Source organism: Anas acuta, chromosome 16 (assembly GCF_963932015.1).
Source record: "Anas acuta chromosome 16, bAnaAcu1.1, whole genome shotgun sequence".
NCBI lineage: Eukaryota > Metazoa > Chordata > Aves > Anseriformes > Anatidae > Anas > Anas acuta.
Window position 1 is genome coordinate 10,055,687 of NC_088994.1, and position 72,089 is coordinate 10,127,775.

The 72,089-nt window shown below is 38.4% G+C and overlaps 2 long non-coding RNA genes across 2 annotated transcripts; both read left to right on the plus strand.

Moving 5' to 3' along the window:
- The first annotated feature begins 14,184 nt into the window (after positions 1-14,184).
- Positions 14,185-16,957, plus strand: LOC137865637 (uncharacterized). Its single transcript, XR_011102032.1, has 2 exons — positions 14,185-15,035; positions 16,571-16,957. It is a non-coding gene; the product is annotated as an uncharacterized lncRNA (long non-coding RNA).
- Positions 16,958-17,740: 783 nt separating this feature from the next.
- LOC137865606 (uncharacterized) lies at positions 17,741-24,670 on the plus strand. Its single transcript, XR_011102016.1, has 2 exons — positions 17,741-18,473; positions 23,847-24,670. It is a non-coding gene; the product is annotated as an uncharacterized lncRNA (long non-coding RNA).
- Positions 24,671-72,089: the final 47,419 nt, after the last annotated feature.

Consider the following 72,089-nt stretch of genomic DNA (forward strand, 5'->3'; position numbering starts at 1 on the left):
ATTGCATTGCTTTTTCTTAGACATTACAGGTAACAGAATGCAAATGCTGTTATCTAAAATAGCACAGAGGGCAGCGGGAAGTACTGCTCATTGCTGTGCTGCTACAGAAATGGGATGGATGACGCCCTCTCCATTTCATGTTACAAAGGGACATGGTGTCAATCGAGGCCTTTGAGCTAGATGAACAGCCTGGCCCAGCCACCTTATAGCTCACCATGGTTCCCATCCCCATGGCATCCTTGCCCAACAGTTCTAGCTGGGGGGGTCCTCAACTATTTAGATATTAACAGAAGGTTGAGGCTGGTTTCTGTCTTTGGAGGAAAGCCCAATGCAAGGTAAAATCTCTTCAAAAGGATTGTAGAGATCCCTTAAGTTAGTTATCATATTTTCTTGAATTGGCAATACTTTTTTTTTTTTTTTTTTTTTTTTTCCTCTTTAGCAACCACAGTCTAGAAGTCTTTTTGAACAGGTACTTGAACTTCATCTGTACACAGCAACTGGAAATGGCTGGCTTTCCTATTACTTTGGATATGCAGATATCATACCAGCCTTTTTGCAGTATTGTTCAGGTTTCTGAATCGTGGAGTAGAAACCCTAGAATGTGTTTATTGTTGTTGTTTTTATTGTTGTTTTTGAAACTGTTTGAAATGACTAGCCAGGGAATGTCCAGTAGCATGGTCCAGAATTCCCAAGAGCCTGCTTAAGCCACTTTTGAAACAAACAGCTGGTCCCTTGTGTGAACTTTTTGGATGGAAGCAGATGTGCTGTGGCCGTGCAGAGGGGCACCTCCAGCCTGCCCCAGGCTGCCCTGCACAGCCAAGGAAGGACATCCTGGGAAGGATGGGTGCTGGTGGGACACTTTTGGCTGCTGCCCCCTCATTAAGGGAAGAAACCGTGTAATTTCCTTGGCTCTGCCAGTGTTTCTGGCCATCCCATGGAGCAATAGCAAGTAGCATTCTGGCTACTCAAGGCCATATTTTTGGAACTGTGTCTTTGCATTTCAGGCAGCTTCATGCTTGATAAGCTGGTTGTGTCTGGGGATAGCGCTGAGGCCTGGGGCTTTAAAAAATATTAAAAAAATAAGTGGGTATTTCCATCATAATGCATTTTTTTTTTTTTTAATTTTCTTTATGTAGGAGATCTTATACTTTTTTTCTTGACCAAGATTTAACAATACATTTTTTGATTCCTTGAGCAAGGGGGGTGGGGGGGGGGGGTAGGGGTTTAAGTGAGTTGTTTCAGCACTCCTCTGAGCGAAGCAGCTTTGTTTTTTTTTGTTTTGTTTTGTTTTGTTTTGTTTTGTTTTTTTTGTTTTTGTTTTTTTTGTGTTTGGGCTGTTGCTGATATTTGTTATTAAAACTGTTAGCATTTAATTCTGCTTACCCTTATCACACCTTACAGCAGAAAAGCATGATTAATTAATATTTAAGCAGATGAACATCTCTTGAAGTTTGTGACTCGCAGCCAGAATGTCATTAATTTAAATAATCACACAGATGAAATTAATGCAATAAGTGTTGTATCTGAGTCGTGTTGCTGAGCAATCCTGGATAGTGCATAATAACAGTGGTGCCTCAGGCGCTGAGATCAGGGGTCGTGATGTGATATTTCTGTGTATTCATTAACTTTCACAAGGGCAGATTGATCTTCTGTTTCCAGGAACACTAATGAACCATTTTCTTATTTTTAGGGAATTTTCTATCACTACCCCTAGCCATGGAGTGTTTAAAGAAAACCTGTTTTCAAACAGAAGGCTCTAATTAGAACTCGGGCCTCAGCTGTATTGATTGCACTACACTTTCTCTGTGGATTTACAAATGCCAGCAAATAAACTTGCCAGGAAGTTTGCTGTTGTGGCTTTCTCTTCAGTATTTAGCCTATGTGTTGTTCTGTTTCTTGACAAGCCCGTAAGAGGGAATTAACTGCTGAGACATTATTTTTGGATGATTGGTTTTGTGTGTGAATATTTTTCCCTGCTGTCTGTCTTTTGAATACCCTGGAAACCCTAGAAATTAAAGGTGTAAGGAGTTCAACTTGCATCAAGCTGGCTAAAAATAAATAAATAAATACGTAAGTAAGTAAGTAAATAAATAAAGTAAGTAAGTAAGTAAGTAAAAAAGCAAGTAAGTAAATAAATAAATAAGACGAAAACCAGAATTTAATCTCTGGTGAGATTAATTTCCGCTGGTTATTAAGCCACACACGACCGGGGGAATTACCAGACGTGAGGAAAAAAGTGCACCCCGGCTCAGCACCAAAGGGTGCGATGCCCGCCGCGGCCGCCGGGTGCCAGCCTTGCCCCGGCAAAGGCCGGGGAGGCCGCGGGGCTCCTCCTGCTGCCTCCCCCCGAGCCCGTAGCTCGTCCTCGTCCGTTCGTGGTCCTTCTGGTGCCACCTTCCAGCGTTTCTTCCCCACCGAGCCCGTGCACGCGTTGCTTGCGCAGCAGTAGAAGCGAGGTGAAATGTTTGGGTTGTTCTAAATAATATTCTCTGTAGCTTAAACCTTATGGAAGCGTGCGGGAGAGCTCTGAGTTCTTTGTACAAGCAATAACCGTGACTAAAAATGCTTTCACAAGCACTGCTGGTGCCCTTCGTGCAGCAGGTGAGCAGGGCTGAGGGGCATTGCAGTTTGCACTTTACTGCTGACCCGAGGCAGGTGTTTGGGCTGCACGACTGAAACCCTTCCTGACAGGTTTTGCCCAGGGAAACCGAGGGTGGACAAAGCTGATGAACAACTGAATTTGCTTGGATTTCTCCTGCCACTTATGTCAATTCAAGAAATCAGAGCCTGGAAATGAGCCCCAACCCTCTGCTTTCAGCTCCTGCTGCATCTCACTAAAGGGGCTGAGGTGGAAGGCTGTTGGTTTGCTTGCTTGTTTTCTTATTAAATTATTCCTGCTTTCTGGTACTATCTTATTATTTTATTCTTTTTCCCACACAAGGTCAGATGCGCTATCTGAATGTGGATGTGCCTTTGGAGGGCAGCACAAGGTGTGACCTCCAGTCTGTGCTCCTCACCTTCTGCAGCATCCATGGCCGGGTGCTGCTGCACCCACCCCACCTAGGTCACAGCCACCCAGCTGCAGTGGGACATCTTTAAAGCTTGCTGAAATCCACCTCACTGCAAGAGGAACAGCATATTTCTGAGCAAATTCCTCATGCCTGAGCAGAGAAAACAGGGGATGCGGGTGACTTACCCTACCCTTGTGTTTCAGGTACAGGTTACAGCGCAAGTGAAGGTTTTTATAACCGCAGGTGAGGAAAATAGCGTTGTCTTGATGGGTTTGTTTACAGCTCAGGCTCTATTTCCAGTATGACCTGGGCGTCCTGCTTGGTTTCCCTTCCATATTGTAAAAATGGGAACGGCACGTCTGTGGGCAGGAGTCCCCAAAATGACCGTGTAGGAACAGCCGTGCCGTGCTCAGAAACAATACAGGAAGGACCCCATAAAGCAGTGTGAAGAGGACCTCTGGTCCTATCAGGCAAATTATACTTTAAAGGAGGCATAAAAAAAAGAGACTAATTACCTGTGCTCATTAAGGTACTTTTGGTACTTTTTTTGGAAGAGAATTGCACCCTAGCCACACTTAAAATCCCCCTTAAACTGCCTCAATCTTCTCTCTCATTTTTTCCAGGTTGACTTTCTCTAACCTCCTGTCCTATACTTTTATATTCTGCTGTGAACTTAAAAAATCTGGCATGCTCTACTGCAGAGGTGGATGGGCTGTCTATATGTAGTGCATGCAATTACGTTTGTGTGAAATTACAGCTTCTTATAAGACACTGCCCATGTTTTGAGATCACTGGATAAAAAGATATTACAAAACAGAAGAGTGATGACAAAGATAAATTCACTTGCAAATTTTATTTATTGTATCTTTCTGTTTGACTGAACAGAGTGCTTAATTTTACAGAATGAGATAAAATATCTACAGACCAAATGATATAGAAAACCTTTTGTGCTGAAGGCGATGCATCCTTTTGGAATATATCGTCCATAAAACTGAAGTAAATAGTTGCATAAATATTTATTTCTCCATAAACATGTAATGACTCATCTGAAAGCCACACAGTGTTAATGATGTATGATCTCTATTTTTGGCACATTTAGCAAAATTAAAGTATACCTACATTTAGCATAAATGCAACGCATAAATATATTTCTGCAGTGCAGGAATGGAAAAGGCAGCAGAGTGAGATTTACAGCTCCTCTGCCAGCTGTGAAAGACAGGGAACCAGAGGGGTCTATCATGGCTAGAGGTGCTGGAGAGCTCTGGGGTCCCCTCAGTGCCACCAAGTAATTTGTCTTTTTCTTCCTGTATTAGTTCTGAAATGAAGACTAGGACAGAGTTCCATGTGCCTTTTAAGTGCACTGGCATAGTCCCAGAGAAGCTCAGTGTGCTGGGACGCTGGCACACTCCAGGACATAGGCAGTGAGGAGGAGCAAGGGTAGCTGTGGTGGAGTGGTGCCCACATAAAGCCACACGTGGGTCCCTCAAAGCAGCATTTTTTTAGCTGTAAAAGAAGTCTGATTTGGTGCACCACCCAGGCAGAGGTGTGCTTTACTAAAAATACTGTCGGGTGACACGCTTTGACCTGAGCTAACTGCACATTATTGCTGTTTTCTTTCTTCCCTGAGACACTCACAAGTTTTACAGAAGGTTTTTTCAGTATCAGACCAAAGAAATGCAGAATGTATCATTTTAAGAGAGGTTGAGTCATCCTCCTTCCCAAAAGCTGTGGCAATTCTCCAGCATGGTCTAGCCTTGTCTCTACTCTGCAAAGGTAACAAATATTTGTAAGAAAAAAAGTATTTCTGTAACAGGCCTTTGCTGACCTCTTACAGTTGGCCAATAAGGATCGATAAAGGCAAGGGCCCTTGCCTTGCCTATATATTGCCCTAAAGCGGTGATATATAGAATAAAAATTCTGTTTGGATTTGTTCTGAGGGGGCTGTTATTTATAGTATTTGTTTATCCCATGTATTATTCAATTTACTTGCTTACAGAGTGAAACAATCAATCAAAAGTTGCTTTTCCTTTGCCATACGTGACTGTCAAATCCTTGTGGAAAATTGCTTAAATTGCATGATCTATGGATCAAAGTGAGAACAGAATGCTTAATTAGAGTTTAATTATTTTGGAAGATTTGAAGCTCTCTGATTGCTTTTGTTTTATTTCTTTAACTGCTCAGTGCTCTCTGTTGAAGAGTGCCATCATTTGTCGCAGAACCAGGTGCACAGGCTGAAGCTGTACGGTTCACCAATGCATATGAATTAATTTTCTCATGCTTACCCATATATTTGTAGCAAGGAAGATAGAATACACCATCCTTAAAGGTGGTGCCTATAACAAAAAAAAAACCACAACCAACCAACCAAAACCAAACACCAAAAAAATGATGGGGTTACACACAACCAAATATTACATGTATGTTCTGGTTCAGTCAATGTTGTTAAGGCCAAAGATAGGATTCACTGAATAACTCTGGATTTTGGTGTTGAAAGCCACCACTTTCCCAACAGTGCCTGATCTGGTACCAGCTGACTTGGAGGAAAATTTTTCCTATAGGACATCCTAGGTACCTACAACTCAGGTTTCTATTGCAACCAGGCTCCTACAATGCTGATGTGCTGCCAGATATTAAGAATATTCCAATCCCAAAACACATTCACTTGGGTGCTGGGAAAAAATAAATAAAAAGGGCTGTACCTTGATGTAAATCTCTGTTTCTGCCCCACATTCTGTCTCTGGCCATTGGTATTTGGTCTTCTCCAACAGAAATCTGATCTATTTAAAACTGCACTTGGGTTTGGGGACTGTTTCATCTTGACAGGTTTTTGTTAGGTCCGTTTAACTTGAATTTAGTTCCCAGGTCATCTTCATTCCAGGGCTGCTGGCACAGAGAACCCCAAAATAGAAGCAGGGGCAAATAAAGGCAGACAATTTCCTTTGGTGTTGGTGCTCAGCTATTTTGGCTTATGAAGATCATTGGGTTGTGGTGTGAATCCTTGTCTGAATCCAAAGTGAAACAAAGAGAAGGCAGGTGTGTTAAAATTCAAGGGCATATTCTGACATGGAAAATCTTTGCCTCTGATTTGCTATCAAACGCATTTTGGGATTTAAGTTTTACTCAAGTTACGGATTTTTTTTTTTTAAGTGTCACTTTATTTTTGCCAAACAATAGGATTGTTCATTAACTTCTAACCAGACAGGCTTATGCTGTTTTATTGTTGACAAGACTTTCTCTTGTCAGTTGGGGAGAATTTGGCTGGAAAACAATTGTTACCTGTAAGATAACTGGAATTAAGGACCCATTAAGTAGATGCATTTGTAGAAAATTGTTTGGCTCTTTTGCGTGTCTTCTTTCCCCCAGGGATCCTCCTGTGGCAGCATGTTGTTCTACTGAGAAGCCAGTATTTAAATCAGAGAGTATAGCAGATTACATAAGGAAAGGTTGCCTTCAGTATCAGAGTTCCTCCAGGCTCCCTCCTGGTGCTGCAGAGCCCAAAATAAAACCTGACATTTGAGCAAGCCCAGGTGATGTTTGTGTTATTTGCAATAGTCACCTCTTGATTCAACCTTAAACTGGGAAAGCGAACAACGGAACTACTGAAGGTGGCAGGAATCCTCCCCATTGATATCGCCAGGCTTGGCTCAGGCAAGCATTTATTAGCACTCCTGGGATTACAGGAAGTCAGCATCCAATGACAATGGCATTATTACCGGCTGTCATTGCTAATGTCAGTGTGAACATTAGGTCTGAAATGCATAAAATGAGTCAAGAAATCCAAGTCCAGTAGAAATAAAGAAAGAAAATCTTAGGGGAGGAAGGTTCACAGAGCTATTTTTAATGTTTGAGTCTACTAATAGGCTGGTAAGAGTTTTTAATATATTATTTGATTATATCGCTGTGCTATTTAATTTGTTTGGTCAAGGTTAGGTGATTCTGAAAACTAATGCTGCCTTTTTATTAATAGTACTTATTTGTTTATTCCGAAGAATCATTGTTGATGAAAGACTGTGAGCACTGCTTCTGCTGTTGACATATGTTCATTTGTCTGAACCTTTTCTACTCCGTGAGTCCAGAGTGCAAACCCTGGTACCCAGCAGGTACTCGCAGATATGAGTTCACCTGCTTTACAAAATGTGGGAAAGCTTTACCTATTTAGAACGCAAAATACATTCCCTGCTTTTCACAGAAAACTAGATTTATAGCATCTCCTAATTGTATTGATTTCTAGTGTTGAGCTGGGACGCTACTTCTGTTCCCAGGAGCAATATGTCATCCAGACCTATTGCAAATGAGAAGGAAGACAAAAATAGACTGGTCGGAAAGGGAGAGGGAAATCATTCAAAACTCGTCTAAGAAAGCTGGACATAATCAAGGACTGAAACTTGTAGCGAAAGTGGTATAGTAAGTACATAGCTGAAGACAAGTTGTGTTATGATCATAAAATATGAGCAAGCTTTTTTTTCTTTAATTCTTTTAATTCCTTTTTTTGTTTGTTTTGTTTTGTTTTTGTAGCTACTACTGTGGTGGCTCACCAGCAAAGCTGCCATCTGGATCCTTTGGATGCCTCTGTTAGTTCCCCCCCCAGCAATGTGCAACCTCTGCTCTTTGACTGCTTGGAGTTATTAGAAGCAGCTGCGGGTTAAATCAACTTTTGGCGTGTGCTAAGTTGCATCAAGCACTGTTTTGCTACACAAATGTGTATAGGATAGGAAACCTGGCTGCTGCTTCTGTGGGCAGGGAAATACCATACAAACCAGCAGACAATTCCTGGGAGAGAGCCAGGAGCTGAAATGCACAGGCTGTGTGTGAGGTGTCTGCTGCCTGTTCGTGCGGTTTCCTGCAGATTGCACTGTTCCTTTTCTAGCTTCCTAAACTCTGACATCTCCTTATTTCCCTCTCACTAGAGAGAATAAACTGATCCAAAGCACTTTCTAATGAATGTCGTTAGGAAGAAGTCATTTAGCAGAGTTTGTTTGTTTTAACTGCAATAAGACCCAAACCATCATCACTTTATAATTTATGTTCTTGCATTTTGCTTTTCATCAGTTCTACAGCTTGCGAACAGGCCAATGAACAGTTGCTCTTCCAAAATCCCAACTAACTTTGTCTCCGACACGGTATAACATGTTTTCATAGTGCTTCGTAACAACATCTTGATGGGAAATGAAGAGCCGCTCTTCCTCCAGATGGAGCGGTTCGTTTATCAGATTTACGTGCTTTTATTTTTCCTATGTGAAAAGCCTGAGTTGAAGAAGTCGGAGAGTTACTCAAACAGATAATTGTGCCAGCTTTCCTGTTCAGGCAAGTTTGAGCTCTCTTGCTGCTGAATGAAGCAGAACATACTTTTTGACATTGCAACACATTCGAACTCGGCCTGTTTTGGTTCTTTCTGCAAGGGAACATTTCTTTTATAACTCTCCTGATGCCCTCTGAAAGGAAACTGTCAGCTGGAGCTGGAAGTACGTAATTGTCTAAGTGCCAAATCCTGATTAGGGTAAAGAGAAATGGGATGAGAGCAGGTGAACCACACAGCATTAACGTTTTAATGACCATCTCGGTAGCTGGGAGTGCTGGCATTGGGAGCGTCTGAGCTTTGGGGCTTTTCGGTGACCTGTCCTTACTGATCTGGTTTGAAGATCAAAGACAATCTGGGAAATCAGACCCTTCAAAGGCATTCCTTTGGCAGTTCCTAACTCTTGGCTAGCTTGTTTCCATAGGAAAATTGAGGAAAGGATGGAAATGGGAGGTGAGTACCCAACACCAGGCATCTCACTGAGCTCTGTGGCTTCAGCAGCGGTGGCAGCGGGTGCTCCTTCCTCTCTCATGCTCTCCCTTCATATGGCACTCTACAATTATTTTTTCCTATGAAAAAAAGGAAGAAAGGGGCTCTGCACACATTCAAGCACTAAATCCAAGAGCAGTAAAAATTGTCATATTTTATATTTTGCCTATCAGAACCATGTTCCTACCCCTCTCTCCAGCAAAGTGGGAACTTCTCAGAGACCAAGCCAGCCTCAGCAGTGGCAGCTAGCCAACATGCCATGCCACACACCTGTTAAAAACACAAACTAGACTAACTGGCAACTCAAATTGTTTTCTTTAAAATAAAGAATGAGTCAGCTACCTCGGAGTGAAAGAAAGCCAGAAGGTTTTTTCCTTGCCCAAATGATAGTGGAGTTTTCTGGCTGAAATATTGCAGTATCACTTGTTTTCCCACCATGTGCTGTCATTTTTCACAAACAGTGTTATATTTAAGAATTGGAAGGTCTAGATAGATTTTATTTTCTTTATCGCTTACTGGCAACTGGCAAGGTCCTGCTGAAATGTGCTTTTAAGCTGTCCTTTGATGGTACATGAGCTAGCTACGTAATGAACACCTATGGGCTCATCTGAAGTGTACAATGGTGTAAAAAATACCCAAATGTGTTAGAATGTAACTTCCATCTAAAATACTGGAATTTTCATAATTCCTTCAATTTTTTCCCCATTCCACAAGCATTTCATACAACACACAGAGATAGATATACTGTATTTAAAAAGATTTTAGATTGCAAAGCAGTGTGTTTGTGCACACCATCAGTATGAAGAAAAATGTATTTGTGATGTACTGATACCGATCCAGAGATTCAAACTTCCATGGAATCAAACGCTTTTGTCACTGTCAGTGGCTTTAACAGCCCTTTGGAATGTGCTGGCTTCCCAAGTACTTTGCTTTACAAAATTACACTGAATTTTGAAGAACCCAATCCATTGAAGTTGCTTACATTATAAATATGGCAGATTAGGGTTCAACTTAAGTGGTGCAGGACTAGCCCAGGGGACCATCCCAAATCTTTATTTCATTTAGCTGTTACTGATGTGTCAAGAAGAAGCAAGAGTTGATTGCTGATTTACATGCTTCGTCTTTCATTATGGTATATTTCTGCTGTGCAGGGGATCGCAACAGAGTCTGTTAACAACCAAGGCAGAACCAGGTGATGTTCTCACACTCACATCAGTTTCTCTTCAAAATTACGGTTAGTTGCTTTTCCTCTGTAGTTGCCTCCAAAGTTTGCAGTCTGTTCTCCCAGCCATGACCAGAATGTTAATGGCCTTCCAGTCTGTTGTCTATTAGGGTTTTTATTAGTATTAATATGGTCTATTTTTCTACCTGTCTGTTTCACTGTATTTAATTTCAAAATGTTTCTGAAGTACAGGCTAAAGGGGTGCTCCCAAGGCACCGTTTGCTGAAAGTCCATTTTAAAGCCATTAATATATGCCTCCAGCAAACTCACATGTTCGACTATGCAGCAAAAGCTCTAGGAGCCACTTCTAGGGACACATCTGATTGACTCCCAACTTGCAAAAAGATACTTTTAGAAGATCTTAGGACTCTAGTAAATAAGAACAACAAAAGAAACAGAAAGAGAGAGAGAGAGAAAGAGAGAAAGAACAATAAAAAAAAAAAAGAAAAGATTTGTAAGAACAGAGCAACTCACTGTTCAAACATGCTTGCTGTAATCTGCATTTGAGTTTACACTGTGGTTATGGTTTCAGAGATCATTAACTTCCTGCAGACTTCATGAAAAGCAAAGGATTTCTACAGAGTCAAAGGCTGAAATACAAATTCACCCTTTACTGGGTGTCTAAGAGCTGCAGGTAGGCAGAGGTAAGTGCTGCAGAGCTTGCAGACAGTAATTACCCCCGGGACACATCCCTGGGAAATGGGTCCCTGCTGGCTCTGTGGTGTGTAAGGCTGTGTGTTTAGCCGTGCTGACCCCCTCTCCCATGGATGAGTTAAGTTAAGGAATGAAGAGAGATACGATGCTGGAACCCATCTGGCTTCGGGCTACCGCAACAATGGGAGCTTTCCTATTGCTTTTATTAAATAACCATTTTTTGAGCCCAGAGTGCTCTTATTGTCTCTGTCAATGGCTGCCAGGCGGATGGAATTACAGCTGCCACTCTTTGAGCAATAGAAATCTGTGGAAAGCAGGACACATTGAAAACATGACTGAAATGTGGAATTCCTGCAATGCATCTTTTCCGTCTAGTATTTAAGAAGAAAAAGGGAACTCTGTCACAGCACATGGGTTTCACCAGCTGCATCTCTTACACGGCAATGTGCAAACTTAGATGATATCAGCAGGAATCCACTTCCCAACACTGGTGGCAGGGGCCCTGCTTGGGCAACGTGCCCGCTGGTTCCTGGCATCTCGAGAATTGCCTGGGGGAGACCTGGGAGCTGTCCTTCCTCAGCCTGGCACTGCCTGAGTAACGCCTGCTAGTGTAAACAGGAGGCTTCGTTAATTTTATCTCAGCCCTCCAATTCCACCTTTCTCAAACAGCAGTTCCTTATCTCTGTAATGGCTGATATGCCACAGCCTGAGATATGAACTTTTTGCCCCAGGTTTGGATGAGTGAGCTTGGGTGAAAGCAAAGCCCTGAATGGCATCAAACCAAACCACAACACAATTGCATTTGGAAATAGCTTTGACATTCTCTGCTGGGAAGCCTAGTTGCTATCTCTATTTTTGTGATATTTGTCTTGTGCTGTATTTCACTTAGTTAGCAAAGAATTTGTCTTTGGCAGAAGCTCGACAACACAAGAACTCATCTTTTACAATTTACACACAGTGTGGAAAGCTTTATTTTCTTGCTGGCTTTTTTTCACCAGCTTGCAGCAAACATTTATCTTCTGATTCCTCTAATAGGATGCGACTTGTTGTGACATCATATTTTGAAAGACTGCGATTTAATGGGTGTGTTTCATCCCCCCTTCCCAACACACATACCTTATGCAGACGAATAATTTAAAATGCAGTGCAACCTCCTGGTGGCTGGAATTGCTGCCAGAGGCTTCTCCAGTGCACTTGCTTGGTCGTGCCTTTGCACAAGCCCATCATAAATAAGCACCTTCTGTGTCAGGCATGCTCAGGACCACTCAGGCCCTATGATAAAACAGTGCAGTGTAATGCAGGTTGCGCTGGCAGGGTCTGCGTTGTGGAGAATGAGCCTTAGCATGCGCACTGAAAGCCACAGAAACATTGAGTTCCCCACATTATTTTACTAGTATTAAGCAGAAAAAGCCAGAGAAACACACTGATAACTTAAATATCTGTTGCCTCCCCTTGCAGTACAGATCGAAGATGGAATTCATTCCATCGGGGAAGCACCCTAAGGAAATTCTGAGCTGTCAGCCGGAGCAGGGTTGTGTATAAAACACCTCTGGATCTATTAGTATGTGTGCCGTTCCTGATGAGAGTCTATAATCATTCCCACCTGATCTGGGGAGATAGGGATCTATGGTATTTTCTTTCCAGAATGAGCAGTGCAGACATCTGTTGTGTGTGTTTTTTTTTTTTTGTTTGTTTGTTTTTTTTCTCTCTTTTAAATTTTGGTTCATTATTTTTAATAAATAGAATCAGCACTGAGTAAACATTATGCAGTTGATTTCAGGTGGGATTTACACGCCAGGATAGCTCTGTATAAGAAGAATTAAGCCCTAGAGAGGGGGCTGCTGCAGGGCCAGTGCTCCTTGCGGGGAAGGCTGCCTCATCCCTGCCAGGTGCTGCCTGCTCTGAGAGCCTCAGGGATGCAGGAACATCGCTGTGCTGCAGAATGGGGCCAGCAGCTTTTCTCCAGTCCATCCTGCACAACTGCCCCCAGCAGTGGGTGATCTGGGAACATCTTACCAACCTGTCTTTGCTCGTGAGACTGATGCTCCATGGTAAGATGAGGAGGAGCGTGCAATGAAGGCATAAGCATGTTGATACAGCCCTCACACAGAAGCTCTGGGGATTTCTGAGGATCAGGAGATGTCTTACATGATGGAAAGTGGAGGTGAAACCTGGAAACTGCTAATGCCAAAGAATTGACTGCTGGCAGAGACTTTTGAGCCCATGTAACAGCATGCGGGCATGTCCTCAGCTGCCACTCCTGGCCTCACCAAAGACAGCATGTGCTTGCTGGGTTTACAATGGTACCCCTCTAAGAAATGGCTCAGGCATCTGAGAGTTGAAAAAGGGTTAAAAATTGGTGTGTTGGGGGTTGGCAGTGGAAGTAGAGCAGGAGAAACAATCTCACATCAGTGTCAGCCAGTGGTTACTGGGAGGGAAAAGGCCTTTGCAACCTGCCTGTTTCCCTGCTGTTGCAAAGAGATGAAGCACTGGGTGCTGGAGTATCTAAGTGAAGCAACATTTGGGATAATCAGTAATTAGCTGTCATTGCACCTGACAGCCTTACTTAACTACCCACCAAACAGTGGTTGCTGGTGGATGCACTTAGTTTCCCCCCCAGCTGTTTGCTCAGGTCTCTCTGCTGCCTTTCTGATCTTTCAGAACGCTCTGTGACCTGGATTCAGATTTCTTGTTCTTCAACCCACATTTTCACTGTCTCACATTATTCTTTTCCCACCCCTTTTGTTCTTTTCCTCACCCGTCGTTAGACCTACTTCCCACTCCTTCACAACCCTATTGCTCATGGAAACTTTTTTTTTGGAAAAGCGTGCGCAGTACCAGAGGTACATTTTCAGCCTGTAGTTTGTGGTGGTAGGCATTCACAGGCAAACCTAAAGCACCTGGCTGCAGTTCTTTGGCCATCTCCCTGGCATCTTGAAAGGGAGAGACATCTCTAGGGTGGCTCAGAGAAGGAACTCGAGATGTTCTGAGATGCCATCAGGAGGAGCATCACATCCTCCTTCCAGTGACTGCACAGGGCAGAGGTTGCCTGCTGGGCACTTTCAGTGATATGCCTCAAATCAGACTGTGTTATGAGCACTTATCAAAGTACAAAAATCAGAGGCTTGCAGCACCAGAAATAAATTAGTTCACTTAAATTCATCTCCATCAGTCCCAGATTTCCTGGCTGGGCCAACCAGGCAGTGCTAAGTGAGCAATGGGTGCAGGGCCACAGCCACGGGGCTACCAGAACCTAGGTCACGGGTGTTCCTGTAATCACCTTGATGCCTTCGCTGTTTCCAGACAATTAAAAAACACACAGGCCAACAATCCATAATAAATACATTTTACTCAGAGTAGCTGGAGGTTATTCAATAGAGTGACCCCATTATTGTAACCCTGGCCACTCCTGTTCACCGGCTGACTTGACTTTTAGTTGTTAAGTGTGAATGCCATGCACAAGCCTCACTTCTCTCAAACTCCTTCTCATGGAGTCGTGGTTTGTCCTTCAGCATGTAGAAAGGCCTGATGTCTTCAGAAAGGACATGCTAAGATTCAGAAAAAGAGAATGTACTGTGGAACAAATTGTCCAGGCAGCTCATGATGGTGAACCAGCAAAACTGCACAGCTGTTGGGTGCATGCAGTGTTGGGTCTGCACCTGCTGTTGGTGGGTCATACAACTAAAAGGGCACGTTAAGGCACCTGTGCTATTTCCTGGGAAAACAGAAATGAATGTACTTTTATGAGGGCACCCAGACTTTGTAAGCCTGCCTATCTATGTCTAATTGCATAGTTAGAAAAGATCAATGCTGCTGGTTTTGTCTCAAGTATGAAGATTGAGTTCAGCTGAGAGCATCAAGGCAATAAAATGAGAAAAGCCGAGTCTTGCCTTTTGAAAGCTGGCAAAACATGGGTGCTGTTTTCTTACTGGAGTGGGTTTGTTTTCCCTAAAAGCAGAAGTAAATGGAAACATCCCTATGGTGATGTCCCAAACAACAGGTTATGCTGCCATTTCTCCTGCTATTAAAACCCTGTCGTGTGTGTGCCCCGCAGAGCAGAAGCAGTTTGCAAGCTGGCCTGGAGTCTCTTCTCAGCTCAACTGCCTGCAGGTAGTTGGAGCACGTGGAGCCCATGCTTAACTCTGCATTTGATATGAAATTTTGAAAATCCCCCTGCTGATATCTGAGTGAGGACCTCATCTCTGAGAGGGCTGCCAGTGCCTTGCGCTTGGACTGGACATCTCCAGTGCTCAGCTGCTGAACAGAAAAGGTTTTGCTGTTTCTGTTTCACAGAAAATGTTCTGTGAAATCGAGCATCTTCCTCCATTTCCCTGTCTGTAGGGAAAGAAAGAGCTTTACAAAGGTAAAATGTTCTTTGCTGGGCCAAGGAGTTGTTTTACAGACCACAGAGGGCACAGAAAGCCTTGGTCAGTCTGGAATCTTCTCAGCAGCATCTCTGTAAGCCAGATCATGCACGTTTTGTGCCTGCCAGCTCTATTTATGTTGTCTACATTTTCCTGTATCAGGAGTATAAGACCTATTTAAACCTCTTCCAGGCACAAGTTATTCTTCATATCTATTTTGTAATATGAAAAAAAAAAACAACACCCCAAGACAAAAAGAAACAAAACAAAACATGGAGAATTTGAGATTGAATATAAAAAAAATTATTTATCTTGTGATAACAATGTAATTTCCCCAGTTAATATTAATACTTAAATTAATACTGAATTAATCAATTAACTGAAAAATGTGGAATAGGAGTTTGTAAATATCACACAGGAAATTTAATATATGTGAATTAAAATGATACTGGTCTCTGCTGTAAACATAATATGCACTTTATTTTTGTACATGGTCAAACATGGAATGAGGCAATTTAGCCAAAGGAAATGATAAGCAATGTAAGTCATCACTACCCCATGGAAATCTGCAGAATGCCAATAATTTAATAAAACATGTGCTTGCTAGATCAAATACTCCTAACTCTCTTTGCTCTGCAGTGAAACCGTGAGATCCAAGCAGAAGGTATGCTGAGATACTGTGCTCTCCGAATCAGTAAATTGCTGAGTACCTAAAATCATCAGCTACTTCAATTATTTGTGGTGGCAGGAAGTATCTGTGTTTAAATAGATGTTAAGGTTTTAACTGTAAACAGGAAATGAAAAATAAAATAAAAAAATCCTATACTGGAACAGAAAAATAAAAGCTGATGATTTCTTACTAATATGAGACAACTGTTTAAAACTGTGAAACTGAATTTTAAAATGTAAATAGGAAGCTCATACAAAGAACTGTTCTTGCTAGTGGTACTGCTGAGGCTGGCAGGATAGCTGATTACAGGCAAATGGCCAAAGCATGGCAAATATATATGTATCCTGTACATCAGAGGATTGTGCATTATGTGCATTATTATTGTGACTTCACACGGGGAGTCATGATGTAGTGTGTTGGTATGTGATACTGACACCTTTCAAATTACGTTCTTCCCAATATTTATGCATATTGGTTGCAAAATGAGTACTTTCAAATCTGAATTCCCATTTTATTTGATGTATGCTTAAAATATATATTAAAATGCATATTGAAAATCACAATACTTCTTGTCCTTACTGACTAAACTGGGAAAGAAAAGCCTGTAGTGTAGGTGTGCAGTACCTAAAAACCTGAAATGAGCACAAGGTCGTGCATACCTCTATATCTTTGAGGTGATGAACACCCTCAGCTTCCAGGGCTGCAGAGTTAGCTTTCCCAGGAAGAAAAGCAATGCAAAGGCAGTACAGGAGAAGGCACAGAAGCTGTGAGAAATGCATGCTCAGATGTCTTGATCTGTGCCTGAGCTGCAGAGGACTATCATAAGGAGATAACGTCCCTCTCCCTTTCTCTCTGCCTCCCCAGGAAGGCTGTGCCCTCTCTGCCACAACACTAGAGCTCACCCCATGGTTTACACGAGAAGTACCAGCACATATGAGGGACCTGTACTGAGGTGTTCCTCGCCTCAGATAAAGAGAAGTCAGCTTTCCTGCCTGGCAGCTGTCCACAGTGGCGTGCAAGTTCAAATAAAGAGATGGTTGGCAAGAAAGCATTTTTACTTTCACGTTGAGGGAAGATTTCCTGGGATTTCCCCTTCTTGTTTTGCCTCTGTTGCTACTATAAATGTGTATATAATAGTGGATTTTCCTCCAGGTTGAGTGCAAGATATTTTAATTACCTGCCTTACTTTTATTTTTCATTTTGAGCTTGCTTTGCTTCTATCTCACAAGAAAAAAAAAAATTCAGAAACTTTGAGCATGAGTGATGGAGGATGCTCCAGAGGCACTCTGAATTTTGTATGAATATCAGTTGTCTGGTCTAGTCAGTACTTACATTGGGATACTTCTCCCCATCTCACTCTTTGAATTTTCCATTAGGTTTGTTGTGATAACATTCAGATAGCACTGCAAAGTTTTCTGGAGTTTGGTGAACAATATCATCACCATCAATCAGAAGGACATTTTTTTTTTTTCCTAACACATGCCTGCATTTATCAGTATAATATTTAAGATGCACAACGGATTGCCCAGATATTCTTCCTGTTGCCGTTCCCTTTCCTCCCAGCTCTAACAAAAGGCAGCAGATGGTTAGATTTACTGTATCATCTCTGAGCAAGGAGGAAGGCGCTGACTCTGCCATTATGCTCTGAGAACCGCATATGACCCAGAGGACTGCAGCAAGAGCAGAGCCAAATAGGAGCCCCATTCATTAACGTGATCTTTGTCATTCCCACAAGCATGAAGCATGATTTTGCTGTTTCTTCCCTGGAATTTGCAAACTTTGGTTTCACTGTAACCCATTGATTTCTGTAGGGGAGTGGTCTGGGTGGAATTGGTTGCTCTTACTCCTAACGTACACTCTTCTTTTGGTGAAGTGTCCTGAGATCTCATGATTTGTTTCAAATGAGCCCATCCTAACTTTTCCCTGTGACATTTTGAAACTGCTGATCAACTCAGTTGCTCCTGTCCAATGCTAATGGAAAAAAAAAAAAAAAAAAAAAAAAAAAGAGAGAGAGAGAGAGAAAGAAGAAAAAAAAAGTGGTATTAGCAAAATACATTGTGGAGAAGAACTGATTTCTGGAGAACTGCCAAAACCAAAACTGTCCTGGGTGTCCTAAGAAATGCTCACTATTTATGGCATCTCTAAGCACTGCCAGACAGGTTTGACTAAGGAACGAAGCCTAGTATGGATTAATAGAGCAGCTGTTTTCTTTTTCTAGCTGTTTTTTTTTGTAAAGTGACTGCTGTCAGGATATTTTGTAGAAACTATGTATGTGTTTTAAGAGAACTATGAAGTTTAAGGTTTTTGAAATGTTCTGCTTCATCTGTAAAAATCAAAGAGTTTTCTTTCAAATTTTACAATTTATTTTTATTTTTATTTATCTGCTGGGGCCTTCAATGCCCTCACCTGGGACCCTCAGGAGACCACCTGGGATGCACCCCCGCCCACTGGCCCTGCAGCCACATTTAGGGCAGCCAAAGCACCTTGCCAGGGCTTTTCATGTGTTGTGGGTAGATCCTTGCTTATCCCTATCTGCCGCAGTGCCCTGCTTCTGGGGCTGTTCCAGGTTGTTCTTGGACCTTGTCACTTTGTGTGCATCGGGTCACTGCTGGACCTGTTGGTGCCATTGAGCTGCCCCTGCTCTGGTGCTGTCCATGCAGGTGAACATGTGGCCTCGTTGTCCTCTCCAACTCCCACCTTGTCATCCTCTGCAGAGCTGATCTGCTTCTGCTGATTTGGCTGAGAGCTTTCTCACCCTATGAGCAAGGTAATTGGTGCTTATTGTGTTGATGGGGCTCACTGTGTCTGATTGCCTTGCAGTTTGTGATTTTTAAGTTCCTGCAAAAACCCTTTTGAGTTAGGGAAATTGCAATCTCTGTTTTTAAAAATGTAGAGTTGAATCAATTAAAATTTAGTCCAGATATGTAAATAATTGCTTCCTGAATCCAGCAGGAGCTGGTTGCTTTGCTGTCATCTGAATTTAGCTAAATGAGCTAACTTTATGCTAGAAGCTGTTGGCAGGCAGAGGTTGGGACATAAGTCTTTCCATTCAAAGCTTATTGCTGTGCTATGCCCTGCAAGAGATTTTCACATACAGAAGAAAGAGAGAGGTGCTACCATACTGAAGCCTTTTATCCTTTCAGACACTAGAAAAAGATTTTTGTCATAGAAGATGTTGAAATTCTTGTGCAGAAACAGGACATAAAATCTTAAATAACCATTAAATAAATAGCTATTGACAGTGCTGCATGTTGCACCTTGCTTGCAGGAGGTGACAGTCAAGTAAAAGCTTTTACTTTCTTGGCAAGAAATCAAGGGTTTTCCAGGTCCTTTCATGAGCTTGAGACTGAGCAGTCTTATAGGATACAGTAAGCATTAAATTCCATTTGTTAAGAAACATAATATGCTAATATAAACAGTAATTAATTAAGCATTCCAATATCGCTGCTTAATAAAGGAGGAGACTGTTTAAGTTCCCACAATGTTGGCTAGAATATAAGATTGAAACTACTTTTCTTCTGGTCTTGCTTCCTTGTAATGCTACCCTTTTCTAAGTCAGTTGTAGGCCGGGTTGGGGAAATGCTCACAGACCCAATTGCATGGGCACATGAAAACAGTCCTAGAAAAGAAAAACAGCTTAATTTCCAGCCTTAGTGCATGCTCCCAGCTCCGTGAAAGTGTGTTAAATCATGGGAACACTCTATGCATACATAGGAAACCAATTTCTTGTCCCCTTGTTCAGTTTATAAGGTCTTCAACCTGAGATGGGATTCCTGATCTGCAAAGGACTACAAGCAACACCCATTGTCTGGGTGCTGCTTGGCCAAAAAGTCCCTGAGGGAGGAAGGTTGCTGTGCCCCACAGCACCCAGAGCAGCCTCAAGTGCCTCTGGGCCCCTCTGTCTCCTGCAGAGCTGAGCCCCAGCAAGATAGTTCGCTGGGGGGACCTTGGCAGCAGTTCCTATGGGACATGTTCGCACTGAAATCCCTCATAAACTGGAGGTGTGTTTAACGTGCTGTTGCTAAACTTTAAAAGAAACCTATGGGGAGGCTGATGTCCTTTTGGTAGCTTGGTGTTTGGAAATTGAACTATCCTGCTGGAACTGTTACCCATCTGCTGCTTTTCCTCTCTCTTTCATCTCTGGTATTTTTCTAAGTGCAACAATGCATTTCAAAAGCCTTTCTTGATTAAATAATTGTAAACTGATAAACAGAAACTAAAATTAACATCAGAGAACATGCTGATGTGGTGTAAATATTCAGCAGATAGAGTCCATGTGCTAAATTCAATACAGAGAACTCAATTTGCAATATTTGAGGATCTAAACTCCCATTTCAATGCAAAGGCAACAGTATCAATGAAGTATTATAGTTAACTTGGTAGCACCTTACAAAGGGCAAAAAATAATTAATTGTAAAAAAACCTTGTATAGCCTTTTAGCAGCTTGGAGAATGATTTTAAGCTTATTGGATCTGAAGTGAATTCATGAAGGCTCTTCTTTTCATTCTTGGATTTACTGCAGATAATGTTCAAGCATATTTGTTATTAAGATTGAGGGAGGTTGTTTTGTGTTTGGAGACATGGCACACCTTCCAGTCCTTGAAAGATGCACGTTACATATTTTTTTTCACACTGCAGTCAAATTTAATGGGCTATTCAGTGCCAAAACCTAGCAAGAATAACTATATCTCAGGAAAATATCATGCTGGGGTCAGGTAAGGTTTTCTCTTGGTTTTGCTTTCGTACCTGGGTATTAAAGTCATTGGTGTGAATTGCACTGATAGTAACACCATCAGAAAAATTATTCAACTTGGAACCAAATAATGCAAAGCCAGAGCCCTCAGAGTGTACATGGCAGGAACAAAGTGTTGCACATGTGGGCTGTGGCTCCAGGTGACCATCTCTGCACTGATATATTTGCCTTCAGGCAGCAGAGATTAGATGTCTGGAGTAATGAAAATGCCAATTGCAGAATTGTTTAAAAAACAAACAACGAAACACCTCCTGTTATCCTGATAGAAATGTGCTTGGGAAGATTAAAAACCTGGTTGAACGATCAGCATGCTTTAATGCTTACAAAAAGGTCCCCAGCAGCTACCCAGCTGTCAGGTGGAGGTTGATGGTGGGGAAGGAAGGAGTCAGTGTTGCTTTTATAGACGGCTAACAGGACTGCAAGTGTGTTACTTCACCAGTTAATTCACTAGACAAAACTTCAGAAACACGTCAGGGCTAAATCAGCTGAATTCCATTCCCCAGTAAACTTCAAATGTAGTTATTTGTACTATGGGTGGAAAGATGCCATTACTTACCAGACAGTTTGAGTCTCTGCCTCTCTGTGTCTCTGCAGATCATATTTTCTTCTTGTGTTTTTTATCTGATTTCTGTTCTGTCAGTGAGATGATTCCCAAAATACCTTGGGGTACATTCTTCAGTCTGGATGTTCATTATCTGTAAATGCCCCGAGCCCCATATATTTATTTTCTGTAGACCTGAGTCTGGAAACAAAACAATAAACTCTGTAGCTTGTTGTGGCTGTGCAACAATCTGCAATCTGACTTATTTATTAATTTACTTGTTCTGAGATTTTTGTTTTCATTGCTATCTGCTGCAGTTCAAAGGGGTCTTCTGTGTTTCCTTTTCAATACTTTTCTCCCCCCAAAAGCTGAAACTTTACTTTCCCAGATGCAGGTCACCTTTCATGTCATTCACCTTTCATCAGCTCTTCCACAACCCTAAAGAACCCAACAACACACCAACCCTGCCTAAAAGCAAAGATCTTGATAGGTGTAAATTATTATAGCTTTTTTGAAGTTATCTTGCTTCGCTCCTGATTTCTAACCGAATTAAAATTATTAGGTTAAAAATATTTCTAATCTAATAGAAATTTATTTGCAGCTGACATATAGAAATAGTAGTGAAGCAAATGTCCTCTTAGCTATTTGGGTTTGTCCTTAGGATTTATCTTTGCTATAGGTTTAAAGTACCCTTGCCTGCATTTTACCCAAACTCTTCTACCATCTCCACCCAGGCTTATACAAGACTGAAACCCAGGGCTGTTTTATGGAGGTATAAACTAGAGTTCTTCTCCTTTTCAGTGTGGATGATCTTCAATTTTACTGTGTAGAGAAGATTTGAAAGCCCTCCAGTCACCAGCAAGTCTGCACAATTTATTGCACTGGCTCTGTGTTAAGCCATTACCCCAAATTCTGGCCCCTAAAGAAAAAGCTGGAAACATACAATGATGATTGTTTGAAGGAGGAAGAATCAATACGTTGGTGAAATTTAATCAAACAATAAGAACACGCAAATATTTGGACTTGGTCCTGGGCAACCAGCTCTAGGTGGTCCTGCTTTGAGTAGGGCAGTTAGATGACATGAACTCGGGAGGTTCCCTTCAATATCCACTGTTCTGTAGTTTTCTGAAGAAGTTTCTTCCAGCTTTCCAGTTGAAAAAGAAGTATAAAGGCAAGTCATATAACTCATTGCATCCTATTTAGATCCACCTTAAATACAGTTCTGTTGATTGTGGTACCTGCTATTTTTAAATGAATAATGCTAACTTAACATAAGTACTTCCAACACCAGTGTGGAGGATAATTTTTTGGTCCCAGAATCTTCCTACTGTGATACCTAAGTGCACTGTCCTTAAACTTCCTAACTGCTAAATTTCTCTCCAGGAAATCACTTGTGTGCATTTTTAACTACTTCAGGACAGACAAAACAGACCACGTATTGAAGCATAGACCAAAATTTCTGTAAGGGTGATGCCTTCCCAGATCAAGAGATGGCCCTGAAAACTCTTATGTTTCAATCTTCCAAGGGGTAGTGTTTGTAGGAATGCTTTTTTGGTAATGACTGAGTAGTGATGTGAAAGACAGTGCCTTCAGAGAAGGTGCTCTGGATAGCTACTTCAGCACTCCGTTACTAGAAATGTCTTTCTACTACTGGGTTCTCAGTGATCATTGCAGATAACTACCATACAAAGATGTTACCAGCTTCAGATAAGTGCATTTCACTTAAATAAATAAATCTATATGTTACATACTTTGGCTCAGGAAGCTTTTTGGTAAACATTTTTGCTTCCTTCTAATTAGAAGATATTGATAAAAATAAGTTTAAGTTCTAACAATCTTCCAGAAATATTTTATGTTATTTCAAATTTTTAAGTACCTATAGTAAAAGAATATTTTCAAAGTATTCAAAATGCTTCATTGTTATATGTTGAATAATACAGAAAAATATAACAACATCAACTCTTTCAAAGCAGAATAGTGAATGTTGCCTGGAATATTTTTGCCCTTTTGAGGCATCTGATTGCCAACATAATGGGTCTCGATGGGAATTCATAACTATTACAGTATCTTTCAAATTGCAGTTAAAAAATGGAAGTCATACAAAAAAAGATTTTTCCAGGCATAGATGCTTCGATCAATAGTTTTAAAGTGATCAGGTGGAGGCCATACAGAGTCCCAAATTAACTACAAAACCAGCCAACTCACAGCCTTCCAATGAAGTATTCCTGAAACATTTTTTGCTTTATTCCTTAAGAGTGAAGGCTCTAATTTTCAACTTTCTATGCTTCAGGGTCCCAATTAGGTTGGGGAGTGTGACAATAGTTCTCAGATTTGCCTGAAAAACCTTAGCTTTCTCATACTAGGTGGTGGAATATAGGGTGTGGTAAGCCCTACAGCCTAGCCTGCAGGATCCGTGGCCTAGCCAGCTGTGCATCTGGGCTCATTGTAAGGGTGTGTGTTTGGGTGCTTTGCCCAGAATTTGTTAGTATTCCCCCTCTGCTTTGATCAGCTAATCTGAATAAAACTGGATTGAAGGTATCTGAGGTGAGGCCTACACCAGGTATGAAGCCTGGGTCAGGATTTGTGTTGCCTCAGAACTCAGGTTTGCTGTGGCTAAAGGTTTTCATAACATTTCTTGTAAATATTTTCACATAGTCTAGGAGCAGTCTGGATTGGATTTACTGACTCAAACTGTAGGGAAAAGTTTCATTCATATAGAAAAATAAACAAAGAGAATTAGAGTTTGAGCTGCCAGATGTCTCAAACTGCGGAGTATTGCAAAACCCTGAGTTTAAGTTCTCATAACACACTTCAGTAGTCAAGGCTATTGCATTTTTTTTTTCCAGATCACAAGGAGTTTTGTGTCTTCACACTGTGCTGGAACATACAACTGCTCCTCCCACAACATGGCAAAACGGGGGCCTACACAACTTGAGACTTCCACTGAAGCAGCAAAATAATTTCCTGTAATGTGAACACTGAGAAAGTATAGAGTAACATGTATTGGCAGATTGGCTAATGTGCATTTTTGAGGGATGACTTTCTCTTTAGGATCCTTTGAGGTATACAATATTGGCAGTAATAGTAGGTCTTGTGATTAATACTACATGCCTCTAAGAAATGGTTATGGAAAGATGGAATAACGAGAGTGGGAATAGTATATAACTGAGTGCAAGGACTGGAGGTAAATAGAACTGGACAGGTGTGTTTGTAGTCCTATAGGTGTGGACAAGTTTTATGGTTGTGGATGTGCAGCTTGAAGGATGTTTGGCTGAATCATAAGCCAGTCCTAGTAAAGAATGTCCAACCATCAGGACCAGAGGCTTCTAATATAAAAAACAGCAAAAGAGGGCCCTTATGAAACCTGTCTATAAATGACTTAGAGAAGAGATACAACATACTTTTTTAATGGCTTTTTAATGACTGAAGTGCAAACTTTCCCCATACATGCATATAATCAAGCACAGACTGTCTCTTTGCATTTCATGTAAGACATCTTCCACTTACTATCTTCCCACTCAGACCTACAGCTTAGACCGCATCTGTACATCTATGTTTTGCTAATTCTGTCAGAGAAAAAGAAATCATGATGGTTTGATTAACTGACTAGAGATCATGGTCAGGAATATAGGTCTTTCATATAAAAATAAAATGTATTGCTCTTTCAGAAGTGCTTTGTGTTCATATGACACCAAAGAGGCATGAGAAGTAGTATGGAACTTAATTGTGCATGAAAGAGGAAGCACAATGGATTTTCACAGTTACTAGTGTTATTAATATAAGGTATGTACACAGTGAGCATCACCATGCATCTTGACAACAAACCTTTTAGGCACAGGAATACTAGCAACACAAACACGGTTGTGCAGAACATGTTTAAATTCTTATTGTTTAAGGAAATTGAATAGTAGTAAAGAAAATCAGTCAGAAGCTAGGAGGAAAAAAAAAAAAACAAAACACACTATGCAATGTAGAATATGTATGTGGAGGTTGTGTTGGAAAAAACAACTACATTTGAATGAACTGGTGTTACAGGATGGAAAATTCAACTCCACTGGTGCTGAAGTGACTTACTGAATCTTCATCAGTGGAGGGGACAAATAACATTCCACTTGTATATGCATTTAGGGTTTGATGGTAAATGTCATTACATGCAGAAAAACATTTTTGCATACGGACATTGGTCTGGAAAAACTGTCATCCAGCTTAAGAAAGCATTTGTTTTATGGCATTAAAAACAAACAAACAAAAACAAAACAACAACAACAACAACAAAAAAAACCACCAACAAAACTTATTAAGCCTTAGTGTAGCCAGTTCATTATGGGAAGTATATCAGTTTAGCCCTGCTTAAAAAACAGTAGTTGAGAATCTTATCATGAAATTTGGCAAGAAGAGACTTAAATCATACTTTTATATTCCCTTTGTGCTGTGGGACATTAGAAAGAATATAGTTAGGTGTTTATTAGGAGTAGAAATATGTACCATGGCAACTCTTGTATCATCCATTATGCAATCTGTCTGGCAAGTTTGATAATCACAGCAGTTAACAGGAAAAAGTGTAGGTGGGTAAAAAGAAAGGAGCTGCCTAATTCATGAAGAGTTCTTTTAGGTAGAAATGGAGCCTGTGGAGTGGACATATGTTTCTCATTTAAATAAAGCCAGTTTGACTCTGACATTATGAAAGTTGGACTAATGAATATAGACCAAGCTGTGTTCTCACCCTCAGCAGAGTAGCACCAGCTTGACCTGACCATGCTTAAGTGAGAGTTCAGGTATTGTATGGATATCAGTTGTTACATGCAAATATTTGTGTTAAATTTTCCACGATTGAGTTTTGTTGGCATAAATGCCTGAAGACAGCCTTTTGAAAATTCTGTATGTTTATATTTGACAAAATTGTTATAATATGCAAACAAAACTTTCTGCAAACGGTACCTGCATGAAGGTTTGCTGGCTGATTTGTCTGCCCCTGCCTAGAAATTTGAAAGGGAAGAAGAAAATGCTTCTATGGATTCTTAAGGCTGTTCACTGGAATCTCTTAAGTGTTCCCTGTGGTATCCAATTTTACTGCTTGTCTTTTAAAGATCCTCTTATCAAATAGGTTAGTGTCAGGATTTGCTATCTGGTCATGTTCAACATGGCTGGAAGGAGGTGTCACAGTAATGTTCAATTTGGACTGAAAGAATGAACCTGATGTTAAGATAAAGCAATATAAATTATTAACAGAGGGGTAGCCAGAGCTGTTAAAGATGATGGAGATTAGATTAAAAAAAATAATAACAATAAAAAAAAAAAAGTGTGTAGGCACTGGCAAGAAAGAAAATGATGGGGAAGTGAAAGATTTAGTTTTATCTATTACTATTCTTGCCCCAGGAATGGTAAAAAGCTGTAACATCTAGAAATTGAATCTTTTGAGGTCTCTTACCACTTCATAGCAATGGTTGTTCTACTAGTTTACTTCGAACACATCTGCTCTGTAAGTGCTATACAGGGTGTAGGAGTTAACATCAGTTAAGGTACCTCTGACAGGTATTGATTCAAGGCTCAATGGAGCAAGCAAAGAGTGTAAACATCTGGGGACTTCCCAGATGTTTACTGGGACGTTATTAAGACAAAGTGTTGATGAATTCTTGTGGACTTCATCTGGTTTTAGAGAAATCAGAAGTTGCACAGTACAACAAAGGAGACTGGAGTCACCTAATTTTCAGTAATAACAGTTGCTATCCCTGTACTCGTTGCATTAGTTGTTGTGTGCTATGGCCCAACCATTTGGAAATAATGCTCCATAATTTCACAAATGGCACAGATAAAGGAAATTTGGGCAGCTGCATCCATGAGTGTTGAAGCCTGATATAATGCAGTGCTTCTCAACCAGCTCCAATGTGAAGACATCGCTACCACTTAAATCCAGCCTCTGTTCCCCTCTAATAATGGGTGGGTGGTATAGAGAGGGCAGATGATTATGTTTCACCATGAAGTTGAAAATACTTGCCCTTTTTAATAGGTATTCTTGCTGCAAGAGAAAATGATTCACTTTGTGATTCAATTAGGTCCATAAAGATAGTGATGCTGTGTAGTCATTTCATTAAGCTTTTGATTTTTAACTTAATTAAATGTTAATATACTAAGCTAATTCCTCATACATGAAAGAGAACTAATCAGAGAAGGAGCTTTATATCTTATCTTCTGCCAGTGCTGGAAAACAGCCAAGGGGTAGTGGGATCTCTGATGTAACTTAGTGTAGTAGCAGGGCTGTTTTTACTTTGGCCAGTGTACCTCAATGGCTTACTCAGAACCATTTTGTCTGCTTCAGACATCAAAATTCAGTTTACCACCTCAATACCCTCTCACTTTGATCCTATTCTGAAAAATCACTTGTTCTAGGAAAGAATAGGAGACAGCACAACACTAGGAATGGAGACTTAGTACAAGACATGAGTGTGAAGTATTGTGGTGCCTACTGACATTTAATACATTTATTTTTTTTGTCTCTTTTAACCAGATTTAATTTGAAGGTCTGTAGACATTTCTCTCCCACATAGCACCACTTGCTTGTTACAAGTTTCCTCCTTAAACGTTAAACTCAGTCCAAGCTTAATGAGTGCAGTATGATTATCCATTGCAAATGGAGAACTGTATCTGGAAGGGAGTAGTTCTCCCAGAGGAACTCAACTGAGAGTGCTTCTCTCTCATACTGTTTCTTGCCATAACTGTACCATCAGCATTAGCTGTATTGCTACCACAGCAGGAAATCAGTTCTGATGGATCAGTTTTTTTTTACTGTTGTATTCAAAGAATAAGACATGAGTGAATTTTGGAAGATGAATTCTGCCAGGGTTGGTTTGTACCCAGAAGCAAAGTTCTCAAAGATTGGTTACTATTGTTGTATGATTGGAAATGGTCTGTCTCCAGTGGTGTTACTGATATTTATCTACTTAAAACAAACAAACAAACAAACACAAACAACAACAAAAAATAATAAAAAAAAAATAGCAAATAAGCCAATTTGGGTTTTTAGGGCTGAATTCATATAAAGTGAGTTTGTGCTATAGCAACCACTCATCTGAACAAATGGCCTACTGGGAATATTCAGGGTATGACTTTTGTCATTTATTTTCTTGTTGCAGTTTAGCTCTAGCTCCTGCAGCTTTTGGTTTTGGAAGAAACTAGTGTTTGCATTTAGGGAGTTGTCACATTCATTGTTCTTACCTTTCCAGTTTTGTTTGAAAAACCTTTGTTTTTAAAGATCATATCAATAGCTGATTGGTTAACAAATCTAGTCTTCAAAAGGAGGAAAAAATAATACTGAAACCACTTGGGTTAGTAGTTACTAAAGTACAACATTCACTTCCATCCATAGCAGCTCCTGTACCAGAAATCAAATAATATATGGGCAGTTCATTGGTGACTTGGGCCCCAAAAATCAGATCAGCCATGTTAAAAAGGCTGGGAGTAGCTACTTTCATTTCCTATGTCAGAAGCTCATCTTTTTCCATCTATTATGGAACAAATTTGCTTATATTATTTCTGAATTTTATGACTGATTGTATGCAAAATTTCTTATCTACAATATCCCTAAAAACAAGGCTAAGGTAAAAAAAAATAAAATAATAATAATAATATATATTACGGCTAGGCTGCCTATAAAAATACAGAGTTCACACTGCTCTTTTGGCATGAAGATATAGATATCTGAACTACCAACTTGGTGGAAACCAGAAATTTCGAGTGGCTGGAAGTGTGCATCTTTATAATTCAGGAATTATAATTTATCAAGAAGATGGTAGTCAAAGAGATGACCAAGATGTATTGCTTTGCATGAAGTTACTTTTCTAATGAAACTGAAGTGTTGTACTTGCTGCACCTGTGGTTATCCTGGCCTCTCTGAGGCTGAAAGTTGTTTAATGAGGTGGCCTATTGTACAGGTTTCGATACACTGGCATAATGTTTCCTTTTAATCATTTTTCTTCAGGTTTTCTAAAGAAGAGGTTGACAGACCAAAACCAGAGTGTTGCATCTAATTGAAAACCAGTATAATGGTTTTCTGAACACAGCCACCTTTTCATACTTAATCAGAAGCACATACGTGTGCACTCTTACCTATACCCCTTTGGTTTTAACTGCTTATGCTAATTATCACAGTGGTCAGTTGTTACACACTTGAGGTGCATGAGTTCTGAGTGCTTTGAAGAGGGATTGATAATGAAGCCCTTAAATGAATAAAATATCCTGTCTTCTATTGTGTCTGATAGCATGTCAAGGATTGCTTGCACTTTGAAAATGATCATCATTCTTTAATGTCAATTTGTTAACATCTAGATTATCATTTTGTGTTGCAGTGTGCCACCATGCCTTGCTACTACAAAGACAGCAGAGAATTAAAGGTGCACTCAAGGTGCCCTGTTTTGAATTAATAACTGACTTTCATTTAAAAACTTGAGGGTAAAAATTCTTCCACTTTGCAATATTTGTTATTACATGCCTATGAGACGCAAAAGTAATGAAGAATTAAGTTTTCATGCATACCTTCATCAGAAGGGTCAAGGTTGAAGCTAAGTGACCAGCAACAAGTTCAAGGAGACTGCACGTTTCTATAGAGACAAAATTTTTATCTATATTCTATTTAAGTACCTGAATTAGAACTGCTGAACAAATTTTGCAACACTTCCTGAGTCTAGAAGCCTTAAATAAACCTTCAAAGTACAGTGACTTTATTTCAAGTAAATCTTAAAGTACTTAAGTGGAAATAAAATAATGTATTTTGTACATGCTCAAGAAATAAAAATAATAAAAAATACAACATTGCTCTTCTTTGAAATATATATATATATATTTATTTAATCCAGAGTATTTCACAATATTAGAACTTAATTTTGTGACACATTAGTTCACTAAATGTTAATCTGTCATAGCAGCCCAGGTTCCAGAACTGGATATTACTGAGAAATCTATGAGATTTCTTTTTTTTGGACTAACAACAGAAACAGCAAAATATTCTTCCAGCATTGCTGGAGATACCAGTGTACTTCTAGTATCGCATCATATCCAGCAGAGTAACAAGTGGATAGAAAACTCACAGAATAACAAATTACCAGCAGTAAATTTCCTTATAATCTAGATTTCGTTGCTGCAGGATTGAAATAAAGTGATGTTCCTGACTTGCAGAACATGTTAAAGCTGAGATATCAAGCAGCATGAAAACTCTTGTAGAGTGGATGAAATACAATTCTAACCTGGGAGAGTTCTGGGCTAATGGCACTGCTGGATGGCTTCTGTGAAAGCCTCACCTCAAACTTCATCCTCAAACTTCTGTGTGTGTTTTACACAGATAGTTCCCCCTTGATGAGGATGCTTTGAGCCTTCGTACAGTGAATATGAAGCAGTTTTGAGTTGTTTCAATTATAAAAGATGCTTCTTGTTCCCAAAGCCTCCTTGAAATTTATAGCCATTCTTGTATATGACTGTTGTCTTGCACTCATCGTACTTATCCACCTAACTTTTCAAATTAAAGTATTTTAGTGGATTTTTCCACTATATTACCTTCTTGTATCTGAAAAGCATGAGAAGTTATCTTTTTATTTATGAAGCACAGCAAGACAATCAGTGAAAGTTGTCTTGTTTCAGTCTCTCTGATTGCTTACTATTCTTCTGCAAAATGCTGGGTGAGGAGGGAAGATCAGTCTACCTAATGTTTTATTACACGAACTGTAAGGAGAATAATTATCATGACTTGGTGATATGTGTGCTTTATTAAATAGAAAGCATGACAGATTCATATCTGATGTGATTTTCAGTCATCTGCATTTTCATTTTTGAGATGAGGTTCTCCTTTAGGTTGCTCAACCAAAGATGTCTTGGTAAAATATTTTGTCCAGTCCACAATGATGTTTATTTTTCTTCCAAAGGAAAGAAGTGTTACAATATTTTCCATATGTTTTAGGAAAATGAAAATCAAAATTTAGAGTTGCTAGACCACCATTTGTACAGGAGAGGACCAAAGGGTAAAAGGAAGGCTGAGAAGGCCACAACGATGTTCTACAGACAAGGGAAACGGTTATAACAAAGAGAGAAGAGCTGTTTCCACTAAAGGTGAATACGAGCATAAAAAGCTGTAAAATGGCCGTGAGTAAATTTAGCCTGTAAATGATTTTTTTTTTTTTTTTTTTTTTTTTATCATCAAAGGCATGGGTAAAAATGGAAATAGCTTTTTCCGGCAAGCTGCTTCCCTGTGTGAATCCAGGGTAATAACTGCCATCTTCAGTAAAATACTATCTGTGAAATGTTTGAAAGAAAGTAAAAGACCCTTTTGTTTCATTGGGCAACTAGGCAATATTTGAGTTTTCAGTTAAGGAAAGCAAAAAAGAAAAACACCTCCCCCTTCTAAAGACTTCTGGTTATTCTTTAATCTGTAAGGGTGGAAAAAAATACTTTTTAATTTAGGGATACATTAAATATAATTTTGCTTTACATTATGACCAACTTTATCTAGGGTAATAGAGTCCAGAACTTGTGCTGAACATTCTTTATAGTTGGTAATAATATACCAGAAAAACAGTAGTTTAACCATTGTATCTCAATGCGTGTCTCAAAACGAAAATATTTTACCATTAAATTGAGCAAATGGGGAAAATGAGTCCTTCAAACCTCAGAAACAAACTGTTTCCACCAGTTTCCTATTTACTAAGGCATTTTTCAAATGGTTTTTGTCTGCATGTGTACTTTAAGAGTGTTTACAGATTTACAAAAGTACAGTAAAATAGAAAATCAATGGGCATTTGCCAAAGCATTAACTGATAGCACTTGTTGGGACCTATTAATGTACTTCATTCTAGTAGTCATGCAAGGTGTATGAACTTCTATGCAAACTTAGCACTTGCACAGGAATGTAGGGATCAGTTGGCTCTGTCTGACATGCATTGCATACATTAAAGATGCTCTTGTACTTTTGGTGCTATGGCCAGATCATTTCTTGGAGTGAAACAGACAAGGTCTGTACTTCAAAGGGCAAGCAGCATGGTCTAAACGGTAATATTTGGTAAGTGACATAAGTTATTAGAATGCAAAGTATTTGCTGACTGTTAATAGGGTAATTAAACGGGTGCCCTACCACACCTTTCTAGGCTCAGTGGCTGCAGACAGTATCAGAAGAATTCATGTGACCACACTATTAAACAGGCTGTGCAAGTACGGATAGAGGAAAAATAGTCAGCTGGCTTCCCTGTAGGTGAAATACACTGCAGAGCAAGTCTCTAGTTATTATTCTTGTTGCCTCTGTGACCTCAATAGTTATTTATCATTCCTCAGAGTTGAAATGCTTTCTCCATTAACTTCTATCACTTCAGCTGTCACATTTGAATTCATTCTTTCCTAGAAAAAATATTTATTCTCCTTTCCTCTGAAGTGGGAATGCAATGATTAGCCATATAATCAGTAGATGTTGATCTTCATAGAAATTCTATACTCTGACATGAATAGGAATTATACACCCTTAAACTGTATTAGTTACACTCCTTAGCCAGATACAGCACAGAGACAGTGGTTTAGCTGCCTAATCTGAAGCCAGAGGAAAAGCTTGCACTAATTTCAATTGGCTTTGAATCAGGCCAGAAGTCTGAAGTAATTATATCGGCAGGATTACAGCAATGAAAGAGTGAAGTAAGACCCCTTATCTTCAAGCTCTTTCAGTCTGAAGATACTTTGGAGTGGCACTACTTAAAGCAGGCAAACTAACAATTTGTTCTACCTTTTGGAAAGTAGATTAAAATAATGGATCTGATTCATTCCTATTTTATCACTGAATACCATCATTACTGAAGACAGGATTGTTCCTTGAGCTCCCAAAGGACACCGTATTACTTCATTTTTATTTCTCAGTATCAGTGCACTTACCTTTGTGGACGTTGTTATTCTTGCACTTAAAAAAAAAAAAAAAAAAAAAAAAAAGCCACTCAGATGTTTGACTAAGAAATCATTTTAGCAAAATGTAAATTATTCCAGAGGGTTCATCTACATAAGTACACATTAATCTACTTCTTAAATATGTAGCAGAGTCTTTCCCCTGAGGAGACTATGGAGCTGTGAAAATATGTAACAGTAATTAATTACTACCCAAGAATAGATTAATATTGCATGGTAGGAATAATAAAACAAAATGTATGTAACTAAGTGGTGTCTGTAGGGTAATGCAAACTGAGAAGAAATATCTGACAGTGACGGTGTTATATTTAATATCCCATCAAAAGGAAAGTGCAGTTTTTTATTTGAATGACATTTTCTGTATAGCACAGCTATTTATTTTCTCAGCTCATATTTTAGACAAACGAAAACATTTTATTTCCTATTGCCCAAGAGAGCTAGCTTCATTGTTGATGGGGGGAAAAAAAAAGCCATTTCTTCTTTTAGGAATTGCTGTTAGACATTACTTAAGTCTGTGCTTTGGTATTAAATATCATTGCCCTGTCTGTGTTTGCATATAAACTGGAGATGAGAATGTGTTCCTGAATATATCTGTCATGCACTGTACTTTGCCTTTCATCACTTAAAGGTTTTGCCCCAGTCTTACAGCACCTCAGCCATTCTCTTTTTGGTTTGTCCTAAAGTTGATGCAGCAAAGATCTCTAAATGGTGTATAAGTGGCATATTTCTAGATTTAACTCAGACATGAAACCCCATTAACAATTTCAAATATAAATTATCTTGCAATGTGTGAAGCTGAACTCCTAGAAAATCAGCAGGTTGGGTTGAAATATGGGATGGGGGAGAACCATAGGCATACTGGCCACCATTTTGTCCTTCAGTAATGGACAGATTTGCTAGTATGTATTTTAAATGAAGATACTAATGCGGGACTTAAATTTAGCTTTTTCCAGTTTGTATTCCTATGTTATCTGAGTCACTGAATCCAATTTATTGTGGCTGCAGACAAGCACGTTAAAAGTCCAGAATATCCCTACTGATCAGAGAGCTTCCTTGCTTTTCTGACTCTGCAGGGCCCAACACTACAAAGCACAAGACACTGCTTGGCCAAGCACAAGGCACTGTAACTCTTAATATGAAAATGAACCTAGATTTGTTTCAATTGCCAGCCATAACATTCTTCCACAAGGAATATAAATCCCAGCTCAATAAATGGCTGAGGGAAGATTTCCCCTAAATACTTGCTTTTTTTGTTTTGTCCACAATTCGAAAATAGTCCATATCTTGAAAGTGTGTGTGTGTATACATACATACATATATATATTATATATATATTTATTTTTATTTTATTATTTTTTTTTTCCACAAGGTAAATCAGGACAAGTTTTTTTGGGAAACCAGTTCAGGATTGTAGAACAAATTACTTCCAGGCAATTGAAGATGTGCTGCAAGCTTTTCTTCATTCTTTTCAAAGTATAAAACTCACTTTTTTAATAAAAACAAAACAAAATACCATATTTAAAAATCAGTCACAAAGTGTTTCCACCTGGCTGAGAAAATGGGAGGATGCCTGGAAAATCTCTTTTAGATCATAATGATGGGAGTAACAAAAGAAAGTGAACAGCATAGCACAGTACTTCAGGAGGGGATTGTCAGCTCTTATTTTAGAGCGGATGGATTTCTTGTATGGATAGAAAGCAGTCTTCATTTTCCACCAGGGTAAATTCGACATCTGTTCATTGTGCTCATTTTTTAAAAGAAATTTGAGTAAAATAACAGCTCTCAAAATCTGAGATGAAGATATGTATATTCACTACTGTAGCAGGGGAATATATTGTGAGATTTAAAACATCCTGCTTTCTGCTCTTCAAGAGCATCTGTGGCACTTTTCCAGATAAGACATAAGACACTCCTAAAATCTTTTCCTTTAAGGAGAAATAGAAACCTGCTTGTTCCGTGCACCCCCCCCCCCCCCCCCCCCCAATCCCCTCTTTAGATGTGAAGTAGCAGAAAACAGCAAATATAGCATCAGACTGTAGCTGCTAGGAAGTGTAAGCATTTCTCTTCATCCTATGCAGTGTTTCTCATGAAGGTCATTTAGAGAAGAAAAATCCCATGGCACAATTTCCCTCCTGCTTTATGAACTGTCGGCACTTTTTTAGCATATGGCTATGTATTTATCTGCTTTTGCTTATGTTACAAAAGCAAAGGGGAGGCAGGGTAGGAAAGAATAGCTGATAAGTCACCTGTGTGTATTTTTTTTGGAAATGTTCCCTAGAGCAGGTGTTTTGTTTTTTTTTTTTTTTTTTTTTTTTTTCTTCCAGCATTTTGTTCTCTGTTCTAGCCATTACCAGCACAGGAAACAGACTTTTGTGTTGTTTGTTGTGTGTCTATAATCTGTTGGGAGAGTGCAATGAATATTTGCTTGATTATATAGGGTCCCATTTGTGCTCCTAAGTTACCCATTTATAATAAGGACAGGTTCTAGTGTGCACTAAACACACATTTGCATGATTGAATGTGTTATTGTACTTCCAAATGCCTCCTTGTGTCTGCAGTTACTCACAACCACATGATGTAGTGGCTGGAGAAGGAGGCTACCAGCCTGCAGACAATAATTCCTGTCCCTGCTCCACCCTTTCTTCATCATATGACATTAGGAAATCACTGGGGGGATTAGGGGGAGGGGGTGGAGTTGCTGGTGTTTAGGTACTAAAAGCGAGTACTAGCTATTTCAGCTTTACAGCATAAAAATAACCTGGATGCTTGCACATACGTGAATGTTTATCTATGCTTTGAGGGCTGTACCAGTGTCTTAGTAATAAAACAGAAGCTTAATGCAGGCTTCTCACCTTGCGTGGATGGGAGTGGGATTTTTGAAACAAGATGTTCAGTGGCCAAAGTACATCAAAGGAGTCATGAGAGCTGTCAGTCATGATCAAAAAGGGATGGCATCTTTTAACTCTCCTTCAAAAAACAGTGCTAGATCTTGCAAAGTTTTCCTCACAATCAGTGAGACTGCAGTCATCCACAAGATAACACCCTGATGAGGCTACTGCCTTGCTAATTTTCATTTGAGAAACAGAGGAGAATTAATATAAAATAGTCAATTTGGTTTCTTCCCTAAAAAGAGCATAAGGGTGCATGCATCTGAGTAGTGAATATAATACAGATATGCTTATATGGATAGTTCTCCGTAACATTATTACTTTGGTCAAGTTGAGAACTGCCCGAAGGAAGGTTTTTTTTTTTTTTTAAACCATTGGCTGGTGTTGGCCACTGCCAGACAAAACAACAGATTAACTGGATTTCAGCTGTGGCAGTTCTTTTCATTATGGCCTTATTCTCCTCCATTGGAAATTTTAACATACAATGAAGTGGAAAAAGAGGTCTTTTTTCTCAACTTTGTAATTTCCTGTTCCTTCTTCAGCCTTTGTAATAACATATCATAGTGTCAAGACTTGATTAATTCAATGAATTATAGCAGAACTGGAGCTGTCAAGAGGTTGCCAGTGTGTTTTGATTGATATTCAATTACTTTTCATGTAAACACCAATGATTTTAATGTCCTTATTTTCTAAGGTTATTTATGAAACAAATTTCCTGGACCCCATCAGTGGAAGAGGCAGAGTCACCACTGATGGGTTAGTCACATGCATGGTGCAGTAATGATCAGAATGAAATGGGAAACACTTTAAGATTTGCTCATCAAAGGATACAGGACCAAAAACATCCTACTGCAAAGAGTACCTTGAACTTAATTACATCAGAAATTCATGTTAGGTATTACATAGGACAGGAATGCAGAATGATTGCAGCCACTTTGTCACAGCCTAGCTATAACATATCGATACACCCGTCTGATCTCACTGGTTGATTTCTATGTGGACTCTGGCTTTGTTATGTGAAGTAGAGCAGTTCTGAGCCCTTGAGCTGACTGTGGACTCCTTGTTCACATTATCGAACAATTCTCTGAATAGTTCCAACATCAGCAGTGATTCCACAATGACCCTTCAAGGATTGAATTCTTTATGTACCCTTAGTGACCAATATGGCCCAAGCAATTCTTTCTTTTCTTCAAAATCCTACCTGAGGGAGAGCCTTACAAATGTCAATTTAGCACTTGAGAATAAAGCTGAATATGGTTAAATCTGGTAAATTATTTTTCAGGATGTCATAAAAATGTCAATTAAAAAAAAAAGTTTGACCTTATACACAGAGTAAGCAAAAAAGATCAAATGCACATGCAGTGTATTCTGCAATTTGGAAATGTAACTGCAGAATGTTTTGCACTTGTTGCTTTTTCTTAATGAGGGCTGTGTATAGCTCTTCTAATGAGATTGAGTATTGCCAGCTTTACCATGACTTAGCAACAGAAGTTGGCTTGCTGTGAAATAACAAATCCTTCTGCAACAGGGCTAAAAAGACTACAAGAAATCTTGTTGATTCTTCTGAAGGCAAGATTGTCAGTCCTACATCAATCCCAGCAAGGGTGAGAATGTTTGTGTAAGTGTCACAGTCTTTGGCAAAGATGATTCCATCATCTTCTTAGGCAGCTCTTAATACAAATGTGTTATTAAAATCTCTTTCTGCAGTTTACTTCCTAAGTTCATCACTGCATTTTTATTTCTTGTGCAAAAGCTTGTTGAATGCTTTGCTATATGAATAGATTTTTGGCTCTTTACCTTTATACACCTGCAGAATTAACCTACTACTGTATTATATATATTTGCTGATCATCCTGGAATTCTTAATCATGAAGGATGGATCTTGGACTTGATATTTTTTTTGGGAAAAAAAAAAAGAAAAAAGTTAATTTATACAAAGCTTCATTTTCAGGTAGCTTATAACATTTGTTAAAATGTGTTTCCCTGAAACTAAGGATATGTGCGTCTGAAAATATACAGAATATCTTCTGAGCAAAGCAGGTATCCAGAAATATGTTTTCTTCAGAAGCTATCATCTGCCCAATCATATTGTTTCATTTTATTATCATATTTTATGAATTAAAAATCTATATATAAATGTAGAGTTTAATGGAAATTTAACAGCATATGCAATGAAATGCAAATGCTTTGTTAAGTGCAGCATTGCATTCTTAATTTTCCACTCAAGTAATTTAGAAACCATTAGTTTAAGTGAAAATCTAAGATAAAGCACATCCATGTGGTTACAATGGCTTCTCTGAAGACTGCACTTGTAATTGTCTGAGAAAGATAAATTCCTAATTGCATTCCATTACATTTTCTTACAGCTGGTGTAAGTGTATTTTGTAGATACCTGCCTGCCAGATGGGCTTAGGTTATACAAAGGCTATATATTTCACATAGGACTTGTCTTCTCTGTGACTTGACTTGCTAATTTTTTTTTTTTTTACAAATGCTCAAAGTACAGGTGACCATTTTGTCTGGGTTCTATTTTGCAATAAAGCAGTATAATTTTAAAGTTTGAGGAAAGTGGAATTGGAGAGAATGCAATACTGAGATGTTGATGTTCCCTTAGAAAACTGTACACTGTGGACTTGCCAAAATCCTGCTGCCTTGCTGGAAAGTCGTCGCTATCACTGTGTAATACAGACAGGATTTCCTGGCCTGGGAGGAGACTCCTTTAACAAAGCACAAATTCAGAGCTAGAGTATAGAAACACTTTAGCAGGATACTTGAATGCTTGATTTTTACCTATTGGGATTTACATGTTTCTTAAAACAACAAGCCTGGTCTAACCAGGATGGAAAACTGTTCCTATGTCTCTATCTGCTCATACCTTTAGGGGTTGTGCAGGATTTATTTATTTATTTATTTATTTTCTCTGCTAAGTAATGTCTAAAAAACTGTTAGAGGATTTCTTTAGAACATGACGATGATTCAGAAACCAACCAGTCACCATTTATTTTACTCCATCTGTTACATTAATTCTCATCAGATCCACAGTCTGAAGAGACAGCAGGTGTCAGATCTGAAAGAATAATGTGTGTTTGTTTATTTAGTTTTGTTGCCATCTCCCTCAACATACTCTGCTGGATTATGCATGTGAAGATACTTCACAATCAAATTAAGGAGAGATTTACTCTAGACACATTTTAAAATTTGAGCTTTATATAGTGAGTTTCAATTATTTTCAAACTTTTAAAAAGTTTTTGGTAAGTGAGGGGGTTACTGGCTCAATTATATGTCATACCAGCTTTCACAAATTTACTTTCCCCAAACACAAGATTTTTGGGCCAACAGTAAGAGAAAAAGCTATTTTGTTGTTTAAGAAAGTATGAAATCTAAGTAAAAACTCTCTTTAGGGAATTCATTGCATCTTTTTCTTGCAGGGATTCTCTGACTATTTCAACAGGATTGAATTTGTGATTAGTTAGAAAGTCAATTAAACATGAATGGAAACTCAGTAGAAGCCAGGTTAGGTAGTTATTCTGGTAGTCCAATGCAAGCTGATGGCTAGAGATCTGTATTTTTATGCCTAAAACTGCAAAGGTAGAGTTAATAGAATCATAGAATGGCTTGGTTTGAAAGGGACCTTAAAACTCATCTAATTCCTATCCAGTGCCATCACAGGGTCCCTGGCCAGCCCAGGCTGCCCCCCGCCCTATCCAGCTTGGCCTTAGGCACTTCCAGGGATGGGGCACCCACAGCTCCTCTGGGCAGCCTGGGCCTGGGCCTCACTGCCCTCTGAGTGCAGATTTTCTTCCTGATGTCTAATCGAAATCCACTCTCCTTTAGTTTAAAGCTCTTACCCCTTGACTTATCCCTACACCCCCTGACAAAGAGTCCCTCCCCAGCTTTCCTGTAGGCCCCCTTTAGGCACTGGCAGGCCACTGTAATTGTCTCCCCTGGGGGCCTTCTCTACTCCAGGCTGAACAACCCCAACTCCCTCAGCCTGTCTTCAAAGGAGAGGAGCTCCAGCCTTCTGATCCTCCTTGTGGCCCTCCTCTGGACCTGTTTTACAATGTCCAAGGCTTGCTTGTGCTGGGGGCCCCAGAGCTGAATGCAGGGCTGCAAGTGGGGTCTCAGGAGAGCAAAGCAGAGGGGGACAATCACCTCCCTCAGCATACTGGCCATGCTGCTCTTGGTGCAGCCCAGGCTACTTCCAAGTCTGAAAATTGTCAAATATAGATGTTTGATTTGAGGTAGACCTATACAACACTGTATTCTTCCGAGAACAACATAATTGTGTGAGTTACTGATGAGCCAATCTGAGCAACTAGGTTGCTAATACCCAGTTTAACCCTGGTTGTCTTTATTTTCATTGGCTTGTCATTTGGATGCAATTCTCTTCTTCTGTCCTCCTCAGCAGGAATGCAGGAATTAGCTGAATGAACTGATTCTAGGAATCGTAACTTGAACAGAACTATGTGCCCCAGAATTACCCTTTTTAACTCCCTTTCATTATAGTTGCAGATGAAGGTCTGATCTGAACTCATGAATTAAATGGGAAGACTCCTACTGACTTCAATAAGCATTGAATCAGACCCTAAAGGCTGTGAATTAAAATCAGTTAAATAATAGTTTTCCTGTGGCTTTCATTATGCAAATATCCTAACACCTCTAACACCTTCAAGGACTTCTGAGGGGTGGGAGGGGAACAAACCCATCTGTATTTCATTTATGTATAAATGTTCTTTTCCTTTTTGATATGTAGCTCTGTCCATGGACTTAAATGGTGTTACTTGAATTCACTTGCCTGCTGCAGTTTCTGCAATTCATCTGAGGTTCAAAGTTCTTCAGGCTTTGTTTTCAAATAATGTTAATTTTAATATATTTTATTTCCTATTATTCTGCTGTATAAAAAGTTTGTCAAAAATAAATTTAGAGAATGATAATGTAACTCAGAATAAGTCTGATCAGACTATTTGCAGGTAATTCCTAGATTTGATATTTGCAGCACTTGTCTTCAAACAGTTTGCCTCTGTGAACTACCTTTCCAGGTGCAACGGCTACAATTAATATTGACATTGTATGAAAACTTAATACTTTGTCTCTTCTGATGTACATATTTACTTTCTATGTTCATTCATTGGTGATTTAATATTGTTAAAGACAAAAGTAACATATGCTGAGATCATTTAATAGAAATTGTTTTGGAATAGTGATTTAAATGTAGCCTTGACCGGTCATATGCTCATCTGATAGAAATTAATGAAGTTACAGCAAACTCTGCGTAGCTTTCCTGATTTATACCACTCTTAACCTTGAGTTATAAGACAGTTTAATTTGATCTGGAAATGAAATTCTTATGAAATGCCCATCACTGAAAAAACTGTATTGCATCACAGAATATATAGACCTCATGCCAAATTAATGCCATTTGTTCCTCTTTCCTAAGAACTCCCAGACTCTGTAGTCTGTCGTGTAGTCGGTCATAACACTACAGTCTTCAGCTATGCTGTTATGAGGAGAAAATCGGGTTTGTGTTGCCCTCTGATCAGATGTATGGCAATCTGAGTGATACTGATCATTAACATCATGTAAGTATTGTATAAGTATCTAGCACAGGAGGAATACCAACCCATTACATAATGGTCAGTGTCTGCAGTTATGGTCTCAGCTTTGCCTATTTTTATCTCGATTCTAACAGATAGTATAATTACCATTCTTTACTGTAAGGAAATATCTGCAGTAGGTTTTATGCTATAAATATAGCGTACATCTGTGTAGGAAGTAAGTAAAAAAAAATCCCAGAAAGTTTTGCCAGGTTCTTTAGGATCTTGAAGTTTAATGCTGCATGACTTTTAATTAGCTAAAGTATGTGGAATACTATCTGGGCTGTGCATTGCTCATGGACATGCAAAGTGTACTGCAGTTTCTTATGGATCATTGCTTATAAAGCTAACCTGATCAGGAGCATAAAGGTGAGAAGTATTTCCACTTTTGGAAGGTAATGCATTGAAACTTACTTTCAGTGGATTCACTTTGGCATCCAAATAGTTCTAACTCTAACAGCAACTCTATCTTCTAACTGAAATTGCAATTTGTTCCTGTCTGAGGGTTGGGTTTTCTGGCCCATATGTGTTCAATATTAGGACAAAGCAGGAACAGAGACAGCCTTAGGCTATGTCTACATTAGCTTGCAGTTTGACGCGAGAGGAATAGATCTATATGGCAAGGCAGCTGCTGCTGAGGATGTGAAACCTGCACTAGACACACAGAGTTTTCACTCTGGACTGGCATTCATCTGCAAGTTGTGAATGCTAGCCAGTAGATAGCGTGTGAGCCTCAAGTCCAGCATACGTCTTCTTGTTTAGCTTCATCTGGAAGAAATCTACCTTCATACTCAAAAGACCTTCCCATGATGCAAGTCAAAGCTGATCAGGAGACTTACTTGAAAGACGCACTTCTGATCTAAACTAAATTGTTGATGTGAGTGCACTGGGTGCACCCATAAGTTCCCTGCAGCATGCTTTGATAATGACTGTAAGACAGTCTTGCTTATGAATTAGGAAAACCGTTCTGGGGTTTTCTTTCTGTTCTTTTATTTCTTTTTTATAACAAGCAAAACAAAAGACCTTGACTCCCCCTGTTTCTGAATAACTCTTTCTTCAGTATCTGCCAGTCCTGCAAGCACCAGCTTGAACCTTCAAATGCAGTGGCAGATGTACAGCACACTGTTGCACTATGGATATGTTTCTGCTATACAGTGTAAAGTAATCTCTGGAGTGACCGTCATTCCTGACATTGTACCCACACGCCAGTGCATTAAGTAGTAAAACCAACCAAAATAAAAGATCTTTTTTTCTGCAATCCATATGTAGGTGTTTGCTTTAACAGAAAGCTGTTGTACTGCAGAGATAATAAGCGTGTCTGCTTATTTTAAGTAACCTTTTCGCTTTCATTCACCCCACCCACACATATTTACTGTCATTCCTGAGTAGGTCATATCATCTTTAGGCTGCAAAACTCCTGGGAACAAGGACCTGTTTCCTTCTCTGCAAATCTCTGTACATTGCTATGACACTATAAAATATCAGAGCAGAGAATAGGACTGACGTGGAGTCTTGATAACTTTTGCAATTGTACAGTGAATTAATTGAGGGAAAATCAAACAGTGTAAAAATAACTTCTTGCGTGTTCTTGCACTCTAAACAGTTTCTTTTCTCAAGGCTCTTGACAATAACTTATTAACTATTATGGGAAGAAATGCTGTATTTGAGTGATGTTAAGGGCTTAAACTATCAGATGTAGTCAAGAAATTCAGCGTGAATGTCTAAAGCTAATCCCATACAATTTACTGAGATACCTTTTCTAAAATGTGTATGTGCTCCATGGTTAAATGGCATCAAATTTTGAAAGCACTGGCCTTTAAAAAGATTTGAGTTAACCTGTATTTTATGTAACTCTTCTAAACCTGCTGCTTGCTCAAATAGGTGTGATTTTATGGGCTACTAAACACCGAGAATTGTCTAAATACATTACCTTGACAAAACAACTGCACTGAGATGTTTGGACCTAATTCAGTGTGAACCACAGTCTGAACTTGATAGCCCAGACATTAGTGTATTTCTTTTAATGATTTGAACGAGTGATTACACATTGAGCCATGGCTGAGCCAGTGCCCAGCCACAGCATGTTGGGGATGGCTTGGCTCTGCATCATGCTCACATGCAAAATTCCCCTTTTACAGATGAAGGCACAAAGGTTCTCTTTGAACATCGTGGCTGCCTCTTGCCTACAGCTTCTGGAAAGGACATTGCTAAACTAATTGTAGCCACAATCCCCAGGCTCTGGGGAAGAATAAGTAGTATTAAATAATCAATAAAGCTCATCATTCTTCAAAGTCTTCCTAACCTCTGGAACCCTAAGACTGTATCAATATTTTTAGAAGCAGAAATAAATAATTAAGAAAAAAAAAACAAAAACAAAAACCAAAAACCACAAAACCACCACACCCTGTGATTGTTATTTTTTTTTTTTTCTTTCTTTCTTTGTTTCATGCCAGGCAAAATTTTAACCTCTGGATTACTTAAGTGTTTGTGTGTGATGCTTTTCTGTTCCACCACCCCCTTCTGAGCTGCTCAAAGGAAACTCTCCTCCCTTGAAGCAATGTTCATGCTGGTCTGAATACTTCCAGCTTCCAAATGCATAAATTATGTGGTATGGGAGTTTGTTTCTGCGCAATCTAGTATTTGCATATTAAATTACTTCTTGTTACCCTGACGTACTGTTGTCAGATATTGGAAATCAAAGGATACTTGCAGAGGGTATTCTGAGTGGTTGAAAGAACAAAACTCTGGAGAGACAAAGTCACTCAGAAGAGGACTGCCACGGCCTAGAGGAGTCTTATCTAATTTTTACTGCCACAGGTTTAAAGACAGACCACTACAGGGGCGCAGTCACTGCACTTAACTGGTTGTTGGATGATACTGGCGATATTCAGTGGTATAGTCAGGTCTTACATAAATTCTTTTTTTTTTTTTCTTTTTTCTTTTTTCTTTTTTTTCTTTTTTTTCCTCGTCTTCAGTAGAAATGAAATTAGAATGAAGGTGACCCAGCATGACAAAATCAGAGGAAAGGAACAATGATTGAAGTCATTCCTTGTCTGCACTAACTTTATTTTTAGTCCCAGAACTCTCTTGGTTCTCCCAGAACAGTGTTTAGTTCTTATGCAAAATAAAGATTTCCTTAGAGACTGAATCACCCTGCAGCCTAGAAAAGGATGCTCATAATGAAGAAGTTTCTGGCAAGAGCATGGCATAGCCATCTGCATTGCGCAGGAAAATGCTGCTCGAAAACTTTCTAAACTCAAATCTCACTGTTTGTTCCTGACTTCCACACACTGGCACTTGTATTCTTTTTTTTTTTTGTTGCCTCTCTGCACATATATAATGCACACCTGTGAAATGTTTTTCCTTTTTTCCTTCACTCTTTCCTCTGAAATTTAGGTTTTGATGTAAGTTGATACTACTGGGAGAAGAACATGCACCAAGACACTGAGGAAAGGGTGAGAGACCACGAAACCAGGGGGAAATGTTCCTGGCATGCAGCTTTCATGGCTGCTAGTTTGTCCCTTTGTGTTTTCTGTGCTGGTATGGTCAGTTCCTAGAGAAGGTTTTACCACCATGCTCTGGATGTGGTCCTTTTGCCTTTGGACAAACCATTGTTCAGAGAGGAAACAAAAAGAGGACAGCAGATGGTGGAAAATTGCTGGTGTTAGAGCTATGCTCCTCTTGGGCTTGCCTGGGCTGAATGTGCTTCTACCTGTCCTGATAGGGGTGGATTCCACATAACAAAGCTGATCGTTTGGGCCTCTGGTATGCCTGTTTGTCTTCCCTACTAAAATTGTTTTAAAAAAAAGTTACTAATTATTGCCCACACATAGATCAGATGATAGTGTGTGGGTAGGGATTTTTTTACATAGCAAGTGTGAAGAGTTAATAATACGATTTGCAATGATTGATAGATCCACTTTGTGCCTTCTGGGATAATATGTTCTTGGGAAAATAAAAATGAAGAAATAATTTCCTGTTTGTTGGGGTGGCATGAATTGGTTTGACCAGAGTCAGACTGCTTGTGGGGCTGCAGCAAAGACTGCTTTGGTGAGCAGGCAGGCAGCAGGACAGCCATGCAAGTACAAATCCCAGAACTCACTCTCTTAAACCTCCTTCTATGGCCTTTTACTTTTATTTATTGATCTGAAGTGCTTTTGCTCTTCTTTTTATACATGAAGGCTGTAGAGATTAAAGAATATTGTTTATCAGCTCCCTGCCTATTTGATGCCAAGGTAATGTGTCGCTCTGTTCAAATACTTAAATTTATGCATGCATGCTACAGTGCTATCCCAGAGGGATACATTTACAACGACCAGCCATAAAATTGCAGTCTCTATTTACTTTAAGAGCTCTCACTGTTGGTGAAGTCAATGATCGTGAGGTTCATGGATCGCCTTGATTTTGTGAATGGGACCTATTTATGTGGAAATGAGCTTAATCTGGAAATGTACAGTCATTAAAACAGTAGGGAAGTGGGTTTGGGGTGCTCTTTTTGAGTAGATTTCACACTGAAACTTCTATCTTTGACTTCAATGCAAACTCAACATATCATTACCATAGAAGAAGCGAGACCAGGTCACCTGAAACTCTTGAGAGAAATCTTCACTTTATAAATAAAGGAGTGGAAGAATTCTTCAGGTGAGATGGTCTGACTTCTTGAAACCTAGCAGAAACACTGAGCAAAAATAAGGAAGCTAGGCAATAGCAATAAGGCATTAAGGCTGACCCCTAGCAGCCCTCAGATTACCTCCCCACACTTCGTGGATGGCAGTGGTGATACTGGCTGTGCAGCCTTCATTATTCCAAGTTCTGTCTGCAAATTGCCTCTCACCTGTATACTTACAATAGCGGGAATGACCTGCTGCTCCAAAATCAAGAAGAAAATTTTCGCATCCCTTTATGTTGACCTTCTGTTGCTCTGGCAAGGTTTAGTGTCATTACAGACTTCCTGAATCCTTCCAAAATTATAGCCTTGATGAAAAAGAGTCTGAAAGGCAATTGGGCTACCAGGAACATACCCTAAAATTGAAGAGAAGGCTACTAAAAAGTGAGATGCTAGAGATTATTTTATTAACATTTTTTTTTTCCTGCTCTCTCTATATTTTGCCTTTTAAAAATATAAAATACTTAAGGGGAAATTATGTTTTTTAGTCTTGTGCATGTTATTTCTCTTGAGGAACTGAAGTGAGGCATTTTGGAATGAGTAGGTCTAAAGATCACAGCAGAATTCCCAGCTTTTGAAGGGTAATTCAAAACTACTACTCTTTTTTCCTCTTTCACTAATATAAATAGAAATATCCACTTCATATTCCCCCACCCCCAACCTTTTATTTTATGCCTTGTCTATCTTCTTTAGCCTGAAGAGAATGATGGCAGGTGGATGGAAAACCTGGGTAACATAACTTCAGAGACCTGCTGGACAACGGCAGATTGGTTTTAAACAGTATGTTTGGATCTGGATGAGTTTTCCTGAATTCTGCTATAATTATAGATTATTATGTTCCTTCCATAAAATACGTGACTAGCAACATCAATTATTGTTGAATTCACATTTTCTTCTTAAATTCTATGTAAATTTAAAGTCTCTGTGTTCATCTCATTTCTGCCAGAAAAATCCAACAAAATGTGCCAGTGAATGACGTCCTACCCCTCCTGGATTCTTCATCTTAGAGAACCAGTTATGCATTAAAAGTGGGAATAGCAAGCATGCAACAGACATCTAATGTTAGAAGAATCATTGCTCTGTCAGTTCAAATGGCTGGATTTAATTACAACTGCCTGTTTTTTGTTAAAATAAACTGATGTCTTTTTCTAATATGAAATTCATCTTGTTGATAAACCATCTTAAGATTTTTTTTTTCCATTTGCTTAATTTTATTGCCCTCAAATTTATTTTATAGACAGTAGGGACTATAAAATATTTAATGCATGAGTGAGAGATCTGGCTGTTTATAGGATATTTATTAGGTGACATTAGAAGTTACTCTTTGTTAGTGTCTTCAGTCATAGCCAAAAAATGTTCAATTTTTCTAAGAGGAAATACAAGCATTGAGAGAGTTTTGCTTTTGCATACCTTTGGGAGAATACAGGTGTATTATAAAAGCCACTACTATGCAGAAGTGAATGCACCATGTTAAACTCTGGAGTCAGGGTCTGAGGTTCTTAACATATGTATCTGTCCATGCCAGCGTGAACTTAAATATTCCCATGATTTTTTTTTTTCTTTTTTCCTTCTCTCCTTTTTGTTCTTCCCTGGAAATAAAGAACTTTTGTTCTATTGGGGTACTACAAGGGCAATTGCTTTCTCCAATGATTGAATATGATTTATAGTTTAAATATTAGGCTATCGTTTGTTTAAAAATTTGATTATAGCTTTTAAAGGTAAAGCGCAAAATCTTATAAAATCTTACTTATTTATTTATTTAGGTAAACTCTTGGATGACTCTGGTTAGGTTCTGATTTGCTTGATATTGCAGGAAAAGTATGGTTTAATATAAGAGCATGAATCCGTTTTCCTTTTTGTTGAATCTTGTTGGAACATTTGATATTGTTGAAGTTCCTGCTAGTGGCCTTCTTGAGAAGAATTGATATAAGAGGCTGTAGAGTTAGCTGACAGATGCAACCGTTACTGATAACAATGTGATTTTCTAGCAACCTTCATAAGATTGCTTATCACAGATTTTCAAAAAAATCATTAATTTGGGAGGAACTTTTCCCTGTGCTGTTCTTGCTGGATACTGACTGCCGATTTAGCCAACAACAGAATACTTTTCTTGAAGTATACCATTTCATTCAGCTCAATCATTCTTCAACTATGATGATATTGACGTTTCATACTAAGAAATAAGTTTATATGTAACCTTAGTGTAAAACATTTTAATCAATGAGAAGTGATCTGAAAGTATTCAATCCCAAGTGTGAAAGTTGTGTCTGTAGGTAGGTATGTGAGCTGTAATGAATTTTTCACATTCATAAAAGAATTCTGCTGGAGAGAATTCCCAGGTGCCGTATGGCAGGACAGTTCACTATAGAAATGAAAAACAAAACAAAACAAACAAACAAATAAAGAAAAAAAAAACACGAAGAAACAGAAGTTTATTTAGGAATTACACATAGTGATTGCTAACGTAGCTTCTTCCTTTGAGATTTAATAGATTCTGCTTGCTGGGTTTAGTCTTAAAATTTGTGTACTGCCGCGGGATAGAAAAAGTAGCTTCTTTCATATTGTCTCAAAATGCTCTAATGCATTATATAGCTTTTACAACTATTTACTACTTATGTATTTTAGGTACAGCAAAAGATCGGACTAAAGACTGACTGATTCAAAGGGGTGACTTACAGTAAAATACATAATTTCATAAGTGATGCTAGCAGCCTGTGCCTTTGTGATAACAGGACAATATCAGGTATCAGAATTATCCTTGGGTATCATGCAGGATGGCTAAAATAATATATAACTTCTTCATTTTTACTTGTATTTGTTTTTAAGGATCTAAGAACCCAAAATTCTCATTAGATTTTTTATTTTTATTTTTTATTTTTTGTAAAAGCTGAGATCTTATATTTCACATGCAACTAAAAAGGCAAATTTTGGAAAAGGTAGTAATTAGCTGTCACAAACCACCTTATTGCCAAAGGGCAGACGAGATAACAGAGGTTATCTATTGCTGTGGCTTTTTGAATAGCAGTTACTTTCTCTGCAAATGAATCTGGTATGTCAAATACTCTGCATTTTTATCTGTCCCATTTCAGTGCTTCCCACAGCAGTGCTATTGCACTGGGTGTGCTTGCTCATAGCATTGAGCTGCTGTATCTTGAGCCGTTGAGCTGTGCCAGGATTATCAAGTTGGTCACATCTAGCAGAAATGGAGAGAAGTGAAAGGCTGTATTTGTGTATAATTTTTTTTTTTTTTATTTTGCTGATCCTGGAGCATTTACAAATGTCATTCTGTGTCCTAAATTTTTCTTCATTTAAGGGTAGAAAAAGCAGAATTGGCATTTTTGGCTGGGTTGCCGTTTTTTTTTTTTTTTTTTTTTTTAATGTTATTTAGCAACTGTTTGTCTTGCCAGTGCAGGAAAACAGCCTATATGCATTTCTGTTAGTCTTGTCCTTATTTCAGATCATCTTTTATCTGGGTCTTGTGCTAATATGTGCTTTTCTGCCAGTTGGGCAGCTTCTAAAGATGTCCATGCCAAAGCTATTCTGAAAGTTTTTTCTTGAAGACTGCCAGAATTGCTGTGGAACCTATAAAACAGTTTAAAGGGGAATTCCTGGTATAAAGTAAACATTATTTGGCATGAATATTTTTAAAATTACACATTCTTAAAGGTAATTTTAAAACTTCATTCTTAAAGAGCATAATGTGCTTTAAGTTCTCACTCCTACCTACTAAAGCAATGTTTTGAATTATGGCACTATGTATTAATGCTACTATGCTATTTTCAGTCATTGCTCCAGACTGTTGCAGCTTTTTCTTTTGCAAAATTTGTCTCTTTTAGTATTACATATAATATTTCTCTAAGATATCATTTCACATGGGTACATGGTATCTTCCGTAAATTCAAGTACAAAACAGGTAGAGGAGATTTCACTCAGCTGGACAAGAGCAGCGAGCTGTAAAACAAGTGATTGACACAAGCCCTACCAGGCCTTAAGGAATGGTTTCAGGACAGTTTATCTTTGTGTGTAACAAAGGACTCCTTGTCACCTCATATCAAAGAATATCTTTGGGGTGGCTCAGAACAGGTGCCAAGAAAAAGAAAGGCAACTCACAATACCTATGTGTGGCTGTCATTAAATCAAGATATATTAAGGTGGTATCAGTGGCAAAGAGAAATATCCATGTGGTGTCAGTTCCACTAGGCATTCGGCATCACTTCCTATCTGTAGTGGGAAAAGTTTATGCACTGATCCTAAAACAGCTGCCAAGCTGTCTTTGATACATGACAGCTGGAAAAAATGTCTAAAACAAACATCTGCTGAAGTAGTTAAAAAAAAAAAAAAAAAAAAGAAAGTAAGGAAATGTATAAAGGAGATAGGAATAGATGGCCAGAGGGGTGGGAGTGTGGCAGGAAAAAGAACTGCTGAAGGAAATTAAATGAACTTTGAGTGACTCTAAATGACAACTGTGTGGGTTTCAGATATGTTGGCTGTCACAATCCATTTTTCTATGAGACCATTTTACTCTTCAGCTGTGAAAACTTCATCCCATCTATAGTGAAAACAAGTTCTTAAGCTAGACTTTTCTATTATTGACATAATAGAACTAACAACTAAGAAATGCAGCTTTTCTGGGATGCTTTACTTAAATATTAATTCTTGGTACATCTGTTGTTGTTCTTTTGCTGTAATGAGTCTCCTGTGATTGCTAGAAGGTTATGTGGACTTGTTAACTAGTGCTAGATAAAACAGTCACTTTGGCCTTATCAAATCAAGGTCCTAGCATGTTTTTTACCATGTATGTACTACACAGTGAATGTTTTATATTAGACAAGCCTAAATAAATGGTGACATGTACTCCACTAGTCCCCCCCTCCCCCCCCCCCCCCCCTTTTTTTTTCTTCCCAGGGAGATTCTCATTTTCTTCCCAATCTTGATGGGAATTATTCATACCAAGCATACCAAGGATCAGTTTGCTATGCTCCTTTACATCACTGTTGGCCCTGATACATGAAGGAGATATAACTTGGAGGTACTAACAAGTGTGTGAAATCATGGTCAGGACATATATCCCAAATATGCCACAATTCCTACTTCTCCATCATGGTCTAAAAAAACTAAAATTCACCCAGATATTTTTCACCTTGTTCCAACAGGTGTCTAGAAAGTTTCTGAAAGTACAGTAGCATACACTGTTGTTTTTATTGAATGTTTCCACAGCAAGCTAAGTCATGTTTCAGATGTGAAAATCTGGGCTGAATTTATGCAGAATGTTTGTGTTTGTCTAGAAGTTTGCTATTTGGGTTTCCAATTCACAACTCTGTAAAATAACTTGTGTTAAATAAAAACAACCAAGGATTGGACCATATAAATACTTATATAAGGATGAAGCTCTGGAAATGCAAACTAAAGTTTCACGTTTGAAAAAGACAAGCCTTTGGCCTCAAAAATAATTTTTGGATCATTTAGTAAGCTTATATTTGATCACAAAATCTTAGAATGGTTTGGATTGGAAGGGAACTTAAAGATCTTCTAATTCCAACCCCCCACCATGGGCAGGGACACCTCCCACTAGATCAGGTTGCTTAAAGCCCCAACCAGCCTGGTCTTGAACACTGCCAGGGATGGGGCATCCCCAACATCTCTGGGCAACCTGCTCCAGTGCCTCTCCACCCTCATAGTAAAGAATTATTATTATTTTTTTTTTCTCAAACAATGAGAATTATCTTTTTTTTTTTTTTTTTTTTAAGTTTAAAACCATTACTCCTTGTCTTCACTCTACTCCCTGACAAAGAGTACCTCCCCAGCTTTTCTGTAGGCCTCCTTTAGGTGTAGGCCCCTTTGATGCATATTTTTAATTAATCCTTCTGTGATCCTATGAAGTAGTGTAAATGTCACCAGTGTTTACAAAGTAGAGTTTCAGATAGATGACAACCACATTGATAAATCATAAACTCATATGGGTAAATATAATTCCATTGACATTTTAACAGAATCGTGAAATTGTCTGCCTCTTTTATCTGACTCTTTTTTTTTTTTTTTCTAATCCAGTGGGAATTTTAATATTTTGGTAAAAATTGAACATGGCTTACAACTCTCTCTCAGCTGCACTTTGGCTATCTATATTCTTACTTGTTTAAACCCAAAGTTTTTTGTTTCTTTGTTCATTTGAAATTAGTGAAGCAAAGATTTTCAGAAGAGAACAGTCATATTATTATGCAGAAAAAAAACTACCTCACAGAAAAAAAAATAAAATATCAGCCAATAAACACAGGCTGACAGAGGACATTCATGAACAGGGCATTTCTTGCTCAGATTTTCACACTGTCACTTTGTCAGCATTAGAGAAGAGGGTAATATGAGTGGGCTGCAGTTCATTGCTGCATTGCGATAATGTCTTGTAGGCAAACAATTTTATTTTGTGATTCTCTTCTTATTTGAATTTTGTTAACCAGCATCTAAGATTTAATTTTAATCCAAACATGGGCTTTTGTTAATCTTTGATTATTTCTTCATCGGTCTCATTTAAAATACCATATAATTTTACCTGGTGACTAAAGATGAATATTCCAAACTTCCATCTTAAAAGTGAAGGAAATGAGGGGAAAATCTTTTCTCCCTGCAAGAAACCATGATAGATTCATCTCTAGCTCAGCGACTCAAATCTGTTCCGTGCCACTAAAGCATGTGCAGCCAATTTGTCATGCATGAAAGAACATACTATAGAAGCATCTTCACACATGCAATACTCTCAGTTTTAGTAGGGCTAAAAAGTACATTAATTTCAATTATATTCTTATTGTCAATATTCTAAGTGAGATTAAAGTACTTTGATGTCATTTTGTGGTGAAGCATTCACTTGCTTGCAGTTGTATTATTTTTTTTTTAATGGGTGAACAAGAATTTATAGTGCTGTCAATCTGTCACTTTTAATTGCATGTTATTTATTTAAAAATTTAAAATAAAATCCCAAACAATAAAGCTAAAATGGAATACAGATACTGTGATTAAGGTTTTTTTTATTCAACAAAATAAAAGGCATAATTAGGGGAAAAATAAAGAATTTCGATTAAGTAGTACACAAAAACTTAAAAAAAAATTAGGCAAACCTTAGTTTAATAGTTTTAAGTTGTCTATCAGAAGATTTTTTTTTTTTTAAAGCAAAGTGGCAAAATTCTTCTAAATTATACCTTTCAGAATAATCTGATTAACATGAGGGAAGAGGTTTGGGTCATTTTTAATTTGATTGTTTTACATGAAGTCCTGCTCGCATTTTACTATTAAGTAAAATATTAATATTGCTATTAATATTACTATTAATATTAACCGAGCCTTTTTGTGGCTGGTTTATGGAAGACTGTATTTGTTATGTTGAGGCTTATCTGTGCAAATTGTTACCGTTAATATTCTCTGCATACTTTTGGGATTTTTTGTTAATGAACTAAGCATCTCATCATAGATAATTGTAGAATAATCTGTCACACAGTGTAGCCCATGGTATAGTAGTGTTTTTTTGTATCTTTACTTGTAACTGACACACAAGCTGCATTTCCATTCACCGGCTTTGAGATGAACATTGAGCACAGAGATGCAGAAATGTATTTTGTCAGGAAAGAAAATCACCCATGTATGTCCCTGACGGTACAATGGTTGTCACCCTTCTGTTGGATGGAGTTGTTGGTCCCCAGCTGCATTTCCTAGGGCCATCATCAGGAGTTCTGAAGTCCTGCTGCAAAAACCATGTTCTGCTTCTTAGTGTCCCAGTAGGGGCAGGTTTGACTGTATACAAGGTTATAGCAGAAGTTCATGAATTAACGCTTGCATTTGAAAGTTTATTTGTCTCCAGCAGTAGGAATCATTTGGAGAGTGACATGAATCATATTACACTAGAGATCTGAAAATATTCAGTGTGTTGCAGCACTAGTCTGTAATAAATCTAACTTCCACAAAGCTTGTGGGTTCCCTGTAAGGTGATGTATAGTTGTTTTTGCAAATTGTAAATAGTTACAAAATTTTGAAATTTTAACCCTACAACACTTTGCCAAGGGTGGAGATTAGGAAAAAAAATAAAAGTGCATTCACTGGTGGTAGTCGCTCCTTATATGTGTACTTACACATATCTGTCCTTGTGAAAAAAAAAAAAAAAAAAACAGTAAAACTAATTACCAAAATGAAATTTTAAGGAGCATTCCTCTTAAATCAGGGAAGTAGATAGGCAGAGCGGAAAAAAAAAAAAATTGAAGATTTTTACTGGATGTTAACATCTAATAGGATCTAAAAATATGTAATTTCCTGTTCATATCAAACAATGAGAAATGGTACATTATGGGCAGCTGAATAAGCACTTCTATACACAAGCATGTGAGTTTCTGTTTGATTCTTATTTGCTATGGTAGTGGAACAATGCAAGCAAAGTCACCTTTCGTATATCAATTATACGTATATTTTGTTGACAATTTCTAGCATAGATTTTAAAGAAAATTGCTCCCCAGGGGAGCGAGAGAAGAGAGGAGAGGACAACACAGTACGTTATAAGCTGGCAAGATATTTATGAAAGGAAATGTTACTGCCATAGAAATAAATGTCCTCTTTGAGCTTTATATTGTGCATGAACATGTATTTGCAGGGACAACAGTACTAGTGAGTAAATGAGGGAAACGGAGGGAGCACTGTAACTTGGAACAACATGAAATGCTAAGGGAAAAAAATAGAGGGGAGGGATACATGGACATAGTGGCTGGGAGCAGGTCTTGGACAGTGTGTTAGAGAGAACCCAGAGCCCAAATTAAATGTTTGCCTTGAAAAACTCCCCATCTACTTTTTGCGTAATTCAAGACTCCCCTTCTACCCCTGGAAACAACCTGAGTACTCTTCCTCTCCACACCCTGCCTCCCATTTGGAAAATGTTCCCAAAGACAACAAAGTGTGCGTAAGCCTGTGTCATGTTTGATATGGGAAGAATCACAAACTGCAAATGCTCTCACTTGTCACATCCCTGAGCAATTCTTAATGTGTTACAACTTGAGTCTTGCAGTATGAAATATTAAAACCTGCAAATTTTAATCTTCTGTAAGAACAGAGAATTAAAAGTATCCAGTTTGGCCTAAATCACTTCACATTAGGGCATCTGTTAACATGAAATGCCAGGATGATCACGGGAAGTGCTACATGTCATCATATCAATTCACAGGTTGAAAATAGACACTAAAATGAAGAGACATAGCCACATTCAAAAAATATCTGTGGCAAGGTCAGTAATTAAACTTAGGCCTTTATAGGCCTATGCTAGCCTGTGTTGCCTTTTGGCCTTCAAAGAAAATAATAAAATATGTCTATAAAAATAAGATGCTCTGGGGAAAAAAAAATCTTAATTAAGATTGAGGAAGGTAAAAGTCTGACTTCAGATATTTCTTGTTGCAGCTTCAATTCTTAGGTAGATGTCTATTTATTCTTAACATTGAATCTACAATTGTAGAGTCTTTAAGATCACATCGCCAGAGTATGACCTTCATTTAGAAAATGCTTTTACCTTTAAAAGTTCACATTAGGTTGATAGTTCACATTAGGCATGCAGTGGTATATACATATATATTGATACTCATATCTATTGCATTTCTCTCATTTCTCTCAGTTGAGCTACATTGTAAACTGGGCAAAAGAAAATACAGTCTTCCATTTTCTGTAACACACTCAGGTAAACAGACTGCAAAGCTGCATGTAAAAATAATAGATTAAGAAAACCAAGTTGTTTTAGTAAATTGAAAGTCTTTTCCACCTAAAGATGTGACAAATGGTGCCAAAATGGATTAAAGAGTTCAGTATAAACCCTTAAACCACCATGGAAAAATGTCAATTTTATAATATCTTATAGCTTTCTCCTCTTCGCCTTTTAGTTCACTCTGAGAAACAATATAATCGCTGCTTGTAAACCGCAGAGTAATTTACTCGTTGTCAGTTAAGGTCATAACAGAAATCTACTTTGTTTAACAGCTCATAAATCTATTTTTTTTTTCCTTCTGTTGTTGTGTTTTCAAGGTAAGCACTAGCTGGTAAGGCAAGAGAAGAATCAAAACCCCAAAGCAAATAACCCCATGCTGCTCCATGTAGCTATTTTAAATTAATACATGTTCTACAATATATGTTCTAAGTGTAGACTGTAACTTGCAGGAGTCTGGCCTTACTATTTAAATGTAGAGCATGTATGTTCTACACATACACGCACACATAAATACTATTTTTATGCCACAGTCTTGTCATTTTTCAACTACGTCCTCTTACAATATAACATTTGGTATTGTTACTGAAAAGCTAGAATGCACTGATTTAAATACTTTTTCTACCAGTCTATCTGCCTTGGGTAATGTTTATTTTCAATGCCTAGTTATGCCCTCTATTTCATTTAAATTTAAAATGAAATTATTATGCATAGTTAACTGGTAAAACTTGAGCATCTGAGTGGATTAAAAAAAATTAATGACAAATTAGATTTTAAATCACAGGGAATTTCAGTTTCCAGTCCTATCAATTCCACATGTGTAGTTTATTATATTCCTGGAGACAAATGCATTTAACATGCTGACAAGTTCAATTTCCTCACAGCTTTATTACACAAATTACTTATTACAAGGGAAAAATGTCAAATGCCAACTCCTCTAAACTATGAGCATGTCTTTTGAGCAAAGCCACAAGGCTATTAGTAGAAAAATCTAGTCATTTGATTTTGATGCTGGCACCAGCAATGCTACAGCTACTTTTTCCTACCCCAGTTTGTCTCACTCTCCCTGTCGTTCAGCGCAATCACTCTTTCCCCTGTTGCTTGTTTAGAATTTATTGTGACAGTTGTATCCTAAAATATATAAGCTGTTTCTGGATTTTTCTTTGCCCATCGATATCTTTCAGAAATTTGCCTTAATAACCATCTGTCAAATATAACAAGCAAAAGTCACTAAGGCATGCCATAGTTGCATGAAATATATATTGTGTCACGTAGAGTTGACGTGACTAGCTAACTTCTCTGGTCACCCAACCAAAGTTAAGAAAATATCGAATATTTTTCAAGGGTAAATGTCTCAGGATGGTTAATGCAGGCTGAATAGTGTATTAGCTTAGGAATGACAGTTTGCCAGAGTTGTTCAGGTTCATTGTGTTGCTGTAAATTGATTTTCAACTTTAGTGAGAACTCAGACTGCTTTATTGTGAAAGCTGGATATGGTTGAGAATCAGGTATCAGGCATTTTTGTCCCATGCTTAGTTATCCAAACAGGTACACCTGCAAGTCTATTGTCTGTCACCAGGTGCTTTCCATTAGCAGAAGTTGTTGGACTTAACTTTTTTTTTTTTTTTTTTTTTTTTAAATTTAAAGATTTCAGTTAAATTTTCCTTTTCCTACACCTAGTCATTATTAAGTCATGTACCACCTTAAACAAGAATCCTTCCCAAACAATTGACATGATTCTAATGTGGAGCCAAACATACGATTTAAAGAAAAGCAAAAAACTCCTCTCACACAACCCATTCTGCTATGCAAGAATTAATCCTTAGGTATGTCAAATTCAGTCAGATGGCAAGTGGTGATATAATGCCTCCATTGTCACCGAATTGTCTATCATTGTACAAAACAGATTTGAATGTGATAAATGTCAAATTCTGTAACACAGCATATGGGGGGAGGGGGGGGGGGAAGGGGAGGGCAGGAGTGTTCTTTCTTCATTAAAAATTTTGACTAAATAAAAATTCACTGAGCATCCACAGTATAATAACAGAGTAATAACAGCAATGAGTTATGATTTTCATCAGAGGATGTGAAGCTTCATGAGAAAGGGAGAGAACACAGGGTCTTTTCCTCTTGTCCAGGCAGGATCAATCATTCCTCAGTTCTTTGTTTCTAATTTACTCTATTCAAGCGGTGCACTGCTTTTATTAGAAATGTGTTTTGTAATATCTGACCTAATTTTCTGCCATTTAAATTCCTTCCCCTAGTCACACTGAATGTGATGAAACGGATTACTTCCATTCTTTTTCATGGACCTTTGTATATTTAGAAAAAGAAATGGCAACTACCATCATACTTCTAGCCTTCTTTCCAGTTCAACAGCCTGAGCGTGCTCTGTCTTTCATGTCAGGCCTCCTTCTTGATGGCACCATGAACATCCTGGCTATTCAAAATGGAAGCTTCTTGACACTTCTGTCTCACATTTCGAAAGGGATCAGCTGTCTCCTGAGGTCTTCTGCAAAGGTGATTGAACATACTGATGCGTAAATGGGAATTCAGTCCCTAACAACCTCATTCCTAATCACACACAGTGTGATCGCTTTAGAAATAAAACAGCAAAAACAAGAGAAGAACTTGATTAGAACTAGTACAGCACGATGAAAGCTTCAGCTACTATTCTGGTTTTGTACTGCAGTCATCACTGATGGAAAATCATTAATAATCCAGGCAATATTTTATTATTTGATCTATTTCTATCAAGGATTGTAGCTGGACAAGGTTCAGACATTCAACAGGGATAATTAATTGAAATCTAACCTTTCTGCTGAAATCAGTTGGCCTTTCATTAGCAGTAACAGACCTGTCCTGCAGGCTTTGAAAATTAAAAGAATATCTACTTCATCTTAGATCCAGGGTGTTCGGTCATCCAGTCATCATGTTTAACTGTGTGGTTAGAGAAGTATCCAAATATAGTTATTTTTATTTCTATTTCATTGCATTTTGATTTTTTTGCTTTTTTTTTTTCTTTGCTTTTTTTTTTCTTAGACCTTTGCTGTTAGTTTATAATACAGATGAATGTTTTGCAAGCAACTGAATAGATTACTGATAACTGAATTAAAGATCAGATTATTGTGAAACTTTTTAAAAACCCAACTTTTGCATCTTGTTTTGTTAGAATCATTTTCACATGTCCTATGATGGTTTGCATGTGTGAATTGTACTCTTAGATGTTGCTGAGCTCTTTGTAAGTATGATTAAGGAGATATTAGAAGTCCAAATTATAGAGAATTAACTGTCCTTTGATCCAAACACTGGCTCCCTCAAGTAAGTTGCCTTTAGAAATGCACTTTTGTTGTTCAGATTGCCAGCAGCAAGAGCAGCCAGCACAAAAGCTTAAATACATCTTAATTGTCATGATTATTCTCTCCTGATTTAGGAAACTCTTGCTCCCAGTTCTGTTCTGTTTAATGTGGCAGAGAAACATCTTATGAGTGCTTTAAAGCATGAAAGCAATACTGTTGCTGGACTTCGTGTCCCTAGTTTGGATCTTTCATGACTGATGCTTGAAAGTGGAGGATACTGAGGGCAGTAAGTTAAAATGTGCATTTGCAGCTACAAGTGTGCTCAAAACTCTCTCATCTCTGAGTAGATATAAGACAGCAGACAGCAGCCTCACTTGAGGCACAGGATGCCTGAGATTAACCAGGGGAGTTCCAGCTGAGAGTATAACTACTCTGAACTTCCAGCCTTTCCTTTGAACACCTATCATCTTACAGAAATGGCTGAAAATTTTACCATCATGGTTCCCTTAAAATGTCACTGTTAAAGTCTCCAGAGGGGTCCCATTTGATCACTCTCAGCTTTCCAGACCTGTTCTAGATACAAAGATTGCACTGATGATACTTTTCAGACAACTTTTCCTGGCTCTCATCTCTTGCCTCACTCTCTCCTGCCCTTTAAATTCAACTTGCAGAAGAAAGTGAGTATGTTCAAGCTCAGAGTATGTTCTGACTTTTGGTGGTGAAGACCCAGAGCTGTTACACGCAATGAAGCTGAAGGGAACTGACTCCATATCCTGCAAATATGTGCACTCAGATAGTGACCGATAAATACTCATGCAAAGATAGGAAGTGGCTGAGGATCAAGCCATCAAGCTGCATGATCCATATCATTTTCTTCTAGTGCTTCTATCAGTTTTCTAGGGCAAAATTTTTCTTTCCATGTTTTAAAATTGCATCATATTTATGAAGCAGTTCCTGATTTTTTTAATTTTATTTTATTTTATTATTTTATTTTATTTTTTAATTAACGGTTTCACTTCTCTCCTTTACAGTTTTATACCAAAGACATCCAATCAACATGCACTGAAAAATGGAAATATGAAAAATATTACATGAGAAAAGAACATGGTAAATAAGACTCATCATGACTGTATACAGCTAAAGCACAAACTACATGATCATGAAGCTCTATTTATAACCCATCGATTCTGTGTTTCTGTTGTGTGTTTTTTTTTTTTTTTTTAATCAAACATTTTTCCATTTTTCTTTCCTTTTTGTTTTAAATGTTTCCTTCTTATCATGTATTTCAGAAAGGATCTTGAAATGTTTCCTTGTAAGACTGACCTTTCTGAGCAGTGGCTGGCAGATAGTGCTCTTTGATATACTCTAACCTAATAATCCAACTGCCCAAGGTGGATTTAAAATGAAATCTTGGTTCCAATAATAGAATTGCTACTTTAAAATATACATGAACAGGCCAAAGATTCAGCCTGGGCCACAGAACCACCATACAGAATTCCTTCTTGTGTTCTGCATTATTTTACTCTTCCCATCTCCTTTTCCTTCCATATTAGACTGTGCGCTCTAATATTACACCAACAGAGGTGATAACGCAATGCCATAGGGTACAGGCAGATTCTTTAAAGACTTATGTGGCATCTGTACATATGATGAAATTATCTAAAACTTGAGAAATTCTCTACCTTAATTTCACCAAGGTATAACAGATAAACTGCCAAAGAAGCAGAAAAATAAAAGGTGCTAATGATGAGTTTTTACTATTTTTGTTGGGGTTTGTACTTGTTGAATGATGTATACTTAGTTTCATGGTTTATGCTTTTCTTCAAATAATAATAAAAACGTATAATGATTTAACTCAAGATCCAAAATGAAAATCGAGCTATGATAACAACTCTGTTAGCTAAAATCCTTCTTTTTACCATTTATTTTAAATACTGTTTTTTTTTTTTTTTTTTTTTTTTTTTTTTTTTCCCAGTTATTTGAAGTTCAGTAGAGATAGATGAGCTTACTATGATTACATAAAAAGTTTAGACAACAATGTATTTGAAATAGCAGTGGAGTTATAAAGGTGGCTTTTCCCTATGATTCTGGGGGGGCCTACATTTTCCTGGATTATCTTGTGATCTTGGGGCAAAAAGTGACCTTCCTCCATTTCTCCACATTTGTTTTGGATGCCAATCTGCAACCAGCACCTGTGTTTGCCACCACAAGGCCTGATGCTGCCTTTCACCATCATCTGGGGAGGCCTGTGAAGCAGTTACCACCTCTCAGCTGGGTTTCAGTAATGACCTGTAAGAGCGTATAAATGAAGTCATGTGGATCACCTTGCCTCTTTCAGTGAACATAGCGCAGGCAGTTACTGAGCACCTGCTTTGTGGGAGAAAGTTATGCTTGCTTTTAGTCCATGGTAAGTGGTTTCTATGTCCCTCTCCATGTGAGATTTACCCACCTTTGTTGGCTACTCATTATTTTCTAGGTCGTGGGAACTGATTTCTAGCATAGTCTCTTATGATTCAGTTGCACCAGACTTCAGAGTTTGCGTTATCTTCTTCCTTTTTTTCCAGCCTTTAAGAAAATGATTACAAGGTCAAGTTTTGTACCAGGTTTTAGACAGCTGTGCTAGAGACTGTTGGTTTGCTGTTTAATCTGTTAGTATGAATCTTACATTTTATGTAACTGTTTATTTGCCATACTTAAAATCGTTGAGTTCTTTCAAACCACTTTTCAAAGTGTATTGAAAGAACACGTAAATAAAGATACCAAAAGTATTGTCACCTCACAGAAATTGGTGAACAAACATGCTCACTGACTGGGAACTAGCATTGGATAGGGTGGCAGGAGAAAGGCAGAGGGAGGACGCTTCTTTCCCTCATTCCGGGCATTTGGATGAAGGGAGTGAAAACTTTATTCTTAAATTTCAAATGGCTTCTCCAAAGATGGCATCTGTTCTTATTCATTGCTAGCAAAATACATAGGGTACTAGAGAATTGTGTAAGTACAGCTGTATTGTGATGTGTTTATTCTACAGTCACCAATATAAGTAAGAGTTTGTGCCTATCTTTAAGGGAGACGAATCAGATGCCTAATCAGCTAATTGGCAACTTGCTTAATGTTTTGCCTGCTTAACTCCATTATTAGGGAAAGGATCCCTTGCAGTTTGTATTGATGTGTCTAAACAATCAATAAATGAAACATCTAATTTAAAAAAAATCCATTTATATGGCACACGGCAATCTAATTAATTGTAGTTAGGAACAGATTGGGATTGATTAGTGCTCATTGTACTTAATGCTACTTTCTCTTGTTATTACTTGGTAATATTGCTTAAAAAAAGGGGTGGTATGGCTGATGGGGGAAGGCGTTTATTATTTTTTTTTTTCCATTGCTGCAAGAATAGAAGTATTTCTAATAAGTAAAGATTCATGTCAAAACTCTGAAGAAGTTAACCATTATCTATAGCATTTCTGTAAGATGTTCAAGTGCTATTTGTGAAAGCTAAGCACGCAAAATTTGGATACAGATTTATTTCAAAAATTTAGGTATATGTTTAATCAGCAGTCTGTTTTATCACAGCTATGTAGGGAAATAGTAAGGGAGGTCTAGAGTACAACAAATTTGATAATTGCCTACGTGTTCACACATTGTAATACACGTTACAGGTATTTGCTAAGTTTTCCATTTCAGTGACTCTTTCAGACGGCCAAATTAAACTTTCCCTCAGGTTTGTCAGACCTTTAGTTGGAATGAATTTGATGTGTAGAGAACAGTTTTTCCAAAGTTCCAAATGCTTCTCTGAGGACAGGAAGTTTGCTCAATATTCTAGAAATATTCTTCTTTCAACCTGTCCTTTAAGGGTACTCTCTTAGTTCTGCTATTTTTTTTCCTATTAATTTTGGATGTAACTGTTACACAATGCCATCGGAATGTCTTGGTTATCTTTCTGCTAGAGCATTATTTTTTATTTCTGTATGCTGAGTTTCCAGTGGAAATGCTTCCTTGGTCATGTTAAAAGAGGAAAATACCTCGTTGGGTATTATCATACTGAAATTATCCTAACTGTAGTTATACATAGGAATTGGTGCGATACAAGAAAAAATAGCACCTATGAGATATGAAATTGTTCCCTAGTGGGAGTGGAGAGGTTCCAAAACCCTTTTTTACGTGTCCCAAAAGAAATGACAGAGAAACTCTAGAAAATGGCTGAGTGGAAACTGATGTGATAATCACGGAGTGAAAAGCTACAAACATTACTGATTCAAGGCTTGTTGTGGCAATATTTGACAGAGAATAGAAGTGAAGGAAAGTCAGTGAGAACTGCTATCTTGTACTTTCTTTCAGAAATTTCATGATGACAATTTTAGGGATAGAAAAATCTAAAGGTTGGGCATTCTGGCTATATTTATAACCCACAATTACAAACCCATTTTAAATTATGATATTTTTGTTCTTTACCATAAAGTTGGTATTATCTATTACTTTGAATCCAAAGCAAATTACTTATTCAGGCTTTGATTTCAAGCATGGCCTGTTCCAGTAATGTTTATCATGCTTTATCTAAGACTACCTTTAAAAGATGCCTACTGCTTTAATAACTTGTATTTTAACAGTCTTTAAATACCCATCACTATAATTTATTTGAATATACACTTGGTTAGCTTTCTTTTCAGAAGAAAAATGCATTAGGCTTACTGAGTTTTTATTCACGTCTTTGATGGTGAGGACTAATCTATTTCTTTCAGCTTTCACAGCCAATAAATGCTCAGCATGGTAGGTCAAGTATTAAACGTTAGTTGAAGATTCCTGCTGTTTAAATATGGATTTGTGTTTTTATTTTACTATGCTACCTTACTCTGTTGATATTCTCATGATTTGATAATAGCAGGTTCACCAGGCATATTATGTAAAACTTAATCTTTTGGGGGGTAGGGGAAGGAACAGAAATTTTCACTGCCTGTTACAAGAGATACCTGTAAACAGATGTTGGAAAAATACAACGGTCTCCCTTAATACTAGCTAGAGAGAGTTGAGGAAATAACTATTCACAGCAGTTTTCTATAAAATTCCTGTATCTAAAAAAAAACAAAAAATACATATCTCTACAATATGTATAAATCAAGGAATTAATAATGAAAAAGGATTGATATAGACTTCAATCTCTCAATCTTTTGTCTGGTTTGGTACTGAGTGGAAGCTTTTACCAGTAAAGCTGTGCATCTGACTGGGAATTTGGAGGAAAAGAGTGAAGCACTGGATATCTTTGTGATGCATGTCAAATATTCAGTTTATTGGCTACAATAGGTGGCGTCAATGCTCACCCCATCTACTCCTACACTGAAGGATTACATAAATTTTTCTTTGAAATGTTTTATAAAGGACTTGGCAGGTCTCATGCATGCCCTTTTGTGGCCTTGCAGGGTTTTTATAGGAGCGAAAGGATTTTTCCACTTTAAAGCTATTAATTTTAATTGCATGAGATAATTGAGCTATAAAATAATACCCACATAGGATTGATTTTCTTCAACTGCACAGAGTGAACAAAGACTTTCTTCATATTCACTGTTAACAAGTTTAATCCTTCTGCAAAGTAGAAACTTCTTCAATGCACATTGCAATCTGACATTGTGAAGGATGCAGAATTTTCATTATGATTAGAAAAAGATTGTATTTGAAAATAAACTGTTTTCTGGAGATGTACTTTTGAAATTGATTTATATTGCTCCCGCATCTCACCTGTAAAAGATTTCAAAAGTATACAATGTTTGATGTTGGCTATCAGTTATCAACACTGATTTGGATAATAAAATCAAAATTTTAACTGTGGTATTATTATTTGCTACCCCTGAAGGGCACTGTATTTACAGTACAGCAATGTATAAGCATTTCTTAATAATTGCATTTGGCATTTTGAAGTGTACCGATGATAGAAAAGATGTAATGAAAATATCTTTGATTACAATGTCCCTTCCTTATTGAAGACTTCAGCAGAATATAGTGGAAGCTGCTTTACTGAATTTGCTATAAAATTTTTAGAGCGCACATTAAAATTAAAGATAGAAAAGAAAAGCTTTATTGAAATGTGTACATGTTCTACTGAATGCTAGCAAATATAGCAGCATTTCTGCAGGGTAGCCTCAAATAATTTTTGGTTCAGGAAAATAAACCTTAAATATATATTTGCTTTTTTTTTTTTTTTTTTGAGCACAGCATTGCATTGGTATATATTGAATTATAATGGTGGTATATCCCCAGTAGGGCTTGAATTCATTAGCTTTTGATGTTTGGCAGAAGACCCAACCCAGCAACCACAAGTTATTTACTGCAGTGGGTGTTGGATCAGACACAGACATGAAGCTAGGGAGCCACGGGCTGTCTTCTGCACACTCAGCCTGCCCCAGGTGCTGGCCTAGACTAAAGGGAAACCTCCAACCACCCCCCTCCCCATGCCCCCTAAATTTTGCAACTAGGGCAGTTCTTTGACTGTTTTATGTAAATTCTGTTTGCACAGGGCAAGCTGCTGTTTCACTGCTCAGGGCTGGCTTGTGTTGCTGCTGAACTACTGAGCCATAAGACCATTGATTCTAGGTGCTAATGTTCCTCTGTAAATACTGACAGACAAAAACTGTACCCTGAGAGGGTATTCTACATCACCATGTTCACTGATTTTCTCTGAGAGCTCTTCCACTGGGTTACAGCAGCAGCAAGGGCGCATGTTGGTGATGCACAAAGGAGGCCATGTCTGGGCCAAGGCCTACACATGCTGCTGTAACAGATAAATATGGAAGTAAACATAATGTGATCTTCACATAAAGCTTGCAGGATGTGAGCACCTTTAACAAGAAGTGGTTTTGCTGATACTAAGCGCTGTTAGCGTGGTTGTACAGTTTTATGTCATTCTGTACCCTGGGTAATATATTCTCTGTGCTGTGTTGCACAACTGGGCTGCATTTTGTCTGCTTGGTTTTCCTGGCTGGGAGCAAGTCTTTAATTTCTCTCCATTTTCCACTTTCTGTGGCAGTTGATCTTATTATAAGCTGGATCCTACTGACCCTGAATTAATCAGCAAATCATCTGACTTCAGAGACATCAGAATAAGGCCTTATGTCCTTCAATTAGGAAAGCACTTGCTCACCTTACTGCCTTCAAAATGCTGTGGTAGAAGGAGTCCGCTCAGCGGGCAGTCCAGACTCCTCTCCCTACCTCCCCAAATGTGTTTTTTTTTTTTTTTTTTAAATGACAAATGTTTGACATTTGAGTGATCTTGTTTAATTTGCAAGTATTTCTAGCATTTGCCTGATTCCTATCCGAAGCAATGCTTATGCAGTAGTATAAGACATACCTACTTGCTAAAGTGAGCCCCCATACTGGAGATGCACAAGTTCTGTGTGATCAGAGGAGCAGTTAGCACAGCCCTGAGCTGCTGTGGTACAGGGATGTTGTTCTGAGCTAATTTGAGAGCGGTGTTTCATGTGTTTGTTTGCTATAGCATGGCTCAGCATGGAAGTGCCTGGGCTTAGTCCTCAAAGAACATCACTGGAATGAGAAATATAGAACTGGTACAGTGTTAAACAGCTCAAGTTCAGACTTTGGATACTAAATCCCTGGACCAGTAAACTCATGCCAATAGGGAACATATTTTAGTCTTTTATTAGTTACATTAAAAAAAAAAAGTGTAAGTTGAAGGAGTTGGGTGGAAAATATACGAAATGAGGATTTTAATACCTTTTCTTTTTCCACTTAGTTGTCAACTTTAAAAAAAAAACAACAAAAGACAACAATGAAAATGCTGTTTTTACAGTGTCTAAAAGATATTAGAAGATGTGTATAAGCTATACCTTCTGGGGGAAGAGAAGTTCAGATGAGTTGGAGCTCTTGTTGTTAAAAAGCTGACAATGTTACAACATATTAGAAGTCAGGACTAGACAAAAGTGGGGAAAAGGAATAGGTTTGAAGCACAGCTTGCACTTATTTTCTCACTCATCCTGGGGCAGGGCATAGTCAAAGACTTCGTTTTATATCTCATTTCTGCGGCATGTACCAGATGGAACATATAGGTACACACTCACTTTGAGATGTTCCTGTTGTGCACTAAAATCCACCCACCTTGGGGGTGAAAATGCAGCAGCTGTTCCTTGCTGGTATTGCTACAGGATCATTTTAGAGTACAGACGCTCTTGGAGAATATACTGTAGTGTTCGTGTAGCTCGTCATGCTATATTTCTGGGAGAAAAAAAAAAGGCCAATCCTTTTTCAGTATTAGATGTGTTTGAGTGAATGCATTTTTATAGCTACGTTTCAGATTATGCAAGTGCAATATTAAGTCTTTCAAAGCGCTTATTGTTTTTATGGAAATCTTGACATTGCATTTCAAATAGACATCTCCTTTTTTTTGTAGTACAGCAAGTGTATGATACACACCTATCAGATCATCCATCACACATTATGACATTATGTGCTGACTATGTCTAATTCTTCCTATGGCAACTTATTGCAATGCATCCCTGACCCTCCTAGAGGAGTGGCTGATTTGGCAGTTTAAGCACTCTCACCTCTGTCTGTTAAGCCATCTACTTTTCCCTTTCCCTCCAGCCTTTAGACAGCTAGTTTGTACACTGCATGGAGGGAGGAACATCTTTGAGCTGAATAAGTAGGTGAATGGTTGTATTTAAGAGAAAACGTTTTACTGAGGTCAGGATAAGGAAAAAGGTTGATAACCACAGGCAGGGAGGACTGTGGAGAGAGTATTTGCTTGGAGAGAAAGCAGGATGGATGCTGTTTAACTTGATGTGAAGCCCTGGCCTCAGAGGAAAGATAAAATGTGATTGTGGAAGAATATTTGAAAAAACTTAACTATCAGCTGTGTGGTCTAGGTATCTTGCTAAGCTTATTTCAAGTCCAAATGATGCCATGTTTCTTGGACTCATTTTATATGATAAAAGATGAAGGGGTTTACGCTACAGTGTGCTGAGTATTCCCAGTTCCCCTTGCACTTGCCTGGACTTCAGAGTACCTCTCTATTGATTTTCATTCTTATTGTCCAGTATGTTCTCTGAGTGAAATATTACTTTTCCTAGCTTAAAAGAAGAGTCAAAAATCGCAGAAATACTAGTTCCATTGTAAGCTGGCTGAACCACCGTGCAGTGTATTCTGTAGGGTCAGCATTGCCTGCCTGCTGGTGAGGGAGGCAGGAGCTGAGGGGAACCAACATGTTCCAATACCCACAGACTGATGTAAACCAAGTCTGTCTGTTGCTGCTGCTCCACAGATTCAGATGCTGCTGAATGAAGTTTCCACAATTAAAACATTTTGAAGAATGGTTCTGCTCCCCCAGAGCTCTCAGACTTGAAGACCTCACACACTGTGGGATCTAGAGTAGAATCTGGGCTCAAAGTCTTGTTTTTAACACTCCACTTTTGTGCTGTTGTCTCCTGGGAATGTGAACAGGAAATCACCACATAATTTACTCAGTTCTGTTCAGTGCAGTGGTTACTAGAGGAGAAACCCTGTGAATGCTTCACTTTTCCATAAAATGAATTTTGACAAGTGCCCAGAAATATGCCTGAAACTTTAACCTTTCATTTGTAGGCAAAGATAGATACCAGCAATACAGATAAAAATGAGATGGTGACTTTGAGCAACATGACAAGAGACTATAAATCTTAGGCTTGGCCTTGTGCTGCAGAGAAGATTGCAGTCTTAATTAAAAAGTTTTTGAGTGGCTCTCTAAGCAAGCCAATGACTCTTGTAGTTCTCATGCGTCAGGGTATTTACCTGGAAAGTCCAGTCAGTCCGTCCTGGGCCTGAATGAACTCTAAATGAGGCAGATTGATGTAATCTGAACATGTATATTTGAGGAACACTCAACCTCTAATTCAAGACCAGCTAGATGTGGAATTCAAGGCCATGAGGGCTGTGTGCACCAACCTCCAGAGGGGTGCACACAGCTCAGTGGGGCACCCCGTCCTGCCCATGGGGGTCCTGCCTGAATGTGGTGAAGAACAAGCTCAAGAGTCTTCAGAAAGCACAGCGAGAGCTGGAGTGTGCAGCCTGCAATTTGGGTGTTGAGCAGAGGCCTGAATTTCATCTCCTGCTCCCTAGGGTGCTAGTGGATTTTGTGGCACCATCCCTGGCTAAAACAAATCAATTGTTTCTTTTTGGAGCTGAGTAGTAGTATCTAATGCTTGCCCTATGAGGAATTTATGTTAACTGTGATATATTTTGCAGTCTTCACTTACTGGGAACAAGCTTATTGAAATATCCAGACAAGGCTTATTTTGCCTATTGCATTTGTGGAAGAAGAGCTAAGAGGAGCTTTTGAAACATACCATCAGTAATCACTGAGAAACTTTAAGCACTTTAGAGTGCACAGTAATTATTATAGCACAAGGCTGCTCATTTTTCAGAATATTGTATTCTGCGTCTGTTGAACTCAATATGCGTGTTACTTTACTTATTTTCCTTAAAATCACCAGGATTACAGACCATGCATTCTCTAAATCTGTCCTTTGCAGGCAGATTACTTTGCAGTTTACTTTGAGGCTGAAGGAAAAGTAGGATTTTTGTCCAACCCCTGTTCCAGATTGGCAGCAGGCAAGGCATAGAATGCTTCTTTCATACAGTCTGGTCTGGTTGCAGGAGTGTGCAGTGCCCTGTTTACGACAGCCTCAAATTAACTCGTATTTTGGGACACCCCTGGAAAAACAAGGTAGTATCAGTTGGGGATAGAATAAGACCTATGTGCCATAATGTAATAAATAAAATTAAAAAAATAAAAACCACCAACCAAACAAAAAGCCTATTTTAATATATAAGTTTTTATGGGGGGGGAAAAAGTCTAATCACAGTGAAAACCTTTTTTCCAAGTGCAGCATAGCAAACCAACCTGGGACATCACAGTTAACATTCCTCTACCTTGTATGTATGTTTGATCTCATTCTGATTAAAACTTCTTATTTTAAAGAGGGAATTATTTTGACTGGCTCCACTTGAAGAAATGTGCTTTGGAGCCCACAGCGAAGATGAAGTGAACTAACTTGACATGTCCCCTAAATGTCACCCTGAGATCTTTAACAGAGCTTTAACACCTGGAGAGCTTTAACCGAGCTGAGAAATAAGTCAAGGAGAAAATGGTGTGAGATTAACATACAAGTTATTTTACACCCTAATGCTTTGTGGCACCGATGACTACCTTGTGCTGTGGAGCCAAATGCTGCAGGCTTGAGACAGGATGTGCGCTTTTATTCCTCTCCAGATGGATTTTAGCTAGTGACAGGACTTGTCTTGCATAGGTACTGAGGCACCAGTTAGAAGCAGCTTTTATATTGGTGTCTTTGTGCATGCTTTTCTTTCCAGGAGCTATCTTGCCCATAGCATAAGTGTGCGATGCTGCACTTGATGACTGTGGGTTAACATTTCATGACTGTTCGTCCTGCTTTGCTATTAAGTTTTTTATTTTTTTTTTTAATCCAATAAGCCCACTGGTTCCATTAGTTTAATATTCTCTTCTGAGGGTCATTCCAAGGGTTGTTTCCACATTACACATTTGTTGCTTTGAAACTGCCAATAGTCTGACACTTTTTAATTGATCCTTGTGTTTGAAGGCCTCTTTATACATAGACCAGTTCAAGTAAATACAGGTAACTAGCTTTAAATGAATTTGCAAGATGATTGTTTTGGAGTCAATACAGATTAAGAGCTTAAGCAGCTTTTATGTGTAGTCGTGGGAAGGTTTAACATCTGGTGTTGGACCACAGCTGTGCTACGGCTGTGGCATCATTCTTAAGTTGGCTACTTGGATCTCCTGATCCTTCTTTCTGCTGTACCTTCCATCTATAATCAATTTGTACCATTGTTATGTAGCTGTGTATTCCTTTTCTGGATTTGTTTGTGTAGAACTTAGAAAACCTCAGAGCTCTTTTGAAATTAAAGGCACTGTCAGAGCTACTACAATCTAAAAAGCATCTGTAAAGTGGTGCTTCCCTGAAAGACTCAATTTGTAGCACCAAGCTCATCCTCCTTGATAGTTTAGTGGAAGAGAGAAAAACTGTCAGGCCCAAACAAAATTGAACCAAAAGCCATTTCAGAGTTTTGGAAATGAATACCTTAACTTTGCTGTTTCCTGTCTTTCCATTATGTACTCCAATAATACAAGTAGTGTGACTTTAGACATTTGTTTCTGGCAGGACAATTGTTACAGCAAGGTGAAATAATGACTTGGAAAAATCTATTTGTGTAAGGTTTATATATTAAAGAAAAAAAAACACAACAACTCAGTTTTTCTCCAGGATCCTGATGTCCAACAGATTGATACAAAAAGGCAATTCCTCCTCTATGTAGCCTTCTGTAAAGTTCAGCTTGAGGTTTTTTTGTAGCTCTAGAAGTACTACAGCTATGGCAAAAGCAGTTGGTGTGAGTTTGAGACACAGCAGAACTGTTCACTGTTTGGAAATTAATAGGCACTGTAGAATTAAGGAATAAAATACAGAGACTCAAATTATCCTATGCAGGATGAATTAAAGACAAACAGTGTAAACTCATACTGTATGTAAAACTTAACTGGAAAATTTATCTATTGACTTTTTAGATACTTTGACTTACTTTTTAATTATTACTACCCCTATGCCCCCCCCACTGCCAAAACCTTGCCACATAAACCCACTACATATATTAACCTATTACAGCAGTAACATTTTGCTTTTCTTTTGGGCTCCCTAGAGGTTTTGCTTTGATTCTACACAAATATATACTTTAATGATAAGGTTGATCAGAACTGTAGACAGTAATTCAGATGATCTTGCACAACTGTATTGTACAAAATGTTGTTTGTACTTTGTCTTAGCTGGAGTTGCTTCTGCGTGCAGAGGCTATGCTTACTTTGTTCCCTGAGGCAAGTCTAACTAATACGCACCAGTTTTTCCTTTTTATTATTTTCCTTTGTCAAATAAGGTTCAGTGATGTTAGGACTTGCTAAGTATGGAAGAAGCAGCTAAATCCCAACTATATCCTCTATATTAG